This window comes from Neomonachus schauinslandi, chromosome 10, assembly GCF_002201575.2.
Source record: "Neomonachus schauinslandi chromosome 10, ASM220157v2, whole genome shotgun sequence".
Classification (NCBI taxonomy): domain Eukaryota; kingdom Metazoa; phylum Chordata; class Mammalia; order Carnivora; family Phocidae; genus Neomonachus; species Neomonachus schauinslandi.
Window position 1 is genome coordinate 30751525 of NC_058412.1, and position 60443 is coordinate 30811967.

At 37.2% G+C, this 60443-nt stretch overlaps 1 protein-coding gene across 2 annotated transcripts; it reads right to left on the reverse strand.

Annotated features, from left to right (window-relative positions):
* Nucleotides 1–17939: 17939 nt before the first annotated feature.
* Nucleotides 17940–54013, reverse strand: HNRNPLL (heterogeneous nuclear ribonucleoprotein L like). Of its 2 annotated transcripts, none has more exons than XM_044918541.1 (13): nucleotides 53507–54013; nucleotides 43029–43147; nucleotides 38269–38506; nucleotides 36745–36825; nucleotides 35402–35503; nucleotides 35244–35316; nucleotides 30927–30998; nucleotides 26290–26507; nucleotides 23328–23449; nucleotides 22659–22860; nucleotides 21319–21376; nucleotides 21130–21228; nucleotides 17940–18165 (listed from the first exon to the last, which is right to left on the reverse strand). In XM_044918541.1, the coding sequence occupies exons 1-13, from the start codon at nucleotides 53693–53695 to the stop codon at nucleotides 18110–18112; spliced, it is 1629 nt and encodes a 542-aa protein (XP_044774476.1). In that variant the 5' UTR covers nucleotides 53696–54013; the 3' UTR covers nucleotides 17940–18109. The 2 variants fall into 2 exon arrangements, with proteins under 2 accessions (XP_044774476.1, XP_021553026.1); XM_021697351.1 differs by having other exon boundaries at nucleotides 35402–35498; nucleotides 36740–36825.
* Between the last annotated feature and the right edge of the window lie 6430 nt (nucleotides 54014–60443).

Here is a 60443-nt window from a genome sequence, read left to right on the forward strand (position 1 = left end):
GAAAGAAAGAAAGAAAGAAAGAAAGAAAGAAAGAAAGAAAGAAAGAAGAAAGAAAGAAAGAAAAGAAAAGAAAGAAACAAATCTTTCTGGAATGGGCTGCGCTGGGCCCATTCCAAACCTACGGAGTCAGAGTCTCTGGGGATGGGGCCTAGGAATCCTCATGTTCCATGCCTCCCCGATCTGCCCCCCACCCCCAGGCAATTCTACTGTGCTGCTGCTTGTGGGATGTCTGCAAACACACTGGTGGACGGCCATGCCTCCTGGCTCACCTGGAAGACTCACTTGTCCTGGCGTAAGTAGCAATAGATTTTACTACTCATCTCGGGCCATTTGGTTACCAGTTCCTATTGGAAAGGCAAGTTAAATTTATTTCTTTTCCTCTACCATTTTCCAAATAAGGAGCTAGTTTAACAGTCATTGGGCCCAAATTCTGGAGTCCTTTTAGCAATATCTGTGTCTGTGCACAAACATGATTGGCAACCAGAAATAACCCACCAGAAAGAGTAGCCACGATAAGTGTTGACCTAAGCTAACTATAATTTTCACATCTGACCCTCAAGCCACAATCCTGTACTGCATTTCTTTGAGCTCAGGAAGTTCTTAAATAGCACTTAGTTTATGATAAAACACACTCTGTTGCCTCTCAGAAATGAGCTTTCATTAAGCAGAGGCAGAACTGTTCTAGTTAATGGGCTTTCAACAAACATGAACACTGTACCAAGCTATGGGACAATGATTCTTTGTGTTGGGAGTTTGACATGGGTTACATCATCACACACTGTGGCATGTTCAACAATCTCTCTCATTGTATATGCCCTTCTTCCTTCTTACATTGTGACTTTGACACTCCTTCCAGTGAGAGGTGGGGTCTGTTTCCTTCCCTTGAATCTGGGCAGGCTTGTGGCATAGCAGAGGTGACACTATGTAAGGATATACCACCTTTATTTATTAATTTGCTTGTTGATGGACATTTGGTTGTTTCCAATTTTGTGCTATTACAAATGAAGCTGCTATGAACATTTGTGTACAGTTCATTGTGTGGACATGTACTTTCTTTTCTCTAGGAGTAAATGGCTGGATCATATGGCAGGTGTATTGTTAAACGTTAGGAAACTGCCAAATAGTTTTTGCAAAGTGTTGGACCATTTTCCATTCCTGCTAGAAGTGTATGAGAGTTCCAGTTCCTCCACTTCCTCACCAACATTTCATATGGTCAGTCTTCTTAAGTTAGCCATTCTAATCAGTATGGAGTGGTATCTCACTGGGGTTGTTTTTTTTTTTTTTTTTAAAGATTTTATTTATTTATTTGACAGAGAGAGACACAGCGAGAGAGGGAAAACAAGCAGGGGGAGTGGGAGAGGGAGAAGCAGACTCCCCGCAGAGCAGGGAGCCTGACGCAGGACTCGATCCCAGGACCCTGGGATCATGACCCTGAGCTGAAGGCAGTCGCTTAACCAACTGAGCCACCCAGGCGCCCACTCTCACTGGGGTTTTAATTTCCATTTCCCTAATGACTAATGATGTCAAGCATCTATGCATGTGCTTGTTGATCATTCATGTATCTTCTTTGGTGAAATGTCTATTCTAACATTTTTGATGTCTTAATAGGGTTGTTTTCTTTCTTTTTTAAAAAATTAATTAATTTTATTTATTTTTTTAAAGATTTTACTTATTTATTTATTTGTCAGAGAGAGAGCACAAGCAGGGGGAGGGGCAAAGGGAGAGGGAGAAACAGGCCACCTGCTAAGCAAGGACTTAATCCCAGGACCCTGGGATCATGACTTGAGCCGAAGGCTGACACTTAACCAACTGAGTGAGCCACACAAACCAACTGAGTCACACAGGCGTCCCTTTTTATTTATTTTTGAGAGAGAGAGAGAGTGTGCATACGTGTACACGAGCAGGGGCTGGGAAGGGGAGAGGGAGAGAGAATCTTAAGCAGGCTCCATGCCCAGTGTGGAGCCCTCCACAGGACTCGAATGTCATGACCCTGAAATCATGACCTTAGCCAAAATCGACTCTTAACTGGCTGAGCCACCCAGGTGCCCCAGTGTTGTTTTCTTATATTGAGTTTTGAAGGTTGTTTATATTTTCTAGATACAAGTCCTTTATCAATATGTACATTGCAAATATCTTCTCCTAGCCCATGGCTTGTCTTTTCATTCTTTCTAAGAGCAGAAGCTTTTAATTTTGATGAAGTCCAATTTATGAGTTTGTTCTTTTATAGATCATGCTTTTAGTGTCATAACTAAGAAATCTTTACCTAAACCAAGGTCACAAAGATTTTTCTCCTATCTTTTGTCTACAAGTTTTATAGTTTTAGCTCTTTCTTACATTTAGGTCTATGACCCATCTTGAATTAATTTTTATATGTGGTACAGAATATGAATTGGAATTCTTTTTGTTGTTTTTTGCTTTTGTAAATCCAATAGTTCCAACAACATTTGTTGAAAAGACTATCCTTTCACCACTGAATTATCTTTTCATCTTTGTAAAATAGTCATCAATGTATGTGTAGATCTCTTTCCACACTCTTTATTCTGTTCCACTGATTTAGTTCTATTTTGTGCCACCACCCACTGTGTTGATAAGTTTGAAACTAGATAGTTTTAGTTCTCCAATTTTGTTCTTTTTCAAAGTTGTTTTGACATTCTGGGTCCTTTGCATTTCATATAAATTTTTAGAATCAGGTTATAAATTTTAATTGAAAAAAAAAAGCCTGCTGGGATTTTGAAAGAGATTGCCTTAAATTTATAGATCAATTGGTGAGAACTGACATTTTAACTATACTGAGTCTTCTGACCCATAAAAAAGATAGACTTCTCAATTTATTTAGGTCTTCTCTCATCAATGCCTTATAGTTTTCAGTGCACAGGTCTTAACACATCTTTTGTCAGGTTTATTCCCTAAATAGTTCATATTTTTTATGCTACTTTAAGTGGTACTTAAATTTTTTTCAATTTCTGATTATTTGTTGCTAGTATTCAAATAGTAGAACTAAATTTTGAGTTCTACTTTTTAATTTCTTGTTTTTTTATAGTTCTCTGTTTTTTTGTTATTAAAAGCATTCCATGGGATCAGCTCAAGTCATGATCCCAGGGTCCTGAGATCGAGTCCTGCACTGGGCTCCTTGCTCAGCGGGGAGCCTGCTTCTCCCTCTCTCTGCCTGCCGCTCCCCCTGCTTGTGCTCTCTCTCCCTCTCTCTGACAAATGAAATCTTTAATATAAATAAAAGCACCCCATAATTGCTTCACTTATGCAAAATCTTCTCATCTAAGAATGTAAGTTTGTGTTATAATTTTCTTCTGCTCCCTGAATAGTCTGTTTTCTCTAGGTTTCTTTGCTGTTGTTTGGGTCTTTATCTTTCATGTTAAAGGATTGATTTTTTTTTTTTTTTTGGCAGTCCATTCATATTCAAGAGGAAGACACTAAAAAGCCAATTAGAAGTTCTGTATGCATGGGCAAGGATGGTTCACCGCTAGCCACATCTGTAGAGTAACTCCCCACTCCAAAAAAAAAACCCTAAAATGTCAGAATCTGTAATATTTTTGCCTTTGGCTAGACAGGTTCTCCAGAAAAGAATCCTCCAAAAAAGCAAATAAAAAAATGTATATTATGTACTCTGATGAAATATATCAATACTTTCAGAAGATAATGAAATAAAACAAAGCTATGTGAAAAATGCTTCAATTTCCAAAATATTAAAAATTTGTGAATCCTACGCTTACCATTCCTCCACATTTGTTATGCTTGATTCACTCTGATTTGCTGATGACTTTCCAAATATAGCATTCAGAACTAACCTAATATTCCAGAAATAGTCTGGCCAACCTACAAAACAGTGACCTGATCTGAAAAATGTTTCTCTCTCCTGATTTTGTTAGTGCTGTTTTAGCCTCATCACAGTGTGGTTTCATGCAGGCATAGCTCCTTTATTGCACTTCCCTTGAAATGCACTGCATTTCTTACTAATTGAAGTTTTGGGGCAACCCTGCATCAAGCAAGTCTATCAGCACCATTTTTCCAACAGTATTTGCTCACTTCATGTCTCTGTCACGTTTTGGCAATTCTTGCAATATTTCAAACATTTTCATTATTATATTTGAATTGCTGCAATCTCATGATACAACTTTAATGGATGAGATGTTGCTTCTTATGGATGAGCAAAGAAAGTGGTTTCTTGAGATGGAAATTACTCCTGGTGAAGATGCTGTGAAGATTGTTGAAGTGACAACAAAGGATTTGGAATATTGTATAAACTTAATTGATAAAGCAGCAGCAGGGTTTGAGAGGATGGACTCCAATTTTGAAAGAAGTTTTATGGGTAAAATACTCTCAACATCACATGCTACAGAGAAATTGTTCATGAAAGGAAGAGTCAATCAATGGGGCAAATTTCATTGTCTTATTTTATGAAATTGCCACCGCCAGCCACCCCGACTTGAGCAACCACCACCCCATTCGGTCAGTGGCCATCATCATCAAGGCAAGACCCTCCACTAGCAAAAAGATTGATTACCTGAAAGCTCAAATGATGGTATTTTTTGCAATGAAGTATTCTTAAAGTATGAACATTGTTTTTTAGACATAATACTTTTGTACACTCAATAGACTCCAGCATAGTGTAAACATAACTTTTATATGCACTATGAAACCAAAAACTTCATTCGACTTGCTTTATTGTGATATTCTTTACTGTGGTGGTCTGGAACCCAACTGGCAATACCTCTGAGGTATACCTGTATTTAGACTGTGGTCAGTAAAAAGCCCCCCAGCCGTCCAACCATTGGAAAGCGAATGCAACTCTATTAGTTTTCTATTCTTGTCATAACAAATTGCCACAAACTTAATGGCTTAAACAACACAAATTTATTATCATACAGTTCAATAGATCAGAAATCTGATACTGGTCTCACTTGGCTAAAATCAAGGTGTCAGCAAGACTGTGTTCCTGTCTGGAGGTTCTAGGGGAGAATCTCTTTCTTTGCTCATTCAGGTTGTTGGCATAATTCAGTTCATTGCAGTTGTGGCACTGAGACCCCCATTTGCTTGCTGACTCTCAACTTAAGGACTGTTCCCATCTTTAGAGACTACCCACATTTCTTGACTTGTGGCCTCCATTCTCCATCTTAAAAACCATCAATAGCAGGTCGAGTTCTTCTCATCCAAATCTCTCCTCCTTCTCCTATCCCCTCCCTCAATGCAGATGGAAAGTTCTCAATTTCAAAGACTCTTGTGATTAGATTGGCCTCACCTGGATAATCCAGGATACTTTCCCCAACTAAAGGTCAGTAAATTTACTCACATCAGCAAAGTCCCTTTTGCCATGAGGTTACATATTTACAGGTTTGGGGGATTAGGACTTAGACATCTTGGTGAGCAGTTAAGTGTGTGTGCTTTGGAATCCTCAGGGGTTTGAATCTGGTTCTAACACCTAATGGCTGAGCAATCTTGGACAAGTTACTTTAAATCTCTCCTTTATAATAATGAATTCTTCCCCAACTGACTCTCATAAGAACTACAGAACACATACACTTAGCAGGTGCCTAACATACATAAACGCTCAGTAACTGTTAGCTATTATTATTAAACTTAAATGAGGAACCTTTTCTTATCTCAATTAAATTCCATCAAATTGTTTCCAACCCAGGGCCACAGCCAGTCAAGATAGTTTTTAATCTCAATTCTGTGGTCTGCAATATTTTAACTTCCTTTTAGATTTGTGTTATCTTCCCCTGGATTAGCACGCTTGCTGCTTCATCCTGGTCACAAAATTAAGGAAGGTCAAGCTGTAGCTTTCACACAAATGGAGACAACTCTTATCTTTGAGAACAATCATGTGAGAGACCCTGACTCTCTGGGTCAGGGGCTAAGAAGGGGAAAGGAAATACAAAGGCTCCCGCCCTGAACGCATTCCTAGTCTAATTAGTAGCTCCTTTCAAAATAAGAAAAAAAAATAGGGTCACTGCAAATGGCACCCAAGGCCCACTCTAAGACAATTTAGTTTTAAGTGGATAAAGGAGATAAGGAGATATTAACATCCTCACTTTATAGATTAATAAACAACTGAGGCTCAGGCCATTTTAAATGACTTTTTTGGGCTCATATAGCTGATAGCAGAGGGAGGCCATGAACCCAGGATTTCTGACTCCAAATCCTACATTCCTTCCCTCTCCACACTCTTCCTTCTAATGGTTTGGAAACCAAAATGGAAAACATCTTCCTATGAACTGGAGCAGGTATACCACCGGCATACAGTTCTGCTTGCCACACCTTGGAACCTGAAAAGCCCCAGAAAGGGGACAACTAAATGATGGAAGAAATCCTGGGCCTTTGAGGAAAGAAGAGCTACTTCATTAGAATAAAAAAAAAAAAGAGAGAGAGAGAGAAATTGGAACTCTTCAGCTTAGAAATGTTACAGCTAAGGGAAAAAAAAAACAACCAATCCAGACTGACAGAACAAAGACTGATGGGCACTATTTCTGTAATCTAGTTGGCACCTTTCAAACTCCTGGTAAAGTACTTCTTCACAGAGCAGAAATGTATCCAACTCTCTACTTCCATGAAGTACTGCTAGCCAGAAAAATCAGTCTTCATAACAGTGAGTTCCTGGAAAAAATTTATAAATTGATCATTAGGAATTAAATTGTGTTTTCCCATTATTTCCCATTTCCCAGTAGCATGATCAAGCATCTTGACCAAGGCAGTATTATGTCAAATAAATCACAGATATGGCCAACATAGATGAAAGCCCAATATTATGACTTCAAAATTCCATATTCATAAAAAAGGGTCAATATGTACCACATCCTGGTTGTGTGAGATCTCAATTTACTATAACGTGTGTATATAAATATACATAATTCATATATATTCAATACTAAAAGTGAAATTCTATCACATAAACTTCTCTTAAACTATTTAATTTTGCCTGCCTTTAGAATTTAGGAGGGCTTTTATGGAGATCATATGAGTAAGTCAAGTCTTCAAGAAAACAAAACAAAAAAACTGTCCAGATAGGTTGTAATAATTCAAACCACCAACTAGTTGGATTTACTATTATCTGAGATATACTACATTTTAATCTATAAAATCCACTTTTATTGTTGAAAAAGTCTCAAAGGAGCAGCTGACCATGAATCTGAAATGACAATGATTGGGTTGTGACAGCCTATATTTCCCTCCCAAGTGTCAACCCCATGGCAGTGCCAAGGCCCTCTCCAATGGAATTGCCCCCTAACTGTCCTGAAGATTTATACTACCACCAGAAGCACGTTTATATATATTATTTCATTGTGAGAGATAGGACAGATATTATTGTTCTCATTTTATACAAAAAAGATCTAAGGTTTAAGGTACCTTAAATGACTTTGCTCAAGGTCACACAGCTCATTAGTAGAACAGCTGGGACAAGAAGTCAGGTCTCACAAGTCCCGATACACAGTGCTACCTCAAAGTTATTAGGAGTTATTTTTGACTCATCCAAAACAACCAGAATGTAGTTAAAAGAGTTCTGTTTCTGTCCCTTCTCAATCTCAACACATTATCTTGAAATATGTATAAATTGTGTCTTAACTGAAAAATACCACTCTTTGCTGCAGTATATCCAGTCACCTGTCTGCTAGGACAAAAAGACATTTCTTCTAAGAATCTTTGGGAGTTGGCAAGATGTATACGTGATCAAAGCGGGACTTCTGGTTGATACAGTAGGACTACAGTCCAGACAGAATATAAAGCTAGGTCTTTCCAGTAAGGTATCTCCCACTTAATGGAGCTGTTTTTAAAATGCCTATGATCACTCCCTCTCATTAGATGGCCAATGGCACAGTGAGATTTTCTTGTGATCATAGATGTCTAGATTTTTCTCAAAGCCATATAGCTTTGGGGGGGGGGGGCGGGAATCAAAGTTCTAACTACTGTATTTCTTTTTTTCAACTGAGTTAGAATCTGGTGCACCTCAGATATTTCTTCAAGCTCAGAAAGGCAAAACCAATACCTGGGTGTGCCAACACTATCGTTCCCCTCCCCCATCACAGCAACCCATCCCATAACCTGGCCCCATCTATATTACCCATGACCTGAATAGAGGTGGCTAGTGGCATTAGGGAATACCATGGAACAGAAGCACTGTTGCTTGGCAACGATCTCCTCAGCTACCTTCCCATAAGCTGGGATAGAAATTTCTTCCCCTTATCCAAGTTACCTCTGTGATATATACCAGCTTTAAGGATCCTCACATGAGCACTCATGATGCAAGAAGTTGGTAGGCAGCCTGAGCCACTCCTTTATTCACTAAAACTTTGCTACAAGAGCAAAATTACTAAGGAAAAAGAATAATTGGATCAATTTACGAAATCTATCTGGATAATTCAGACAAGAAAAAAACTGTTACTCAAGAACAATTTTACTCATTTTATCCAAATAATTTTGGAGAGCCCCGTTCCCCAAGTGATAACTCTTGGGTCAGAAAAGAATTTAAAACAAAAAAAACACCACCACATAGAACTGCTTCTTGAGCAGATGGTGTCATCTAGCCTAAACCATATATTGTATCAATGCAGAGGTAGACTTAGGAACTCTTACTATAATCCAGGTCTCCTCCCTCAGTCTCTGCCCTTTGCACTATACACAGTCACGTGCACTGGAAGAGCATCACAGCCCACCAAACAACCCTGGGTTTGTTCAATCCAATGCGTCACACCTGGTGGCAGGTAGGTTGGGAGGTAGGCTCCAAGGGGTTTTCCCTGTGCATTTTCAGTGGCTTATGCTACAATTTATAAATCATGTGGTCTCCATTCACACATAATGGAAATAATCACCCAAAGCAGTCCTACTTCCTTTATAAATTAAAAAAAAATTTATATACTATATACATAAACATTTTTGGTTTTATGTATTATTTTCTACATAAATCAGTCTCTTAATGAATTTCTCAAGCCTTTGAACAGCTATGAATGTAACATATGTATCAAAGTCTAAATAAAATCAGGTAGACTAGATAAGATAGTCTATTAACTTTCAAGGAAATTGGGTATATTCATAAATGTCTGCCTGTAGTCCAGGGCTCATTAAGTAGAGACAGCTCAAAACTTTAGTACTAGTGTCCCAGCAGAACCTGAACTGAGAGCTAGTGTACTACTCTGGGTTAGGAGTGCAGAGAAATTCTACTTTCTACTTACGGAATCATACGCTCCCGCTTCTCAAACTCTCTTTCCTAACTGCTCACTGTTGACAAGACCCCAGTGGTTTCTCTTCCCTGGCTCCAAATCCCCTGCCCCATAGTCCAGGATGACAGAACGGAAGCAGCCAGCCATCAGAGCAATGCAACCATAAGCCAGGTCTAGAATCACATCTTTGGCTGGTGTTGGGTGAAATTAACCCACACTCCCCTTGGCCCACCCCCTTCCTCAGCCTATCTAACCAGCTAATGAAAGCCCTGATACACCCACTCTATTGACCCTTGTCTAAACTGAAGGGCTGCTGAGCCAAACCTTTTTTTTCCCTTTGTTGAAAAATACACATAAAATTACCATTTTAACCAATTTAAAGTGTACAATTTTATGGCATTTAGTATTTCACAATTTGCCTAACCATCACCACTATCTAGTTCCAGAGCAATATTATCACCCCCCCCCCAAATCCTGTATCCATTAGCCATCACTCCCCATTCACTCCAGCCCCCGTCCCTGGCAACCACTTATTCTGCTGTCATTTGCCACAGTGATGAATAGTTTGGGCTAACATAGCTAATACTGCCAGTCACTGAGAAGGACCAATTAATTCAATGAAACAAAAGGGCTTTTTTGTTTACATAAGAATTTTAAGGATTAACATCTGGAAGTCCAATTTAACTTCAGGTCCTAACCTCCCTATAGGTTTTGTTAAACTTTAACAGATCACAGTATCTGGGTCTCTCATCATTAACTGGTGAAATAGAATATCATACCTGTTTCCCTCCACACTCCATGCAGTGCTAATCACTCCTTGACCTCATTTTTCCACTTTGCAGAATTCATAAAAGAACAGATTTAAGTTATATTACTCAAAGACTAGAGATTCACTAATCAATTTTTAGTTCCTCCTTCTTAGGAAATAGTGTTTCCTATCCCGGAAGATACTTTGCCATTCTTCTGTTGGTTCCTTTATAAGCTCAAATTAACCTACTGACTGCCTGAACTTTTAATATGTGGCACATTCTGTGCATTTAATAGATGTTAAAAAAAATAAATGAGTTAAATGTTCAAGAAGCCAAATGGTTGCAAGTGACACTTCTGGAATGGTTTTTGTAGAAACTGATATTTGTTGGCTCCAACTGTTGTCATCTTTCCTTTGAACCTCTAAGTAATAACAAAAATAATCTCATCTACTTTACATTAATGCTTTGTGACATCATAAAATCATAAACATAAACTTCAAATGAAAAGCAATGAATAATACAATTTGCTTTGACTATTAGAAACACACACATATAGTCCAATTAGGTCAAAATCTGCAGACGGACCAGGATAGCAGTATGATTCTAGTTTGTACTCATGGAATCATTCCCTCCCCCAGGCCCCCAACACCTCCCCGCTTCCCCACAAAATCCTCTTTTCTGTTCAGAATCACTGTCAAATATTACTGGGCAACTCAAGCATCATCTACCACGTGTTTTTCTCCTACTGTCTTAAGAAGAGTGTTATTTCAAATAAACAAAACCACATCCATAATCATATTAACAACCTAAGTTTCACAATCCTAAATTGCAATCAAATTTCAAGTCCCCAAATTATCCCACTGGTATTTAGTTGTCTAATCAGCTACACTCCAATTATAGTAATAATCACAATATTTCAGGCCATTTACTGGCTTACTTTCCAGGCTCTCAAAAATCTGTAACTACTCCCCAGAAAGGATTAATATTGCTCTTGATTTCTCTTGGTATTTCTGGGGAGAAAAAAACCAAATGATAACCAAATTATCAAATCAACTCAAAGCAAATATTTCAGGGTTGTTCAGCTGCTTTAGCCTATCTGATTACTGTATCACAAAAGGGAGCTATATATGTTTTCAAATCAGAAATTGCCACCAATTCAGTGCTTCTGCTTAATTCAATCAAGTTCTGTAAGATTTTCATAAAAGGATTTCAGTTACACAATAGAATTTGTGGTTGAGTATATATTAAAGTTTTCTGCTCTTGAAAATAAGGCAGCTCATTAACAAATCTACAGAGAATAGTTTCACTGTAGAAGAGTCCAGAAATACTTTACTTATGTTTAAACTTTAAGATAGTACTTATGACGAAAAACTCAAAGTGAGAAAATACAATGGGTCATAGGCCCAGACTGGCAAAAAGATAAAAATATCTCAGGTTTAAAAATAGGGTTACCTTGGGTGGTTCAGATGGTTAAGCGCCTGCCTTCGGCTCAGGTCATGATCCCAGGGTCCTGGGATCGAGCCCCACATCGGGCTCCTGGCTCAGCCAGGAGCCTGCTTCTCCCTCTCCCTCTGCCTCTCTCCCTGCTCATGCTTTCTCTCTCTCTCTCTCTGTTATCTCTGTGTCTCAAATTAATAAGTAAAATCTTAAAAAAAAAAAAAATAAGTAAGACTAGGGCTACCCGTCAAACAATTGTGTTCTTTCATGTGATTGTGCTGTTTTACAACAGCTAAAGGTGAGATTTAGGCGCTTAGACATTACTTCAAACTGAAAAGGGAACACTGAAGACAGCAGTCTACTGAGCATGATCAAACTAGCCTATGCTCACAATGGTTTCCACAAGTTGTCTAAATTTAGGGTGTCTTTTTCTTCTGTGTATTTTTTCTCCACCTGCCGGTTTCTCTCAAGATAGCAAAGCAGCAACAGCAGTCCCAGGCCTACCTCATAGATGCAGGCCATACCCCTTTGGGAGAGCATCCCCTCACCCACTCATCAACAAATCCTAGGCTTCACTATCTTTGGATCAACCTAGATTTACCTGTTCAACCCAGAACCAGATTAGTTTAAAGCAATGCTTCCCAACCCAGACAATCTGACATCCTTAAATCATGCTGAAATAAAATTCCTTGACAATACCTACCTACTACACACACACAGTATTTGAAGAAAAACACATAAAAACTTATATTATCAGGGAGAAATAAAACTTATAATCAATGCATATTGTGATACATAACTGTTCAGGAATGACTACAATAGAAGACAGAGGAGTAGGACTGCTGCAAATGAAAACTGACCCTGATGTGCTGTAATGTCAACTCAAATACTGTAATGATATAATTTTCCAAAACAGCAAACAACTCTTAGAAATATTCCAAACAAAACAATCATCTTTCCTTGCTTTACAAGGCAGTTGCATTCCTAGGAAATTCATTGTACTGTATACAAAAACACTGAGTTTATATCTACAAAAGAGAGTTAATTCTAAGATGAGATAATATCTGATGGGATACTGGCAATTCATATAGGACAAGGGACAATTCTTCCTAGTCCCTGCCCATCAAATATTTGTAGTATTAGCCCCCTAAACTGTGAAAAAGCACTCCTACAAACTGTTGAAATGTTCTCCAAGGGAGCACTAAGAGCCACTGGGGTGCAGGAATCAGATTAAGTCAGTAAGGCTCACTCAAACCTCAATTACTCTACAAAATGAAGAAAGGCGAGAGGCAGCAATTAAATTCATAAATTCATAATTCATAAATTAAAACTAAGAGAATTTCACCCAAAAAACAAATAATATGATTTAAAAATGGGCATAAGACATGAACAGACATTTCTCCAAAGACGACATACAGATGGCCAACAGACACATTACACTTAACATCAGGAAAATGCAAATCCAAACTACCTCACACTTGTCAGAATGGCTAAAATAAAAAAGAAACAACAGGTGTTGGCGAGGATGTGGAGAAAAACAAACCCTCTTGCACTGCTGGTGGGAATGCAAACTGGTGCAGCCACTCTGGACAACAGCACAGTGATTCCTCCAAAAGTTAAAAATAGAACTACCCTACAACCCAGCAATCCCACTACCAGGTATTTACCTAAAGAATACAAAAACACTAATTCAAAGGGATACATGCAACCTAATGTTTACAGCAGTGTTATTTACAATAGCCAAATTATGGAAACAGCCCAAGTGTCCATCAACTGATGGATAAAGATATGAGATATAGATATATAATGGAGTATTATTCAGCCATATAAAATAATGAAACCTTGCCATTTGCAATGACATGGATGGAGCTAGAGTATAATCCTCAGTGAAATAAGTCAGTCAGAGAAAGACAAATAACAAATACCACATGATTTCACTCATATGTGGAATTTAAGAAACAAATGAGCAAAGGGGGGGGAAAAAAGCAAGAGAACAAACTGATGGTTTTCCAGAGGGGAAGTGGGTGGGGGATGGGGTTAAATAGGCGATGGGGATTAAGGAGTGCACTTGTCATGAAGAGCACCGGGTGATTAAAATAAAAACTTAAAAACAAACAAAACACGAAGAGATTTTCAAGTGCTTCCTCAGATAAAGGGCTTTATATTCAAGAAATTTCTAGTGGTAAAGCAAAGTCTTCTGTATTTGTTCAAGTTCAAAGCATGTTAAAATTAAAATTGAGATGGCTAGAAAGGTGATTAGCTGAATGAACTAAATAAAATGTATCAGTTTTGAATTAGCACTTGAATCCGTTTGGTAAAAATGCTAGGCTTTGTTTTGTTGTTTTTTTTTTGGTTTTAGGAAAAAAGCAATGACATTACAGATTAAATATCCACTAGATTTCAAATTCCCAATGGTTTTCTTGGCTTTAAGCAGGAATCACGTTTGCACCACTTATTTTTTAGTTGACTTTGGAAATCATCATAGTAGAAATAATTTAGAAGGAATAAAACATGCTGAGGGACAGAACCTATGAACCTTAATTTTTTTTCCTCTAAATCGTTTTTTGTGATTAACCCCATGAGCAAACAAGTGGTACTATGATAAAAAAAAGGCTTGCTACTTTTTTAAAAAAAGATTTTATTTATTTGAGAGAAAGTGAGCGAGCATGAGTGGGGGAGGGAGGCAGAGGGAGAAGCAGACTCCCCACTGAGAGGGAGTTGGACTCAGGGCTCGATCCTAGAACCCTGGGATCATGACCTAAGCTGGAAGCAGACGCTTAAAGTAGTGAGCCACCCTGGGACCCCAAAAAGGCTTGCTACTTTACATGGCCCTTTAATGGACTAAATTTTCTTAAGCCAAACGGCCATATGGAGGCAGGAAGGTTTATTGCAGTTATCTTTCTTACAAGGACCTTTGCGACCTGAAGAACTTTTTAAGTGAAGCAAAGCTCCTTGTGCTTTTGATTCTTAATTACGGAAGAATGCTCTACAGTCAAAATTGCTTTGCTCTGGAGAGGAATACAGTATCACTGATAACTACTAAAAAGCAGTTCCCTAGCAACCTATCCCTACAAATAGTGATTTTTAAAAAAATGAAACATAATTGACCCTATTTGGTCATTTTTATTCTCTTCTCTCAGTTCAGTCCTAGAAAATATAGTCTGGATAACCAAATCACTAGGATGCTGGTAAGTCTTCTGTCAGCTACAATGGCAGTTTTGTTTTGTTTATTTGGGGTAATACCCTCAGCAGGAAAGTGGGACTTTAATAGGCAGCTTATATTCCTTAACTCAGTTATACAGAGGTATCATCAAATATTTAATGGAATTTAGATATGGAATAGGGTTCCAATATTTAAAAAACAAAAGCTAGTATTATTTCTTTACAGCTATAGAATCTGTTCTTTCATGTTCTCCTAAAAGCAGAAAGATAGCACAAGAAATGTTGTTAAGGCTAAGGAAAGAGAGAACGTTGCCAAAGCCAATTCCATTCTAGGATCGGATAATATCAGATATTAACAGCAGGGATGCCCAAGTAAACTGTCGAAGACATTACTGATAGCCAAGTATAGGGCTGACACACCAGTGCACAGATCAGTAAGGTACAACTTAAACACACTTTAGGAGCGCCTGAGTGGCTCAGTTGGTCAAGCATCTGCCTTCAGCTCAGGTCATGATCCCAGAGTCCCAGGATCAAGCCCCACATCAGGCTCCCTGCGCAGCGGGGAGTCAGCTTCTGCCTCTGCCTGCCGCTCCCCCTGCTTGTGCTAATTTTTTTTTTTAAACATACTTTACACCTGAAGAATTTACTCATCATTTTGTTGGGGAAAGAGAATTAAGACAGAGTTCATATCTAAAAGTCAATACCACTTAGGGGCACCTGGGTGGCACAGTCGGTTGAGCTACCAGTTCTTGGTTTCGGCTCAGGTCATGATCTCGGGGTCCTGAGATCTAGTCCCCCGTCAGCTCCATGCTCAGTGCGGAGTCTGCTTATGACTCTCTTTCCCTCTCCCTCTGCCCCTCCCCGTGCTTTCTCTCTAAAACACATAAATCTTTAAAAAAAATAAATAAAAAATAGTCAATACCACTTAAACCAAACCTAAAGGGGCACTTGGGTGGCTCAGTTGGTTAGGCGTCTGCCTTCGGCTCAGGTCATGATCCCAGAGTCCTGGGATCAAGCCCCGCTTTGGGCTCCCTGCTCAGAGGGGAGTCTGCTTCTCCCTCTCCCTCTGCCTGCCGCTCTGCCTACTTGTGCTGTCAAATAAATAAATCTTTAAAAAATAAAAATAAATAAAAAATAAACCAAATCTAAATTAAGTAAGCCCTGTCATCATCAAGTTTTTGTTTCCTAAAATACAAAATAATCTATAACCATCACCATTACTTTTCAGAAGAGGGGAAGAGAAGGAGACAATTATTACATAAACTCAGAAGTTATCTTTTAAAATTAAGACATCTTAATTTTGCAACAAATGTAGAAAAGTATTTATAAGGGAAGGGGAAAAAAAGCTTTGTTTATTGTAGAGTTAGGTAAACTTAGGTTTTAAATTGGCAATGAATGAATGAGGAATGTACATACACAACACAGTACCATACACTTAGAGTTCGTACACAAAGTTACCCTCGGCAAAACATACTGTATTCCATCGTTAAGAGTCTAAAACGCCTCTAGACGGAATTTAAATTTTTCTAGGTCTTTAGAGGGCTAAAGGGACATTGTCCGCAGCTATTAAAATTCAAGGGGAAGTAAATGTTAATGTGTGTTTAGTTTCCAGCTTAACTTTCTATTCAATAGCTCTAAACTTTTTAAACCCCTGTCTCATTTCTAAAAGGATTAAGGCAAACTCTTTTAAGTTAAAATTCAAAATAAAACTTTTACAAAAGATCTAAATGGAACTTCTACTTGCAAATTTATTTAAAAGTCTCAAGACCACAAAACTGCTATTGCCAACTATTCAGTTAATCTGGGTAGATGAAACATTTTCCCTCTTTTAAAGATAAATATAAAATGGCTATATCACATTTTTATTATAAAAAAGCTATGAATTTGGGGCACCTGGGTGGCTCAGCTGGTTAAGCTTTGTCTGCTTTAACTCAGGTCATGATCCCAGGGTCCTGGGATTGAGCCCCGCATCAGGCTTCCTGCTCAGTGGGGAGCCTGCTTCTCCCCCTGCTTATGCGCTATGTCAAATTAATTAACTCATCTTAAAAAATGACTTTGATAACAAGTGTACTATAGTCTCTCTTTTTTTTTAAGATTTTATTTTTTACAAGAGTGAGAGAAAGAGAGCAAGCACAAGCAAGGGGAGTGGCAGGCAGAGGGAGAGAGAGAGGCAGACTCCCCACTGAGCAGGGAGCCCAATGCAGGGCTCCATCCCAGGACCCTGGGATCATGACCTGAGCTGATGGCAGACGCTTAACCAACTGAGCCACCAAGGCACTCAAGTGTGCTACATATAGTCTTTTTTTTTTTTAAGATTTTATTTATTCATTTGACAGAGAGAGACACAGCGAGAGAGGGAACACAAGCAAGAGGAGTGGGAGAGGGAGAAGCAGGCTTCCCGCTGAGCAGGGAGCCCGATGCGGGGCTCGATCCCAGGACCCTGGGATCATGACCTGAGCCAAAGTCAGACACTTAATGACTGAGACACCCAGGCGCCCCTATATATAGTCTCTTAATACCGTGTTTTACACCCTACTTACACCTTCCTTACGATATATTCTTTCCAAAAAAAGGAAAAAAAACAGATCCAGTGGGAGAAAGAATGTTTAATAAATGGTGTTGAAACAAATAGCTATCTGTTTGGAATAAAAATAAAATTAGATCCTTACACCTTGCACCATATAGAAAAATACATATATTACTGATGGATTCAAGAGTAAAAAATAAAAATGCAAGTACCCAAAATTCTACATACAATTTTAAGGGGTTCTGGGACTCCCTAAAGCCCATTCATGGATCTCAGGTTAGGAATTATTAATCATAACTTCTATTAAAAGCTTAATGCCAAATACCAGATGTGTTTTCAAGATCAAGTCACATGCAACAAATGAAGATGAACACATTAACTCATTGTTGTAACTTTATAAAATCTCCAAACTGGAACTAGAAACAGAGGCATGGCAATACAAATGGACAATGACTTAAAAAAAAAAAAAATTACACCAATTTAAATAAGTTTGAGTGCATACTGTACAAGTGTATCCATGTCTGTTAGCCTTTCAGAAATATAAAATCAGCTAAATCTTTAGTACTTAAAATTCATTGTGTGCAATGTTATTCTCAAACTTGATTAAAATACTTAATAAATACAAGTTATGTTTAATATGAATAACTGCAACATACTTAAACATCTAAACATATAATAGGAATTCTATAATATTAAAATGCAATACTTTCACCTGCATTAATCTCAGACACAATGGAAAAATACTTGCAGATAATTAGCATTAAGAATGCAAATATATTTTCACTGTGGAAGAAAAATAATAAGATTAGAAATCATATATTTGCGTAATCTACAAGGAAGCTGTAGATAGTCTACATTATGACATTCTATTTTAAAATGAAAACAATTCAATATTTAACTTTACAACAAGTTTACTCAAGGCAAAATATTTGTTTATTACAGAACAGGATCTTAAATCAAAGTAAGCAAGGCAACATTAGATCAACCATCTTAGTTTTTTTTTTAATGAAGTGTAGCTTTAAAATTGTAATAAAGGTGAACATAAATTCTAACATGCTCTTCTCTTCTTATAAATGGGATGATGTAGAAAAGCACAGCTTCAATGTGTAGGGATTGGAACCATCTGCAAAAATTAAAAAACAAAGTTAACAGGTCACTTCATCAAACTTTCAAGATTACCTTGAATTAGCAGAGTAAATTATTTCACATTCTTATAAAATCAGAAGCGGAAACATAAAGAAGGAAAATTTCTATGTAAGGTAAGGGGAAGATTACTTTTGTACATCTCTACCAGCAGGTAAGCTACATGAAGGTAGGAACTTTGTCCACTGCTACATTCCTACTGCTCTAAACCTTATCTGACACATAGAGACACTCAATATTTCTTAGTGAATTAATTAATCATTACAGATAAACAGTATGGGATTAGGCTTATGTCCATCAGCAAAGTTCACTTTGCAGAATATATTAGAATGGCAATTCCTCTATAAAAGTCAGTTCAAACTGAATGGGAAGTAATCAGAGAGGGAGACAAACCCTGAGAGACTCTTAACTCTAAGACACAAACTGAGGGGGGCGCCTGGGTGGCTCAGATGGTTAACGTCTGCCTTCGGCTCAGGTCATGATCTCAGGGTCCTGGGATCAAGTCCCGCATCGGGCTCCCTGCTCCTTGGGAGCCTGCTTCTCCCTCTGCCTTTCTCTCTCGCTCTGTCTCTCATGAATTAAAAAAAAAAAAAAATCTTAAAAAAAAAAAAGAAACAAACTGAGGGTTGCTGGAAGGGAGGTGGGTAGAGGGGATGGGGTAATAGGGTGATGTGATGAGCACTGGGTATTATACGCAACTGATGAATTATTGAACCCTACATCTGAAACTAATGATGTTCTATATGTTGGCTAATTGAATTTAAATTAAAAAAAAAAATTCAAATACAGGCTGGGAAATGGGTAAGAATGGAATGTACAGGAAGATATTAATAAGCTGAAAAAGTTCCAGGAGAGCTAGTATTAAATTCTAAAATTACTCAAAAAAAAAAGAAAAAAAAAACCAAGAGAATAAGCCATAAAAATTTTTCCATCTTATACATTTTTCTTTAACTTCTCAGACCAGGCAGAGATAATTCCTCCTCAATTAATTATACAAAGAAACAATTCTGGTATCTTAACATATTAAAAAAATTTTAATTCCTATAAAGGAAAAAGCATATAAATTAACAAGTATTTGCATGCACTGGAGAGGATGAAAAGATAAATAACTGTTCCTGCCTCCAAGGAGTTTAAAATACATCTTGGGTATGTCTCAAATATGCATATAATTTTAAAGCCTTTAAAAACCTTCTAACAAATATTAGGCTTGATTTACTACTTAAAATTTACTTTTGTGACTAAAAGTTAAATGAAAGGAAGTACTCCTATTTATTTTTTATCTTTTAATTAAAATTTTTAAACATAAAAAAATATAGAGATTGATATGATAAACCACCTAGCTTCAATAATTGTCAGCATTTGGCAGTCTTATTTCATCTACCTACCCGACACACATTTTGGGAGCTGGAATATTTTAAACTAAATCCTAGATACGTTTATTCTACCCATAAATCTGTCAGTGTGTATTTTTCTTTTTCCACATCACACCTAATAAAATTAATATTTTTTTCTCCTACTATTTAGAAAAATAAGGGTTTAACACCCTTTAGATCCAGGATCAAAATAAAGTACACAGCACAAAGCTTCAAAAGTTAAATACTTGAGCATACTTTGTGTGGTAGAAAAAGAGGTCGTTTGCCATTCTGGAGAGAATAAACAGTGACAATTTCATTTAATACAAATTAAAACAATGGAATACCATTTTTCGTCTATCATACTGGTTAAAGATTCAACATCTGACAAGACTCAGTGTTGGTAAAGAGTGTTGGGAAACAGGCATTCTCACATACCACAGGTAGAAATGTAAACTGGTGCAACCTTTTTAAAGGGCAACATTTATCAGAATATAAACCTTTACGTTCTCCACTACTAGGAAATTGCCCTACAAATACAAAAAGTGCAATGATAAGGATGTTGTATTATAGTAATAGAAAAAACAAATTGGAAAAAAACGGTATTCATTAGTGGGGAAATGGGTAAATCAAACTGTGGTATATCTCTACTATGAATAGCTACTCTGCGTATGCTTTAAAAAAAAAAAAGAAGAAGTAGTAGCTTTGCAAGTGCTGATATATAGTTCCAAGGCATATTAAGTGAAAACAGCAAGGCACTGAAGAGTTGTATAGAAGAACCATTTTGTATAACTTTTAAAAATGTAGATATACATACACTGAGGAGGAGGAATAAAAGGAGACAATTGGTTAGAAGTTGTAGAAAGCTTTAACTTTCATTTTGTACCTCATGTGCTGTTTTAAGTTTTTTAACCACATAAATGTATGTATTGCTTTCTTCTAAAAAGATCAACAGAGACTGTGGAAGCCAGCATCCAAGATGGCCCCAACGATCCCTACCCTCCTGGTATTCACAGCTCTGTACAGTCCCCTCCCACACTGTACCACGGGTGGTCTGTGTGACCACAAGAATACAGCATAAGTGATAGTATGTCACTTCCAATGTTAGGTTATAAGAGACACTGTGGCTTCTGCTTTAGTCTTTTGCTCTCATCCCTCTTGGATCACTCACTCTGAAGGAAGCCAGCCACCATGATGAAAGGGCCAATGTAGCTTCACTGGACTTGCAAACCACCACATAAATGAGCTTGGAAATGGATTTCCCAATCTCCAATCATGACTTGAAATGACTGTAGACCCGGACAACAGCTTGACTGCAACCTCAAGAGACCCTAAGCTAGAAACACCCAGCTGAACCGTACATAGAATACTGACCCTCAGTTTGCTGTTTTAAGATGCTAAATGTGGTAATCTGTTACACAGCAATAGGTAACTAATATAAGGATTGTGTGGGTTGTGGGATTTGTAGGACTTTTTTCTTCATACTTCTCTATTAAAAAAAAAAAAACAAAAGCAGTAAGTGTTATTTTAAAATTATTGTCGACGTTTCTAAAGTAACTCCTACTGAATAATTATGACACAATTTTACTTACTTGGAACTCTTATCTGGTAGTGATTAAGTGCTGTAAGGGCTTCTACTGCATCAGTTTTGCACTCCCATTCTAATAGCCCAGAAAGTGTTTTGGCAGAAGCTAAAACAAAACAAAGAAACACAAATCCAGTTGTTACGTGCTTGTCATCAGTTTAACCAGAAAACTGAAAAAGAGGGCATGTGCACTTACGTTTTGCATCAAACACTTTATATTTGATGAATGTAAGAACTTCGTGGTCATTACATAACTGTCAAAGAAATGTGAAACTCCATTAAAAATATGGCCAAAATAATATTCCCACCTTTTACTTTTTTAGAAAGTAAACTTTATGGGGGCACCTGTGTGGCTCAGTTGGTTAAGTGTCCGACTCTTGATTTCAGCTCAGGTCATGATCTCAGGGTCGTGAGCACTGGGCCCCAGCGTGAAGCTTGCTTAAGATTCTCTCTGTGCCTCTCCCTCTGCCCCTCCCCGCCCCCCTGCGTGCACTCATGTGCTCATCATGCTCTCACTCTCTCTCTGGAAGAAAGGAAAATAAACTTTATGGCAGCATTTAAGTCTGGCATGAATGAATTAAATCAAACATGTTTTTATTTATTATTATTTTTTTTTTGATAGAGAGAGAGACAGAGAGAGAGGGAACACAAGCAGGGGGAGTGGGATAGGGAGAAACAGGCTTCCCGCTGAGCAGGGAGCCCAATGCAGGACCTGATCCCAGGACTCTGGGACCATGACCTGAGCCAAAGGCAGACGCTTAACGACTGAGCCACCCAGGCGCCCCCCAAACATATTTTTAGATTGGTAAGTTCTATGAGAAAATAAACTTTAAAAAGTGATATTCTATAAACTATGTAAATAATTTAGTGCCGTACAATAAAACCACAGATTTATAGCTGAAATATGTATTCTCAGAGTTGTTAGGATTTATCTAGTACCTAAGGGACAGAGTGGAGTTCCCAGAAATTTTCCCAGAAAATCAATTCTTTTCTGAAGCATTTCCTACAGTTTGGCAAAAAGGCAGGGATATATAAAATTTTGTTATGGGCAAGATTTTTTTTTTTTTTAAAGATTTTTATTTATTTTTACGAGAGAGAGAGAGAGAGCGTGCGCGCACATGAGCACGAGTGGGAGGGAGGGGCAAAGGGAGAGGGAGAAGCAGGCTCTCTGCTGAGCAGGGAGCCCAATGCGAGACTCGATCCCAGGATCTTAACCGACTGAGCCACCCAGGTGCCCCCTGTTATGGGCAAGATTTAAGGGCATAATAAAAGAACTCTCTGAATGCAGAAGTCAGGTATCTCATTCTAATTCCGACTCTCAAAAAGACTGAGCCACAAACCAACAAAAGACTAAAAAGGCTAATGCAGAATGGAGGCCAGAAAAGTACAATGGTCAAAGAGTGAACTAAATAACAAAATACTAATAATATCAAAAGCAGATGATGAACAGAGCAAGACTTTAAAATGAGGTTAAAATATTATAAATTTTAAAATAAGAAATAGAAACATTCTACACAGCTGTATTTCAGCACCTACCTTCGTGAAGGTCTCCTCTGTGACACACAATGGAACATTGTAATAATGCAGCACACATGAGGGTGGCTGGATTATATTCTTAGATGCTTGACCAGCACTTGTAAAGCGATTATTTTTGCTCATTGCAAAATCTTTGTAGCTACTTGTACCATCCTCCAGCTCAAATATTTGACTTGGAACAACTGAATGTTGTTTAGACACACTAAAGATTGGGAAGGAAAAAAGGTATAGAAGATACCTTGTTAGATAAAAAGCAACAAGTAGGCAGTGTCAAAAGGTTAATATCTATGCCTGCATCAATTTTAACAAATAAGACAAATGTAGCTATTTAAATGTGATTTAGTTATTTAATATTTTAAACATTTATTTGAATACTTAAATTTAGTTTAAGTTATAATCTATCACTCTTATAGTTTAGGAAACTTTATATAAAACTTGCCCATTTTTAACATGCTGCTTTATAATCATAACACTAAAAACTAGGTATAGGTGAGCAAAACCTGAATTATATGAACCTAACATACTTTGTCTAAAATGATAACATTATAGGTGCTAGTTTCAAATGTGCTCTCAATTACATTAAAATATTCTGAAATTGAAATTAGTATCTCTAATAAAAATGAAGATTTTTTTAATACTTTTAAAATTTACCACTTTTAAGATAATTACCAAACATTAAGTCTTTTCCCAAATAATTTGACATTGTTAAGGTGTGTGACAGCTCTTTCTACAGCATACTCATCACCCATTTCTACCAGTGCTGTACCAGGAATGGTCTTCATAAATTTTACCTGTAAATACAAAATCCCAAAAAGGTGACTATTTATTTCCCTTCTATAATAACAGAATTTCTGAAAGAGAGTATGATTTAAGTGGTTGAGGTCAAATACAGAAGATCACCTGGAATCTTGACTTTACTCTGCTGTGCTGTTAGACACTCATAACTCTTACCAAAATTCAACAAAGTTAAAAAGGAAGACTATAATTCTATTGTGTAGCACAATGAAGAAGAGCACAGGCTTACCCTGGCTCTGCTACTTATTGTGTGATTTGGGGTGATTTTCTTCTCTGAGCCACAGATCTCCCTATAAAACAGAGACAATGATAATACCTGGTACAGTTCATCAATATTTATTCATTCAACAAACATTTATTAGGTGCCTAATGTTTTGATAAACACTGTGCTGGATACTGGGTATTAATGGTAAACGTAATAGACACAGTCTTCTTGAAACTTATATTCTGGTAGGTAGGTCAAAAATTTAAAAGTAAAAAATAATTCCCAACTACTCAGAATGCTGTTAAAGCAATAAACAAGATGCTGTAGGAAATAATGCATGACGGCCTTGAGACAGCATTGCCAGTAGGAAGGCTTGTACAAAGTAGGGGCAGTTTTAAAAACAGGCATACTTCACAATTTTTCATGGCATCTTGGGCAGAGGCCATACTTAGCCTCTTATATTATTCTAATTTTAGTAGATAACACTATAGTAATAAGGGTTAAATGGGTTAATGTATGATAATCATTCAGCATAGTACCTACCCCCTACCCCTTAGAAAGTCCTTCAATAGCTATTCTGTACCACTAACATTCATGACACCTTGAAATATTTGTTAGCCTTAAAATACTACAAATGTATTTACATAACAAATGCAGCATAGCATTTATATCCACCCTTGCAACTACCAATTTTAATGGGCTATTCCAGCATTTTTATACTATACCTGTACTTGAACAAAACTCAGTTGTAGCAGGACTTTTCAGCTTTACTTGAAATCAATTATCTTCTTGTGGGCAAAATTTCTATACCTTGATTTAATCCAATAATATCCTACAAATCTAACAATGACTAAATAAATATCTTATGTTAAATATGTAGCTCTTGTACTTGTAAATCTAAAAAAAAGGTGAGGCATACTTACCTATATATAGGTCTTTTAAAGGACTAGCATAGCCTAAGTTTCATGTGTCATAATAGATTGTTTAAAATATTTTTTTTGACATGTGAGACTGGAATTGTTCAAATAGCACACAGAAAACTTTTAAGTTTATTAGACAAAATGACTTAGGTTTCTAAATCATGAGACAATTAGTTCATAACAGAAAAGACAAAGATATACTAAAGATGTTGATTTAACTGACTGATCTGATTGTCTACAAATGTGAAAAGCACTAAGAGAAAAGTAACATTATGTGATAAGGTTAAAATACACATTAAAGCCCATTTAGTTATCAAACATGCAGTTCCTGAACCTTAACTAACACCTAGGTGTCTAAGATAAATGTCTGTGTGAAAAAATCTGAACTACTTCTCCCAGTGTTGCTAAATCTGTCCATGTATTCCTGGCAAGTTATATAAGCAGAAACACCCCATATGTTATCCCTAGACCAATGTGGGATTTTCTTTCTTTTCTTTTCTAAATGCGGTCAAATGGTTATGCTGAGAAAATTCTTGTTCCAGAGATTTTCTGAGTTGCTTTCTCAGTTCAAGGAGCCTTTACTTTAGAATTAATGAACTAAGAACTAAGAGTACCAACTTTTGAAGCCATGCTCCCGCTCCCACACATTTATGACTCACATGCTTGTACCTTTTTATTGTTGTGAAAAGAACACTAAAATCACTTAAAACAACAGAGAAAAATAACATTATCTCAGTACTGAAACTCAAGTTGGCAAGTGTATCAAACAATTGGTAACTTAAGATGACCAATCATTTCCCCAGTTAAATTTCCATGGTTCTTTAGAAAATAGTTTAAGTATCTACTTTATGATACTATTTTAAATATTTATGAGATATCAATGAACAAAACAGCACAGATCTGGGGAAATGGTTGTCTAATGAAAATAAGGTTATAGCTTTAAAGATCTTTAAAATATGTAAAATTTAAATATTTTGCTACTTTTTGAGTGTAAGCCTCCAGATAAAGTTTTGAACACATTTTGTCAGTTTCAAATACTGATAGAGCTAAAAGCACATTGTTCCTCAGAAGATACTGGAAATCTAGCATTTGGGAGGCAAGTAATTAAATCTAGAACTCTCCTAAAATTCATGACTGGTGGCCAAGCACCATGAAAGTACTCCTCTTTCGAATTTTTTTTTTTTTTTTTTTAAGATTTTATTTATTTATTTGACAGAGACAGAGACAGCGAGAGCAGGAACACAAGCAGGGGGAGTGGGAGAGGAAGAAGCAGGCCTCCCGCCGAGCAGGGAGCCCGATGTGGGACTCGATCCCAGGACCCTGGGATCATGACCTGAGCCGAAGGCAGTCGCTTAACCAACTGAGCCACCCAGGCGCCCTCCTCTTTCGAATTCTATAGTTCGACATGTTAAGTGCTAGAAACACTTTGCAATGATAAAAAAAATACAGGCTAGTAATTAATTACTGTTTTGGACTTCTATTTATATTAGCTATTTTTAAAGAATTTTTAGTACCAACAACCTATACTGATCACTTACCAACAAAAAACAATTTCTAAAGCTCCTACCTAATGAATTTTTAGCTTATGTGGTTTACTACTAAAAGAACTTGTATGTTCCTAATACAAGGGGAAGACACATGTATTTGTTGCCTTTTCAAACTTTCCTACTAGATATCCTAGCAAAAGAAATTAATATAAAACGAAACTTACCTTTTCAATATTTCCATACAAGCAGAATAGGTTGAACACTCTTGAACAATTCATTTTTAGCTGATGTAATCCACTAACCATTACAACTGAACCAGAGGGATTTCCTCCATGCATGTAAGAGGAAGAAGCCTGTGGCAATGGATATGCAACAAGCTCAGGTGTATCTCGAGAGCCCATTCTGTAACGACTCGGTAAAGGCAATAATGGACCATGGGATCCTATAAAAATGATAAACAAAACAAAACACAACTTTAGCAGATATTCTTCACCACATTAAAAATAAACTATTAATACTAGCTACTTTGATGTACGTCCAAGGAAAACTCAAATAAATGTGTTAATATTCAAATATAACCTGTGGGGATTAATAAAATCTGTATTTCTGTGTACCAGATCTAAGATACATTGACCTGCACATCCCTGCATATACATCAGGCTTTAAGTTTGTATTTTTAAAAATATGGTTTAACAAAAAAGTATGTAAGATCAGGCCACAGATAGCAGGGATGGGGAGAATCAGTGTGAAACTTTGGGTCGCTGTGTATAAATTGTATCTTAATTTTTTTTTAAAAAAACCTTCTGCCAACACCTTTTGGAGGATAATACAATAAAATATACAGCGAAATCTTGGAAACTATCTCTATACAGACATAACAAAAAGAACATCTCTAGTTCCACTGAAAAGCTATCTCCTTGAATATATTTTACCGTAACGTGCTTTCTGGTATTTTATTCCCCTAATTCTAATTTAGGAAACAAAACTCCTAATTTCATTAATATCTCACCTACTCAAAGGTGTCATTTATTCAGCATCCTGCATTATCTGAAACAACATCAAGAACCCAGAATAACGCCTGAATATCTGAAACCGTTGTCACAAAACACATGCAAATCTATGTCTCATGCTGAGAATCCTTATTAAGAATCAACTTTCTAATTTTAGAGTAGTTCTAAACAACTTTGATTTATCCAGTTTTCCCAACCATAACAGATTGGAAGTAACAAGAAAAATAAAGCTAAAGTGAATGGAACAGACAGGAATGGGGGAGTCTGGAGAAACTGATACTAAAAGCAGGCAGAGGGCACATTCACAAGAGCAAGAAGAGAGAGTCGTAAGAACTGAGAAGCAACCAAGAAACTGACTCATAAACTGGTGGTTGCCGGAGGGTAGACGAGAGGCGGTGAAATAGGTGAAGGGGATCAAGTACCAACTCCCAGTTACTAAAAAATAAGTCTCTGGGATGAAAAGTACTGTGGAGGGAATATGGTCAATAATATTGTAATGACGTTGTATGGTACTACACTTATCATGGTGAGCACTGCACAATGTATAGAATCATCCAATCGCTATGCTGTATACCTGAAACTAATATAACATTGTATGTCACCTATACTTCAATTTAAAAAAAAGCAGCAGCAACTAAAATGGAGGCATAGCTCAGAAATATAAACCCATACATGTTAGGTGCTCCTGAGTTAGTGATTACAGAAGTATACTCTTGTAACATGCAAAGGTCCTCCTGATGTGCAAGAAACCAATCCAAAAACCCAAGTCTTTTCCTCATTTCTCAAGAAGTAAAGAATATGTAATGCTACTGACTCTCATTTTTATTTAAGGGACACTTGTCATCTACTAAGTAAGGTACTAAGAACTACATTTTGGTATTCATAGCATGCTATCAGAGCTCATGCGGACTCCAACTCAGTATTTAGTATTCTAAATATAGCTGCCATTCATAACAACACAGCAATACTACCACTGAGCACACACACAGTGTGAATTCCTACAGTGTCATGGAGGAAGAAACACTTCATCAATGCATCGTCATCAGTGTTGCCTTAAATTGGAATGGTTTTCAACTGCCCTTCTTGCTGATAATTAGTTTATCAAAACAAACAATATAGCTCATGGTGAGTTACTCGTTAGTAACAACACATGTTTCGGCCTCCAATTTAAACTTTATATATACGCTGGGGTCAAATATCAATCATTCTTATCCCTATTGCAAAAGTACATATCCCTACTATACCGTCCCTCCACTACCACCATTTGCTTGTACAGTAATGACACTTCACTATTACCACTAAATTTTCTTTTTCATAGAAAGTAGAAAGATGTGTGGTGCATGGGCAGTGAAAACTTCCACTCTACTGAAGTTGGCCAAAAATGTTGAGATCCACTGCCATAGGTAACAACTGAATTCATTGCGAGAGAATATAACTGATCAGGATTGAATTACGTTATCTACACTATTTAAATTGTTGCCTATATTGTTTAAGAAAATAGAAAATCTTTTTAAAGGTTTCTATACATAAAAAAGTTCATACAAAATGTTTTGATGCATAAAAAGCTAGTACTTCAGGTATTAAAAAAATTCACTTATGTGGGAAAATGCTACATAAATGGCATTATTATCATTTGGAAGGCATTTCTCATCCTTGTACTTTAAAATCTTTGGTCCAGGAGCCATATCCAAAGATGCTTGCAATTAATATACAAACTTTTCTTAGATCCACAGAAAATAAATCTGTATAAAAGTGGTAAAAATAATATTTTTCAAGTATAAGGACGTCTACCACCTCCCCTCATCGGACAGGGCTTCCCAAAGTAAAAGATTTAAAGAATTCTGAAAGCACAGATTTATACTGCTGTAATAAACCAATGAATAAATTTAATTAAATAATTAAGCCTTTTCTATTCCCTCATTCTCATATATCATCATAAAGGAAAAGCCACCCATGATACGACACCAAAATGCAAAAACACCTGTTTTGCTGAATTGCTGATCTGAAGGGATACAGCTATGCTTTGCAGTTTTTAAAAAGGCTCAGTATATCACTAGCACCTACTCCCCATCTTCTTCGCTTTCCCCCCAATTTCCTCACCTTACTTCTCTTCTCCACCTCTTTTTATTTATCTCTCTCTCCTCCTATACTCCCCTAGGAAAGCAGAACAAGTTATCCTCAGAGAGTTAACTGTTTCAATAGACATAGCTCAGAATGGATGCCCCTACACAACCCCACCACAACCATTCCTCCTCAGCAGGACCCTATTTAACTGCCAATGCAAAGAATTTTGCACCTCTCTTTAAGTAAGCTTACATTAAAATGTACACACACACAAACATGCAAAATCAATTAGGGTATGAAACTGACAAAGAATTTCACAATAGGCTTTTTAAAAATACAAAGTTCTTCTCGGCATGCATATATTTTTATTTATACAATTTTTCAGTAAGATATATTTTATAAAGAAAGGCAAACCTGAAAACCCATACTGAGAAAATAGTCTGTGTCAACACTACCACAGTAAGGTTGTTTGTCCTTCATTTATTCTTTCACAGATTTTTCTAGACCCCTTTGGCAAAATATTTAAACAGTTTTTAGCCTTCCACTGACTGCCATGACACATATACTCCACAACTACACTACAAACTTGCAGTTAGCAACTCTATGTAACCTTCCATTATGGAAAGCACAGGAGGCTCTTAATAAGTGTTTCTTTACTGCAGGAGCAGAACTATCCATATGACCAGATTTAATATTTATGCTGTTAAAGAAACAGCTAAGAAAAATGATCAAGGAACTCACTAAAACAACAGTAGGAAGATTTTCATTCTATACCACACTTACTGTTTTGACAAAAAAAAAAGATTGTTTCAATCACTTCTGCCATATAGACTACCATAGCAACCTGAACAAATAGACACACACACAGAGGTACTAAATCCCAGAGTTCAAAAAACGACACTAAGGAATAAGCTAAAACTCACGGCTAAAGAGAGTCATCAAACAGGTAGGCAATTTGAAAACAGGCAACACAGGGAGATTTTCGAAGATAAATCCCGAGAGTACAATATAGCAATTTCTATCTTCTACCACTTCAAATAGCATTGTACTTCAGCTTTAAACCACAGAATAGGTGGGGCCAATAACTACTACTAAAAACTAAAAAAGATTAAAAAACAGAGAACTTATAACCAGTTAAAAGTCTTATCAATAGCAATTCTCAACATCTACCCCTACAAGGACAATAGTCTGATACCTAACTTTTTCCTGGGGAAGAATATTATTCTAGGTTTCATGATCTTAATCTTACCAAGACAGCAAACATTAAAACTGAGAAGTTTTAAAAGAGGAATTAAATACAAACAAATTTTGCCAAAGCCAAAATACCAACTGTAGAACTAAAAAATTAGGCTCTAACCAGAAACATATTTCTTTTTGACAAATGCCCCATTTTTTTGCCTTTATTACTCAAAGTTCCTCTTTGTTCATAATTGCTAGAATGGAAGAAAATATACTTACTAACCAATAGTATTTCCCTTTGGTCCTCTAACAGACCAGAGCCCATTACTAATCAAAACCAAACCAAACCAAACCAAAATGGTAAAAAAGCTTTCAATCCCCAACCAATAGCTCTCATTCATCTCAAGGATTATATGATATATCAATATCCTAAGAAAACAAAGGATTTTGGACAACTCCTTGGGAGTACATTATAAGGGACTGATCCCCTATAAGCCAAGTCAGGTGAGCAGGAAAAATAGAGACAAGAAATGTGCCATTCTTCATCAGAAATGCAAAAATTCTAATAGTTCATCTATACTACCTTCCTTCTGCCTTGACAAACTTACCATAGCCATCATGTCTAAACGAAGAAGGGTGTTCTCCCAAAATGGCTTGTCTCTGGCGACCCTTTCCTCTATCTGACACAAAAGTAGAAACATGGTTTTAACAATTTTGACCCAAGTACTTAACAGAGTACTCACATGGGAAACACCCATTCAAAACATCCATTACAATTCATAAAAGAAATATGATTCCTGGTTAACTTTAAACATCCATTCATATCCAATTTAAATACAAACACCAAGAGTTTAAGGAAGTAATTCTATCTAACAAATTCCACTTAACTTGAAATATCTTTTTGGCAAATGCCAAATACAATCACACTTTCAAATTTAAGGAAAGAATGGATACTTTTCAGAAAGTGAACATACACAATGCTAGAGTTTGACACTGTACAGAAGTTTTTACCAATACATGTCTTTAAAACAAGCTTTAAGTGCAGTACTTTTGAAAGACAGTACCTGAATCATACTATTAGCTTCAACAGCAACACATTTTCAAAGTGGGCTTCTTTCAAGAAGTTCAGCATAAGCCAACAACAACCTGTATTACATGGTTTCACAATCAGTAAACACAGAGTATTTTGTATGTATATACACATATTTACAAACACCTACTGACTTGAGAGCTGGAAATTTGCACATCACTGGCCCATATTATATCATGGATTGGTCATTGTCTATAGACCTTAACACCAGGCAGGACTATGAGCACCCCCCCAAAGTTTAAATATGCCAAGATAAAGCTAACCAAGGGGGCTACATTATTGGATGAGAGTACTACAATACTCCTAAAAAATAATTTTTATTCTAGCTACGTTTTCAGGAAAGGCATGCCAATTTTCCTAAATTTAATTTGAGACATCAAAAAAAAAATTACTTGTTTCTAAAATAGCACTTCCTATTTTGGTTGGTAAATTTTAGAAATTACTGTACAATACTTTTAGAAAGTTTGCTGATCAAATTATAGTACCAAATAAGATTTTTTTTTTTAATGTAGCTTATGAGTCTGGTCATTCTAGTCTTTGAAAATTCATGGAAAGGCTTTCTATAAATCCTTAGTCACCTAAACAAATGAGGTTTATGGGAGATGAGAAATAATTTTCACTTCAGCCTAGAGAAGTATCATTTTAAGTACCTATTCCAAGTTATCATAGCATTATAAAAGGGACCTAAGAGGTCATCTTATTCAACTTTTATTCAGTGTATAAATTCTCTTTACACCATCCCTATCAATTGGAACCATCTAGCCCTCTGCTTACCCAACACCAATAACAAGGTACTCACTACTTTCCCTTACATTTTCAGTTGGTCCTAAATAATGAGATAATTTTTATATTGTATAGAAATTGGTTCTTTACTCATATTCTATCCCATTTGGGCCTCACAGACTTCGTCTTTCTCCAAAAATACTCTCAAATGCTTCCAATTTATCAAGATCCTCCCTCCATTTCCCCAGAGTCATTTCTTCTCCAGTCATTCACAGTTCCTTCTTTCCATTACATGGGTTCCAGCATCATAATTTAAGTCCCACTCCTCCTGAATTAATCCAGTCTGCTAATCCCTTCTGTTAATATTCTTCTACTTAAGCATGCCACCAAACACTACATGCAATTCCTTATCTGATCTAAGGAATCTTAACCAAAACCACCATAATGTCTTCATGGCTCAGTTTTATTGATACAGTTAAGAGTGTGCTATATAAAGGAAAGCGCACTAGACTGGGAATCAGAAGATTCCAATTTAACCACTAATTCACTGTATAATCACAGAAACTCACAATCTTCATTCATAAAATGAAGGAGTTAGAGTGGATGGTCTCCCAAGGTATCTTTCAGCCAAACATTCTCATTATTAATAATTCTCTTCATTCGAAGCATTCACTACCTAATAAAAGGTCACATAAAACAGAAGTGTGCCGAAGAGTCAAATACTGATCACATCAGTCTATAAATAGTGGTTTGTGACTTTTCATGAATTCATCTGAAATCTGATGGAAACTGTACACCTTCTCCCCAAAAAGATGCACACATACACAAGTTTTTGTTTAACATTTCTGGAATGATTCTCTGGAGTCCAGGTTAAGAACTTTTTGCACTAAAATGTAATTTGGGCTGAAAAGGGACTTTAAAAAATGAGGTTATATTTATTACAGAGTTCTTTTTGGTAGAAAAAGTTACAATTCAGTATCAACTTGAGTGGAAGATGAAGTCACTACAAAAACAAGAACAGAAACTGCTAGTCTTGCCAGACAAGTATCAGGAATTAGAAAGCAAGAATGTTTTTCCCTTGAAAACCAACTAAACTTCTGCTTTACTACTTCTATATATTTCACTATTTAAATATCTACCTCACACGTTTCTAACCTTTTCTGATTGTAATTCCTTGTATGAAAAACTAATCTAAGCTGGCTCTGTGGAAACTTTAGACCTAAAAGAACAGATGTAAACACTATTAAAATAAGAAGCACATCTACAAATGTTTTAAGAGACATTAAGAGAAAAAAAAAAAGAGAGAGACATTAAGAGAAATGTAACCAAAACTCACGGTTTCAAATGAGTTAAAAAAAAAAAAAAAGTATTCAATAACAGACTGTAATTTGACAGAAGTGAGAGATTTCTCATCAACCACTTGTTCTGTTGTTTGAGTACTAAGGCTTTGTTTTCCAATACTGTATTCAACTGTACCAAGCCTATGCCAAACAGATTTGTAAATAGGGAAAAATGTGGGGTCCAGCCAAAGCTGCATCACAATACAAACCTCTGCAACCCATGCATAAGGCAAGATGATTTCCTAAGAATTGAGAATTAAAGGGGCCAATCAGCCAAAGTTCTAAATACTGGAACATGCAAAGGATCATCACATTGTCCTTCATTTTCTCTTTTGGCAAGAGTACATGCACTACTGAGTCCCTACTGCCCAAGATATTTTGGATGCCATAAAAATTTTTCCTACTTTATGGACTTTTACAGATATGCTCATCTTGGTGAGTTTTTTCAACATGTGGTTCAAACACCGATATTGTAGTTGAGGTGTAGCCAATACTGCAGCCCCCTTGTTTTTACAAGATCCACATTTTAATTTGTATATTCCAGAATTGCCACACAGTTAGTTGAACAATTTTATCAGTCAAATCTATGCTCATAAAATCTAGCATTTATAAGTTATAGGTGAAAATGCATCTCAAATGAAATGCTCTTATTTTAAGATTTATCAAGTTTAAATATAGTCTACCTTGAACAGACATGTTACTTTCACCTACATTTGAAATGTCGAAATTTCTAGTTACACAAATTAACATGAGTGATAACCTTAAATCGTTACAAAAAGTAACAACTTATAAACAGCCACTTTACAAAAAATCAAACCACACAGAAACCATCTTTTACATATAATGCAACTTTTCATCATTACGTTAATCTGTTCAATGTCCACAGTTAAGGAAAAAAACCCCAAGAGAGTAAATTTAAGTGCAGCAAATGTGCACCTTTCTAATCCTCTTATCTTTAATATCTGTGTGGATTGGTTGAGCATTAGCAGTTCTCAAGACCTATAGATAAATTGGCCCTGGTTATTTGCCAATTAACAATTTAAATCTAAGCTGAAAACAGTTACATTAATGGGCATTAAGATTTACAACATTGTAAATAAAGTCTAGTACCCGTTAGTGAAAAGTCTTAAATTCTACAACTGAAACCTTAAGGGAAATCAGACCAATATTAACACATACAACTTGAATAAATGGGCACAGTCTATCATGGTGTTCATCCCATGCAAGTCTGAAGTACTGTTAAGTGTCCTCCTTTAAAAACTTGGGGTGATGGTGCATGCAGTATGCAGTCAAGGTGAATTGCAAGTCTGAGTTTTTCAGAGGGCTTTTTGCTGATGCCGATGTTGTGCATGATGAAGTGTAGAGTCAGCCTGCTGGAGTCCTCTATCCTTCTTAATGCCTCGTCCAGCTTGGGGGAAAAGTCCTTTCCATAGAGAAGCAGTGTGCAAGTTTGCAGTTTGTAAGGAATATTCTGAATCAGTTTCCTCTCCTCCAAAGAGAGAGAGCTGCTTGGAGAAATGCAAGTCCTTGAACTGCGGGCGTGCCTGTATGTGTGGGCTCCTTGTTGAACTAAATATAAATAACTCAGTACATACCAGTAGGGGGCACTAATTTCAAGGTTATTTTCCAGCATTACATGGCCTTTTGCAACAAAAGCATTCACCAAGGTTTTCTTTTGAATGAACTAGCTCACCTCCGGAAAAAGGAATCTAACTGTATGTAAAAATTTGTCAGCAGATTTAAGTACATTCTAAAATGCATAAAATACTTACCTCGTCTTCCCAAATACGGTTTAGTGTAGTCCCAACTGTCATTGTCATTCCTAATAACATTTAGACGAGTTGGCTGTTAAGATTAAAAAGAAAGTAAGCTCAAATTATATATCCAAAGCATAAATATTTCTTTGGCAAAGTGTTGAAAAAATATTTACCCTTGCATATTCGATTTTTAGTGTGCAACATCCGGCATATATATCTGCTCCATTGAGTGCTGCTTTAGCTTTCTGGGCACAAAGGACTGATTCAAACATAAGCTCTATTAAGGAAATTTGGTTTAAGGTGTCTAATATTTAATCATTATTCACTGCCTAAGAAAAGGACTGAAAATAAACATAATTCTCCCTTCTAGAAATGTTTTACCAATAAAATTTCTAGATGAATTTTAGGCAAATTCATTTTTAAGATCCAGGGTACCAAAGAAAACATAATAAACCAAACTATCTACATTAATCCTTCTAAATAATCAAAAGTACTTTATAAATTGAAAAGAAGAGGGGAAATGGAGCATGGTCCCATTCCCTGGTAAACGACAGTCTGCTATCTTGAAACAGGAAATATTTTACTCTTAAAGGAGGAAAAATGTCACAAAAAACCAAAACTATATAAAACAAATATTTGATTTTTATATATTTCTGAGAAGGCAGAGTTTTATAATCATTTAACTATCTTCATTTTATTGGTTTTAAAAAATTACTTGGGTCTACAGTTGTTTAAAAAAATCAAACCACCAAAGTGGTTAAAAAAAAAAAAAAAAGGGACAAAAACACCTTGCTTGAAGTCAGCACTATTAAGAGTTTGCTGTATAGCCCCCACCTTTTTTATGCATACACATGTACACACAGGTTGGGGGATAGTTATATTTTTACATGGGATTATACAATACATACTATTTTGCAACTTGCTCTTTTTACTCAACGATGAAATTTAACAAAAAAGTTTTTACATAAACCATGACCATTTGAAAAATTCAACCAAAAAAGGGAAGAAGAGTTTTGTATTACTGACTCTATAAAGTTTTAGTACTTCCAAACTACCTATTTTAAGGAGAGAGTCAGAATAGTCCATTTGGGATACATTTTTAAAAGGTACAAATGAGCACTGGGTGTTATATGCAACTAATGAATCGTTGAACACTACATCAAAAACTAATGATGTACTATATGTTGGCTAACTGAACATAGTAAGAAAATTTTTAAAAAATAAAATAAAATAAAAAGGTATAAATGTACATATTATCAAATAATGTTATTTTTTCCCCATTAAAAAGACAAAGCATACTGCGAGATGAAGTACGGGAATGTTCTTAGGTAGCAAGTTATTCTTATCTGTGGGTACTGCAGTTTCATTTTTTAAATCTAAAACAAGTAGATCTTTGGGGAAGAACTGAGAATAAATACCACTTGTCAGGATATGATTGAGCAGGAAAAAATAAGACCATATTACACAGAAATCTTATACATCAATAAAAAAAATTTATAAGTAAAGGATATTCAACCATTGCCTGTATCCCATTTCTCTTGAAAATAACAATACGTTGTACTTTTCCAACAGGGTTGCATACAGTGTATAAAACATCCTATGAAGGAAAGAAAACAAGATTTCTTCACATTTTATATTTGGAAAAACAAGAAAATTACACCCCGCTTTTTTCAACTTAAAAAAAAAAAAAAACCTCAAGACATCACTTCTATTCATTACTAATTAAACTTTTACTAACTAAACTTTTAAAACCTGTTACACTTCTAAAGTTATTTCCTCACCCATACAGTATATCCAACATTAGAGAAGTTAAAATGAAACATTTCAAAAGGACTGCTACCTATTTTATCTCCTAAATAAATCCTTGATTCTTATTTTAAAAGGTACCTAAAATAATGTCTGACAATATACAATAAGTAAACCGAAACTATAATCAATTAATTTGTTTTGTTTTCCAAATGTGACTCCAGATTGTTTTATAATCCCTTGAATTATAGTAATAAATGTTTATTAAGAAGTAGTAACAGATCAACTTGGTATTCATTTTTCAAGGGACAATGACTATATAGAGAAAAGATTCTGGGAAGATCATTTATACAATGTTAGATGTCAGCAAACAAGATCTCTGAATTAAATAAGAGAGAACTTAAATACCTACTTAAGAACAATTCTTCAACTATCAAGAAATTTCTTGAGCACCTACAATTAACACAGTGGCACCATTAGGTTCTAGGGATACAACCATAAACAAATCAGAATACTTGTACTAGATTAGGTACATTCTTTCTCCCCAAACATCAAATACTGTAATTAATACTAATTAATACGCTTATTAATAAGTCTAGAAGTATTACAGAGGTAAATATCTAATTTAAATAGTATCTTATGCTTTCTTTTATGTCCCAGTATCATATATCCTTACTTGAAATCATACTAATTGAAGCTTCCCTTACTGTGATATACTATTCATCACAAAAATAAAGTGTCCTTGTCACTGGCTTATTATGAAACAGCATCTCATTATGAAGTAGAAAACTTAATTGGTTCAGAACATGAATCCTTTGTAAAAATTCTGCTAATATCACTTTTTTAAAGGGCGAAACAGGAAATTTTAAGTAAATCAGACAGGTTTTTAATAAGTTATCTCAAAACCACTTATAATATATACATCTTTGGGATTCTGTCCTTACCTAGTAGATGCTCTTAACACATGCTGGCATGCAAGTGAGAGAAATTTCTTGGATTATTTCTAACAAGTCTGTCTAATTCCTTATCAGAAACAGTTAATATTGATGCTAAATAATACAAATTTTTAAAAGTGCTTATTTGTGACAACTGCACTTCTCACCTTTTTAGCTTCAGTGCTCACCATTTCTTTGTTCATTAAACATGATAGTCAAAATTAAGATTCATGTTAAAAATTCTTTTAAAAAACACTTTTTAAATATCTAGATGGCAGTGAAGAAAACTATAGGTTAGTCACTCTAGAGGCAATTTTCAAAATCACTTTTAATTTAGTTTATTATACTAAAATGCATACCACTGTAATTGGATAGAGAGGATTCTGAATTGATAGCAGAAGAACTTTGTTGCCTCCTGATGGATCATCAGTATTTCCTGGCCGAGTGATCCTTTTGCTTGTAGAATAGTTGAAAAAAGCCTGTTGACCAGCAATGTACACAGGTTCATCCGCAGCAAACGTCACACATTCTTTGGCACTATCTATGTTTTCAAATTCCACTAGAGCCTGCCGTTTAAACGGCATCATCATAACATAGCTGAAAGGGAGATTGGAAAGAATACCCAAATATAATAAATTCAGTTAACATTATTTATTCTCAATCAAGGAAAAGCAGACTTTAATAAAAATGTGTCAAATCACACAGATTAGTATTCTTCACTACATTTATCCAGTGTTAGTCAATTCTTAAATCATCCAAATAAATTGTGGTACACCAGATAGATGATGCATATTTGAAAGCTTATCTTCCTGTGACCGAAAGGTTTTCCACTTTTTGCCCTCCTCAAGCATAAGTCTCTGTTATCAGTTACTAATGACACCGCCCCATTTATTCTTCAGGCTGCCACTCCCAAGCAGTATTAGGAAATATCTAGATATAGAAACCAATGGAAATAAAACTGAACAGAAGATTAGCAGATAGGACCCCTAAACAACAGAAACCACTACCTCTATTAAATTTTCCAAATAAATAAGTGCCCACACTAATAACTAAGAACTGACTATATACTTTCATTTATCTTACTAAAAACTAGAGAATCAAAAGATACATAGAAGCAACTCCAAACCAACCAAATTTCATACAAATAATCTCCTCCAAAATATTTTTAAATATTAAAGAATCTACGAAAAGATATTCACTAGATTATAGTAATCATGGTTGCCTATGAGCAAGAGGGTGAAGTTATTCACATCTCACTGGAGGAACGTATTTTAGTATATGAAATGAAAAATAAAGCAATGAAGGGAGGAAGGGAAGAAAGAAGTCAAAGCACATGGATCATACCAGGGGAAACAACATGTCCTCTGTTCACAAGAACAAGCACCTTAAAAATGTTTTAAAAAAACAATTATCATGGTTTTATAACAGTAGAAGGCTGCAGAAAAAAACATCAGATCAGGTACTCAGTGAAAGCACTGTTTCTCAATAAGCATCCAGACCTACTGCTACCCTTTAGAAAGTGGCAAATGGCTTATTAATAAGAAACAGACCACTTTGTAACCTGGCAAGTTACATAATTTCTTATGAATTTCAGCTTCCTCATTTATAAAACTTGAAAGAGTTTCAACTTGACAATCCTGTTGTCAAGATTATGTTACTACATACAAACTGCTTGCCTTGCCTCATTCATCTTCATATCCTCAGAATCTAGAAACAGAGCTGATGCATAACAGGCATTCAATCAATATTTGTTGGTCTATGAGGCTTGTTAGCTCTCCCCACCCACATCGTTCAAAATTAAAGAAAATACAGAAACAAAAGACCTTGAATTAAAGATTTACCAATTATGAATGCAAAATATAAATCCCAGGAGAGAAAAACATTCCTTTTAGAAATTTCTTGCTAAAGTTTTGAAGTCTTGCATACAAAAATTAGAAAACCCTGGAATCAGGACTACGCTAAAGAAATGAAAGAAGAATAAACATTCCCCTCTCACAAAAATATAAGTTGGTTGAATAGCTAAATGGTATTACCAAGTAAATATGTCAATAATGCCCTCTGATTCTTTGGCACACAGAAAATTATAAAGGTTCAAAAATAAATTCTTTATTTGCCTATTATAGACATGGTCATAGTAAAACTGCCTTCTATAACTACAGTAAGTGAGCTAGAAGCACAGACTTAAAAGTTAAGAAGTGCCATTACATGAAGATAAAGAAGGGGAAACTAGAATGTCACAAACATTTTAGAATGCACCTAAACTGTCTGGCACATAATTTACAAGAAATCTTTAAAAGCACTAGTACTGAGGAAGACGGGAAGACCAAAGAAAAGAAAAAAATTAACAAAAGGGCTAAGGGACATGGTAGGGTCACAGTGCTTTCAACTTGTAACTCGAAACACATTTACTAATTTTTAAATGAAAACAGGAGGCGGCAAAAGATTTATTATACAAATTAGGCCCCAAAAGTTTTGTTTTAAAATTTTAAACCAATACAGCTAATTATACGTCGCATCCTCTCCTTTAATGGAAGGGAAAAAGGGAGGAAGAGAGACTCAGTATAAATTTTTAAACATTCTTTTGATCCTAATACATGAATACATTACAGAATAAAGACAAAAAATATATAGAATTTTATTATACTGACACAACCATTCTCAACATTGTATTCTATCCTACGCATTTAGTTTTTAGGTATAAACTTACTGTATGTTGAACTTAGTGACACATCTTTTTAATATGAGCAGTTTCTATATAATCTTTATAATCCCACACACACCACTAAAGAAATAAACAGAGAAAGGTTCTATAAATGCAACATTTTGAAGCAAAACTCCTCTTTGGAGGCTATTCAAGGTTCTTTCAGCTTCAACAGTAGCCACCTCTTATTCAAGAGCATTTCATACAATTAAAACTCCTATTCCACATATTTATGCCAATTAAACTTTTAATTATACACTAATTTGTTCCAATTATTTCATGACTTTTTTTTTTTTTAAGATTTTATTTATTTGACAGAGAGAGACACAGTGAGAGAGGGAACGGAACACAAGCAGGGGGAGTGGGAGAGGGAGAAGCAGGCTTCCTGCTGAGCGGGGAGCCCGATGTGGGGCTCGATCCCAGGACCCTGGGATCATGACCTGAGCCGAAGGCAGACGCTGAATGACTGAGCCACCCAGGAGCCCCTATTTCATGACTTTTTCATCCACAAAACTACCAATCCTGAGGGTAGAATGATGTACTATGCAAATTATGAATTACATTCATATATAAAACACTCTACCATATATCTACCTGTATATCAAAAAGTATACAGGCTAAAAATGTACAGGCCACTCAAAAGTGATTCAAATAACTCACCAACTTCAACAAATAGTCCTATTTCTTTAATGCCCAACATCTGGGTAATGGTCATAATTAACATCAAAATATCAATACAGTTATTATTTCTCTAAAGTTTCCACCAGTATTTGCTCATCAACTTGTTTTCTAATATTGCTTCAGTATTTCTTCACTTTAAGGAAATAACTTTAAAAGCCCAATATAAAAAAACAGAAGAAAAAATAAGCCAGAAATAACCATCTCTTTCTAACTCCATGGGATAATGCAACCCACAGAATTAGTCTAGCGCCAACATGTCAAGTCTACACTTGATCTTAGCCAAAAGGCCGAGAAGCGATCACATGTCAAGTCTAAATAAGGTCTAAGGGTCTGCTTCAATATATAAAGCTCCAGACAAACTTCATTTCCAATATCCACTTGAAATGACAAGAAGTGATACAGTCATCTTAATGACACTTTAAGAAATGGACTTTCTCCTGCCCGTGTAGATTGCCAATAACAATATGTAACTGTGGTTTCTGAGGTACATAAGTTGAGGATAACAGGTTTCCCAAGTCATCCATGTCTCAATAAGGTCATCAAGGAAAATAAAATAAAATTAAAAAAAGAAGAAAAGATGCCATGATGGAAGGTGTTACCTAACACTACTACTCCTTTGAAGCAACGATTCCTGCCAGACATCTCTGATTACTCTCTTACCATCTAGTTATGCATCCTTTCAAAACTCAGAACCCCACATAAATTTTTGTAAGATTGAAGCAATCAATCTCAGCAAATATACTGAAATTTCTCTGCTGTTTCTATATTTTGAGTTAGTCTGTGTCTCTGATGCCTATAACCAAAACCCCAAACGTATTCACCAAGGAAAAAATAATAAAATCAACTCCAGGCTACCCATACTAAGAAGAGAACAACAGCCGGGCATACTCCAAAAATAATTTAGAAAGAATTTTTGAGTGTCTATTTTTGGCAGCAGATTCACTTTTCTGATTATGTTTTCACTTAAGTCAATATCCTTAAGCATACACCAGCTGTAGGAAGAGAAAGGAGGAGCCTGAGTGAATACTAAACACAAAAATAAAACTAGGATAAAACACTGACTGCTCATGGTCTGCATAAGAACTCAGCAACACACACCTAAGCAAATAATGCCTATCCTTAATCTACCCACTGTTATTTGCCTATTAATTCTTTTTTTTTTTTAAAGATTTACTCATTTATTTGAGAGAGCGAGAATGAGAGAGAGTACATGAGAGCGGGGAGGGTCAGAGGGAGAAGCAGGCTCCTCGCTGAGCAGGGAGCCCGATGCGGGACTCGATCCCGGGACTCCAGGATCATGACCTGAGCCGAAGGCAGTTGCTTAACCAACTGAGCCACCCAGGCGCCCCTTTGCCTATTAATTCTTAAATATTCCAAAATAAACAACAAAAAAAGCAGTTTTTAAGTACCACTACTTAAAACTCTGAAGACGAAGACTGTTATCAACTCATTCAAACATTAAAACAGTGCTTAACAAGGAATCATGGACTCACTTGAAAATCAGATGAAAGATGCCATAATCTATTTTACATACAACCTGGCTGAGGAGTGTGAGGTGATCATGGATCCACAAAAATACATCCATTCATCATCCCAGAAGGTTAAAAATAAGAGGCTTAAAAGAAATACAGAGGTTCTAAAGAAATACAGTCACAGGCAAGCAATATATACTATGGTTAAACATCAAGGCTTTTACCATACTGTTTTCAATCTGCATGAAGTCCCTATGAGCCTTACCATATTGTCCCAAATTTCTCCAGAGCCTCCACAAGGTCTGCTTCCACCACAGATTCACAGAGTCCTCGAACATGGACAACAGGTGAAACAGAAACTTTATGATGACTTCCACCTGCCTCCTAGCAAAAGAAAATAATTTCTAGTTAAAAACTTTAGAAGTCTAAACTGCATCTTTAGTAAATTCAATTCTGCATTAAAAAGCAAACATTAAAAAAAAAAAAAATCCAAACCAAATTGCATTCACAAGTTAGCAAAAGGACCTGAGAATAAAATCATCAATTAAATGTTTGGCATGAAAATTTTGATTTCTCAAAAGGGAGCATTCTCTCTTAAAAAGAAGTACAACATTAAGTTAATAACTTATTTCAACTTCAATAAAATCTCAGAAACAAATTCAGCAGATACAGAGTATGCTATGACTGGAATTATATTTTATATTCATAATTTCATAGTTTCACCTCCATAAAATAAAAATCTCAAATAGTCCAAATGAACAAAAAGTCCCAATTTAAAATGTTTAATATAAAGATTGTAAACTTTATTTATATCCTCCTTTGTCCTTGTTTAATTGGTTATCTAGTCCCACTATAATTTGAAGCTTTTTTTTTTTTAAAGATTTTATTTGTTTATTTGAGAGACAGATAGTGAGAGAGAGCAGAGCAGGGAGGAGAGGGAGAAGCAGTTCCCTGCGAGGAGGGAGCCCGACATGGGAAAGCACTACACTTGACAGCTTAAATTTATACAAGGTACCATCTCTATTGATGAACAAGTAACACTCAAAAATGCAAGCCTTGCAGGGCTTTTACGGAGTACGGTGTATCTCTGAGTACTCCTAGAAGGCAGTTTTAATATAAGTATATGGACTACATATGAGAATTACTTTGAAAATGAAAATAGCTCTCTCATTTATTTATTCAACTTCTATTAAGACAAAAATCTGTATTTACAACTAGCTACTGGGCATCTCTCTTATTTCACTTCAGAAATGACTTCCACATACGATCCATATACACACACCAAAAAAATCTATTAAATGAAAGGTTTTTTCCTCCTACAAACAGACTAAAAGCACCAATGTTTTACCTTTAAAACTTAATCATTTTAAGAAAGTTAAATCTCTTTATGACTATTTTAAAAGACTCACCAATTTCTCTTTACTATAAAGACTATTAGAAAAATATAACAGTCCTGTGCCCTGCCAATAAAAAAATTACATCATGGCTTAAAGAAAAGAGCTGATTTAAATATGCAAAGCAACCATGGGACGACTATTCTCTCTTTTTTTTTTTTTTTAAGATTTTATTTATTGATTTGAGAGAGAGAGAATGAGAGACAGAGAGCAGGAGAGGGAGGAGGGTCAGAGGGAGAAGCAGACTCCCTGCCGAGCAGGGAGCCCGATGCAGGACTCGATCCCGGGACTCCAGGATCATGACCTGAGCTGAAGGCAGTCGCTTAACCAACTGAGCCACCCGGGCGCCCTGACTATTCTCTTACACTACTGTCAAATTCAACAAATAAATTCAGTCTTCTGCAAATACTAATTCAATAGGTGGAATTTCATTTGAATTGCTTATGCTGAGTCTTTTCTATGGTCAAGCAGATATTCATTACATGCCACTAAGTTTGAAATGAATCATTCTGATTGTACACTATGTAACCAAACACTCTATTAACAACCTTAACAAATGAGACTCTGCCTAAGTGAAACTCAACAACCAAATGTGCATTATCATCATTAAGCTACTAAATATAACTGGACAACAATGCAGGAAAAGAGCTCTAAATCACACCTGAAAACTTAATTCGGAACACATATTTAAAGTTTAAACAAGTTTTACTCTAAAAACAATGAGACAACAATAAACGTCAAGAAATAAGTCATCTCAGTTGATCCTTAGAAATCAGCTGGTGAACGTAAATGTGCAGAAGAAAACTACATTGGCCAAGACTCTTCAAAAAATTAGTATAAAAAAAGTGGAAGATTTTAGATTAAGACTAAAGAGAGACAACAACCAAAGGCATTACTTGAGTCTTTATTTTATAATAGATAAAAACTGCTATAAAAGACATCTTAGGGACAACTGGAGAAATTTAAATACAGACAGGATATTATATTATGTAACAGAACTATTTATTGTCTTAGGTACCATTATGATAATGGTAATGTTTGTGTGAAAAGAATATCCTTATTCTTAGGAAAGCTGGGATATTTAGGGATGGATTGTTACAGTGTGTACAAGTTACTTTCACAGTTTAGGGGAAAAAAAATGTATATAAATATAGATATACACATATGGAGATAAAATCCCAAATGGCAAAATGTTAAAAACTGCTGAATCTAGGTGAAGGGCATATGTAATTGAATATTTCACATAATAAAAAGTTGGGAAATTATTTTACTATATAATATTTAAGGCCTACAATAAGGTATGAAGAACAGTATAAACAGTCATTAACTCACCACCCAGTTTAATAAATAAAACAGTACCAATCAGCTGAATATATCTCCTACCTCCCTTCCCATCGTGGATAACCACTATCTTGAATACAACGCTAAAAAATATGACTATTTTTCAAATTGGTCTTCTCACAAAGAAATGGATTATAGGACCAATTTTTAAAAATCCCTCAAAAATATCTGATATTAATATATTATTATTTAATTTTATTTCCTAAATGGAACAGTTCAAGACTTAAGTCATTCTTCAGAAGCTAGAAGCTATTAAATGCAAGCAACATGGTACTTAGGGGAAGATACAATTATCTCAACTTCAAGGCAGAGAACATATCCTATTCCCCTTGTATTTTCCTAATTCCCACTCGGTGAATATGCCATTCATGAGTTTATCTACCTTGATATTTCTCTAATCTTTATATTATGTCCCCTTTTCCTGAACTTAAAAATTTTTTATCCCTTCTGTTTAAATAAAAAAAGAAAAAAATCCTAGGGTTGTTTCCAAATATAAATCTAATATATTAGTGATATCTTTTCAAACAATATTTTTACCACCCCTTTTGCCCCCAATATTAAAAGTTTTGGGGTTTTTTTGTTTGTTTGTTTGTAGAGAGAGAGAGTGAGTGTGCACAAGGAGGGGAAGGGAGGTAGAGGAAAAGGGAGAGAGAATCTTAATTTAAGCAGGCTCCATGCTCAGGGCAGAGCCCAACGTTGGGGTTCAATCGTGACCTGAGGCAAAATCAAGAGTCAGATGCTTAACCAACTGAGTCAAATATTTAGTTATCTAGGCTCCCTCCTGATCTATTTATACTGATTACTTATCAGACTAAAAACAATATTCCAAGTGAGCACTTAGCAAATGAAGGCATGCCTTCACTTTACATATACTTTTTTTCTTTTTTAATTACTCTATCCCTTCTTTAAGCAAACTTTGTCAACTATAATGGAGGCATTATTTGGTCCCCTTTGCAGGCTATAGACCAGTCTAGTCATAATCATTCCAAACTCCCAGCCCCTTAAAGGCTATCTCAAGGACCAACTCTAATAATACCAACTTTAAGTGCTAATTTTGACTATTGCTGATTGAAGACCACACTCTTCTGAAGAGAAGGGAAGCTCAAGAGAGTATAAATGAAGATTCTGAGAGGAATAAGGGCCCATTAGATAAAGAAGATGTGGTGTATACACACACACAATGGAATATTATGCAGCCATCAAAAAAACCCCAAAATCTTGCCGTTTGCAACGACGTGGGTGGAACTAGAGGGTATTATGCAAAGCGAATTAAGTCAATCAGAGAAAGACAATTATCATATGATCTCACTGATATAAGGAATTTGAGAAACAAGGCAAAGGATCATAGGGGAAGGGAGGGAAAAATGAAACAAGACGAAACCGGAGGAGGAGACGAACCATAAGAGACTCTTCATCTCAGGAAACAAACTGAGGGTTGCTGGAGTGGAGGCGGGTGGGAGGGATGGGGTGGCTGGGTGATGGACACTGGGGAGGGTATGTGCTATGGTGAGCCTGTGAATTGTGTAAGACTGATGAATCAGAGACCTGTACCCCTGAAATAATGCATGTTAATAAAAAGAAAAAAAAAGGGCCCATTAATGTCTCTTCACATAGTAAAGCAACAACTGTAAACCAGTAAAGGCCAGGCACAATGTCCTTATTAGGCTTTTCTGTTTTCCCAACATCTCCATACACAACACATGCTTAATAGCACAACACATGCTCAAGAGCAAATGAACAGCCTTCTTCTGCCCTCTTACAATTACAGGATTAAAAAAGACCAACCTCAAATTCAATAATTCATACCCCAACACCAGACACAGAACCAATGCCAAGTGATTATCCAGCTTCTCCTTACACACCTCCAATGACAAGAAACATACTACTCATGAGACAATCCATTATATTTTTAGAAAATTCTTCATAATATGCACCCAAATCTGTCTCTCTGTAGTTTTGTATCCAAAATGGCCTTTGAAGTCAGACCAGCATTTGAACCTTTGGACACTTACTGGCTCACTGATCTTAGGCTAATTACCTTTTCGAGCCTCGGTTTCACTATTAAAAAAAAAAATCCGTATCATGTAAGGTTACAGTAAATAAGTGGAACAATAAATATAAAATGTCTAGCACAGTGCAAGATGTAGTTATTTAGCAAGGGTTCAAGAAATATTAAATGGTGCCCCCTGCCCTTATCTACATTTCCCTCTTCTAATGATAACCCTCCAATTATTTGTAATGATTACTCAAACCATACCTAAATATACCCTTCAGGCTAAATAGCCCCAGATTCTTCTGTCATTCCTCTTATAATGTGATTTCAAGTGTCTTTTCCATTCTGGTAATCATTCTCTGGATGCATTAGAATTTATCAACATTAAAAAAAAGAATTTATCAACATTATACCAAGAAATGAGTACAGTATTTCTAGAGATTTACAGTTATCCCTTTTATTTGGGTTGTTCATACAAATGAAGAAAAAAGGTGTTTTAAGGGACAGCTGCGAATATTTTTTAACTCACACTATGCTTAGAGTGTTATAATTTTTCTTATTAAACAATCATATCTCTTTACTTCTTCTACTTTTTTTTTTTTTAGAGAGGGAGAAAGGGGGGCGGGGAGAGAATCTTAAGCAGGCTACATGCCCAGCATGGAGCCCAACATGGGCTCGATCCCACCACCCTGAGATGATGACCTGAGCCAAAATCAAGAGTTGGACACTTAACCAACTGAGCCACCCAGGCACCCGTTTTTTTTTCTAAAGAAACAATACAGCAGATCCAAAATACGGGAAACCCTTTAATTTTCTTATTTAAAGTTTTTAGATACACTTGATCACATAACAGAGCGAAGATTAAAAAGAACAGCCATATGATTCAAATAACTTTTTAAAAAATCTTTGCTCTTGGGGCTCCTGGGTGGTAAGCATCTGCCTTTGGCTCGGGTCATGATCCCAGAGTCCTGGGATCAAGCCCCGCATCCGGCTCCCTGCTCAGTGGGGAGTCTGCTTCTCCCTCTGACCCTCCCCCCTCCCGTGCTCTCTCTCTCTCTCTCTCTCAAATAAAATCTTTAAAAAATAAAAAAAATAAACTCTTTTTAAATTAAAAAAAATTTTTTTAATTAAAAAAAAAACCTTTGCTTTTTTGCTCATGTAGTAGAAATTATTTGGTTTTGCCTACCCAGAACCCCTTACCCTTCTGATTAAACACATACACACATACACACACACACACACACACACACGCACCTGGAACTCTGTTACTCCACTGGTATTCTCAATCACACAGTCATGCCTGACCAATTTCAGAGGTAGCCCAGTGATTAGTTGCAGGGAGAGAGAAGATAAAAAGTGTTGATCAGAAGGGATACATACGGACACTGGGGAGAACGGTGTTCTCCACTTGCTAGCTGTAAGAATGTAAGTCTAGGGGCGCCTGGGTGGCTCAGTCGTTAAGCGTCTGCCTTTAGCTCAGGTCATGATCCCCAGGTAATGGGATCAAGCCCCGCATCAGGCTCCCCGCTCCTCGGGAAGCCTGCTTCTCCCTCTCCCACTCCCCCTGCTTGTGTTCCCTCTCTCGCTGTGTCTCTGTCAGATAAATAAATAAATAAAAATCTTAAAAAAAAAAAAAAGAATGTAAGTCTAGCTTTATAACTACATAGAGGAAATAGAGCATACAGAATCAAGTCTCAATGACATCATCTAAATCCCTAGATCCAGCCATGCCTGAAACCACTGCCACAATTTGGCTTTCTCAGTTACATGGGCCAATAAACTCCCTACCTCTGCCAACTTTTTGTTTTGCTTAAGCTCACCTGAATTGTTGCTGTGGCTGCAACTACAAGCTTTGAAAGTTGTATTCAATTCATAGAGGCAAAAAAAAGCACTAAATGACGTAGAATCACAGATTTTTAGATACGGAATTTTTTTTAAACTTTTATATCTCCATCACTGAGAACAGCACCTAGCATACAAAAAGGGCTCAAGTATTGTTTTTTGATGAGTTAAGAGATCACAGTGATCATCTAATCCAACCTTCTCATGTGATCGCCGAGTTCCAGAGAGGTTAAGTCACAAAGCATGTTGGTAGCAGATTCAAGACACCTGCCTTGGTTGGGCTTATGGCTCTATTAGCAGCTCTTTTCACTGTATGTACTAACACAAAGAAATACAGTGACTTGTTAAAACCGAAAGATAGTAAAACCTATTACTTTTCACTTCTTTCCTAATGCCAAGCCAGAAAATCCTCACTCTATTGCAACAGCTTAGCTAAAGGAGACAGAGAACGTTATTGCTATAGAAGCCTCGAGACGCTGGCACTTACCTCCAGGGCACACATCCTTTAACTTTTTTATTGCCCAGGGTGTAGTTACTATGCTCACTGTCAGCCTCTTAACTTTTTCCTGTGGGAGTTAAGCTAACAAAGTGACCTCATCTCATCTCCCATCCCACAGTCATCCAATAAGCCATCATAATATCCCTATGCATCTCTGTAATTCAGACCCTAAAAGTATAGAAGCGTATCTTAAATTCAAACTAGATTTTCTACCTAATACATACCATTAGAAAATCCTAGGATCTACACTTTTATCTTGGCATTTTGCCATCTTGTAAGTCTATTTATTAAAAGTTGAGAAACTTAAATTTTCACCTCATCAGCAAACAAACCACTTTAACAACCTGATTTGCCTGTTTACTCACTGGCAGAATAGAATAAAAGAAAAACTTGAAAGTCTCCAAAATGAATTAGCACTCCATAAATCTTTATTGATACCAGTCTTTATAAAAGCAGATCTTTTCTATGTAACCTCCCAATTTAATTCCTCAATTGGTTTTGCCAAGTAAAACCCTAATATTTGGAAGTCAAGCTGCTTTCTTAAAAATAAGTAGATACAGAAATTTACCATTAATATGATCTTGAAGGTCCTGCTAAGTTTAAGAACACCACTCACTCTATGAGAATAAATTGTATAATACATAGCACAAACCTCCATAATCCAGCTTTGTTCAACAATGCAGCCCAGTGAATCTGAAACACTCTAGGAATTTTTGATCTTCAAATTAAGTGCCATAATTAAGAGAAGCCATAAATTTGAAGTGTCTTATTTCTCATATCCAACCTGCTAAAGCATTTCTTTTTTTCTAACTCATTTCTCTATACACCTTAACACATCATTATCATTCACAATGATCAACTCACCTTTAAACAGGGGCATTTGTAAAAACACTACTTTTCTTTTTTTAAAAGATTGATTTATTTGACAGAGAGCACGTAAGAGGAGCGGAGCAGAGGGAGAGGGACAAATAGCCTCCAAGCGCAGAGCCTGAGGTGGGGCTCTATCTCACGACCCTGAGATCAGGACCTGAGCCGAAATCAAGAGTCAGATGCTTAACTGACTGAGCCATCCAGGCACCCCAACACCGCTCTTCTTAAATACTCACTTTCCTCTTTAAATCTAATACATTATTAAAGCACTTGTGGAAACCTAATTATCTAAAGCTAAATAATATAAATTTTTGAAGTCTTACTTTGCACCTTACAAACCTCCAACTGGAGTTGAAAAGATTGCTTATCATTGTACCTAATCTGCATTTACTGTTGTTTAACAGTTTGACCACAAGGTATTTCTTCCCTGGCTGGACTGGAGGACAACTGAGGTTGAGCCAAACTCATTTCGGTTAGATGAATTACCATATTTCTGGCTGATGACGCACTAGACATTAAACTTCTATCCAGGGAATGCCTATCCTAATAGAATTTTATTATGTACAGGTTTCCATAGTTGCAATAATTTCAAAATAGTACCAAAATTTACATGAATAAAAAGGTTTAAAACAGGAAAAATAAACCTTCATTAGATTTCACAGTGCAGTATTGGTTCTACAGTTAAATAAAAGCAGTTCACTCTCTCCTAAGAAACAAAACAACAGTAAAATAAACAAAAATTAGAATTTATAACTCAATCTGCATATAGTAGTTTCTGCTTGGGTAATTTAAAAGCTGCATTACAGTAATCACTGAACTACAACTTCAGGTATGGAAAGGTTCAACTTTTATATTTTACAGACTAAGTGAACTCAAGAGTAGTAGTTAACAGACTTTCCCTAAGGCACATATTGTATGCTAGCTAAGACTTCTGACTCTCCCCAACCCCTGCCCAGTGCTATTTCCACTGCCAGATACAATTCACTATGGATATAATAATTATGTATTATTTTCTTCCCAACATCCAAAATAATACTATTGCCTTAATATCTAATCTATTATTCAAAAAAAAATTTTTTCATAAAAAGATTAAAGTATCTTTTCAAGACACTTAAGGGAAGACATTTCATGCTACTACACAAAAAACTTAGAGGACTTTTGGCAAAAGAAATACACTGATCCACTGGCTCCATCTAAAATATCAGTTACAACATTCCTGCTTCCAAATTCCACAGTGGAATTGGCTTTGAACTGAAACTTTAAGAAAACATGCATTTCTTTTATTCACATGCCCAAGCTACATTTTGAATATTCCAAATACCTAGGCATAAAAATCAAAAGCCATATCTAGCCATAAGGAAACATTTATTTTTTTTTAAAAGATCTTATTTATTTGACAGAGAGAGAGACAGTGAGAGAGGGAACACAAGCAGGGGGAGTGGGAGAGGGAGAAGCAGGCCTCCCGCGGAGCAGGGAGCCGTTGTGGGGCTCCATCCCAGGACCCTGGGATCATGACCTGAGCTGAAGGCAGACGCTTAACGACTGAGTCACCTAGGCGCCCCCATAAGGAAACATTTTTTAGAGGAAGAAGAAGTTCCTTTATTCTAATGTGTTGAAACCTATGTGTCACTGTTTCATATTTGGAAACTCTTAACACTGGGGACTACTGACCTGAATTTTTTACATAAAAATTCAAACAACATCTAAAAGACTTATAATTTGCCTCTTAATACTTTTATTAAACATTCTAAGTAGAATATACGTGTACAATTTCTTAAACTTCAGGTAAAGCTTCCTTTCAAAAAATCACAATTAAAATGTGATAAATGTTTAAAGGTCATCTAAGCCATTAAGACATCTTAAGTGCACCAAAAAAGGGCAAAAACTTTTGCTTTGCTTTGTTTCCTTAAAGTCTCCATGCAACTGAAGCTGAGTTACTACTACTTGCTGTGGATAAGACGATTTTCACATTCCTTCTGCCTCCAGCTCACATTTCTGATAAGAGCAACAAGAATGCAGGAATGTGTGTTTAATGCAGTTCCGAGTTCAGTTTCTCCTTTCGTGGGGCAAATTTGGAATAAAGGGTCAATGAACAGCTGATATGATTTTAAGATTCGTTTTATTTGAAAATAAGGCTGGTGTTAACACCTACCAACACTTTTTTTTTTAAATCGAAGAGCTAAAATCTGTACTGAGCAATAATCATAAAACTGGGTAGCAAAGCAGGCACGCCATGCCTTCCAAGAGTAAAAATTCTGAAATTAAACCTTCAGGGGAACTAGGGTGTGAGCGCCAGAGCGCAATTTGTCATTCGGTTACGGCTCTGCTCAGGACCCAGACGAAGAGAGACCCCGGGGGAACCCACGCAACCATCCTGTGACCGAGACGGGCGCGCGGACGCTGCGGGCACAGGGGCAGAAGGGAGAGAGAGGGTCGTCACGACGCCGGCCAGCCGCCGGAGGAGTTTAACAAAGAGCTAATCGCGCACCAAAGCCCCCCCGGAGCGGAAGCAAAGCCGCCCCGTAGCCCCCGCCCGGCTACCCTCCCCAAGTTCAGGGCCGGCAGACAACTCGCACGCGGGGCCTGCAGCCAGGCCGGAGCCGGGTTCGCGGTCGGGATGCGGGAAACAGGTAGGGCAAAGAATAAAAGCCCTAAAGAGAGGAGCCGGCGCTTCCCGACCGGGTCAGCGCAGCAGCAGAGGGAAACTGGGCGCGCGGAAGGCCCCGGGGCCGAGTCCCCGCCGCTGGGCCCTGCTTTCCCGAGGAGCCGCCAGGCACAGGGGACGGGGCGCCGCGCTTTGTTACCGGCTGTGAGAAGCTCCGGCCGCCGCCGCCGCCATCGCCCCCGCCCCGGGGCGTCGCTTCCCGGCGGTTCTCGCCTTCCTCGGCCGAGTAGTCGATCTCCCCCTCCTCGGTCTTGAGGCGCTTGGCCTGGCTCTCGTACTCGCGGTCCTCCTCGTACGTCTCCCTGGGAGAGGATGAGGAGGAGGACATGGCGGCGGCCGGAGGGACCGGCGGGCTAGCGGGTGGGGGTGGCGGCGGGGCGCGGGCCTCGGACGCCGCCGGCCAGTCCCCGCCACTGGCCGAGTCTCTTCAGCGAAGGTCTGCGCTGCCGGGCCGGCCTCGGGGGCCGGGCGTCCAGGAGCCGGGTGGGTCGCAGGGAGCGGGCGAGATGAGGGGGGGCGCCCCGGGAGGAGGCTCCGGAGCGGCCGCTCCCCTTTATTACGGAGCCAACATTCAGCCTCTCCCTCCTCCTCCGTCTCCGCTCCCAGCCCGGGGGAGCGAATCTAAGGATGGGGACGCGACCGTGGCTTCCGGTCTTCCCTCCTCCCCTAATCCGCTCCCCGCCGCCCAGGCCGAGCCTCCGCCCCCGCCTTAGCAGCCGCCGCGCAGGATCGAATCCAGCCGCAGCCCGCGGGAAGCGCCCCTCAGCCTGGGTCCTGCTCCCTATTGGCAGGGGGAAAAGTCGACCAGGCTTCCAATTGGCCGGAAGGACTGTTCGTCAAGGGCCGCCCTCGGCTCGGCCTCGCCCCCCTCCCTGCGCTTTGTGAATTCGCCGCTGGCTTGCGAGTCCCGGGCGCACAACGCTCGCAGCGCGCTGCCCGGGAGCCGTTGCTGCCCGGCGGCCGTTAGCGCTGTTGGACTCAGCCGAAGGCAGGCGCGGAGTGAACCCCCGCGGGCGGTGAGGCGTGCAGTGGAGCCAGGGCTGCGGGTGTTAACCGCCCTCCCGCTAATTTAAATGCTTTTTATTACTTCTCTTCAGAAGAGGATGAGGAAAACCTCTAAAATCCCTGCAGATAGACCTCGTACAGCCCTTAAAACTACAGAGGCTAAGCGGAGAAAAGGGTTTGGAACCATGAAAGTAGCCTTCTCCCTATGTTGTGTTCAAAATCTGATGAAAGTGGGTGCACTGTCTTCCCGACCCTAACTAGATTTTCGAGAATAGCAGTCAAGATGTACATTTCGCAAGGTGCAAGTCTGAAGAAGACGCTGCACGGGGGTGAATGTCAGTTTAATCAGTTAGCACCCATTTGTCATCTAGACCCCTCTTTCCTGACAGTTATAGGGGACTGGTGTGTTTAAGTTCCTGCTCCAGTTAAAGGTGTTTTAAATCTTCCATATAATACGTCATCCTTCATCCCAACCCTTTCCTTTCGGGATGATCTCTTTATTTCACATTATCGTTTATTTTTGAAAGATACAAAAGCCTAACAAAATTCTGTTTGTCCTTCGGACCACAACTCACTTCCTCCGTGGAGCCCTGAGGACTCTTCCAAGCTTCTAGCTGCTTTCTCTTTTTCCAGCAGGGCCCTTTATACTTACCTCTTAGGGTGTTCTGTTTTAAAGGCTAGAAACGCTTGAAGACGAACTGTGCTCTTTTTCACCTTTGCAAATCCAGTTCCTGTGCAGATCCCTGGCACAAGTTAGATACTCACTTGAGTGGGCTGAGGTCCTTGGGAAATAAAAGTCCAGTATCTTTCAGGAAAGAAACTAGCAAATCTAACACAACCTAACTACCCTCTGTGACTTACCCCTTGGAGGACTGCCTTGGATCAAGATGCCTTACGTGTTTCCATTGTCCTTATCCCTCAGATGCTCCTCTAAATGTGGCTTTTTCCTAACTGTGTATGTGGACGGTTTCCTCCTCCCGCCTCGTTCTCCCTCATTTCCAAAGTTATTTCTTCCCCAAAAGCCGTTTTTATTTATTGCTGGCAGTGCTTTAACATACACTATTTTGTACTTTGTAATTTACACTGCCTGTCATTTGGGGGGAAAAAAATTGCAAGCTTTTCACAGCACCATAGAGCATATATTCAAATTTGTGTGCAGCTTCAAGTGTACACTGACAAAATAGAACTAAAAAAATTTTAGGAATTTATTTTTTAAATTAAGATAGAATGGAAGTGGACAAAAGAAATATCCAAGAGGATGGGGCGCCTGGGTGGCTCAGTTGGTCAAGCGGCTGCCTTCGGCTCAGGTCATGATCCCAGGCTCACATCAGGCCCCACATCAGGCTCCCTACTCAGCGGGGAGCCTGCTTCTTCCCTGCCTGCGGTTCCCCCTGCTTGTGCTTGCTCTCTGTCTCTAGCTCTCTCTAGCTCTCTCTGTGTCAAATAAATAAAATCTTTAAAAAAAGAAAAGAAAAGAAAAACATCCAAGAGGGAGCTGCAGTGCCAGCTACATGAGGAAATATTACTGGCAGAGCATTGGGAAGAATGAGAAGAGCCAGAAGGAAGGCCTTATCCAAACTTTCCAAATATTTTATAGTGATGGTGAAAATATTAAATTCTCAAAGGCTACCAGGTTAAAATGGGATTCTCACATTAATCCATAAGGAAACCAAGCCTTGCCAAACATTGTTACTATACTCAGTGTTTACTAACAGAAGGCAGGTAATTTTGATAAACAGAATTTAAGTTTAAATTCTAAATACTAAGTATCAGCATGAAACTTAGTTCTTTTTTGGAATAGCTCCAACTGTTCAATAAAAAAACTGAAGAAGTAAAACATAGAAAGCATGTTTAAAGGACACAGATCAGTACATTGACCATGGGTTATCTGTGAGCTTGTTGCTGATAAGTTGTTCAGTGACAATAAGTCCTTTGATAAGGAAAATGATAGCTAGCTCATCACTCTACCATGAGAAGAGCTAAAGGAGGGCATAAATTATACTCTGCATGATTTAACTTAGATGGGATAAAGAAATTATACACCACCCAGTAGCCAGAAATGCCTAAGAAACCCAGAAACAGCTCCTAAATGCCACGACCATCTGGAATTTCTGTTGCACTACATATAGCCTCAGGCCTTTGGCTGATTGTCTGGATGCTTGATTGGATTGGCTGCTCTTGATTAGGCTAAGAAATGGCCATGAACTACCATTGCCACAACTCAAAGTGGATTCAGGGGCTCTACTAGAGTGGGAGACAGGTCCAGAGCAGCCCTAGGGAAATTGATAGTCAAGGTCCTTTATAATCTAACCCTGAGTTTCCCTTTAGTTTTAAATCTCAGGGCCGACTCTGTCAATTTATAAGATAGTGTGCTAGGTGATGAAGGGACCAGAAAACTGTAAGAGATGGTCCCTGCCTTCTCAAAGTTTGCAATCAAGTTGAGGAAACAAGGCACATATAATATACATGTAATAATAACAGCCATTCACAGTGTGCCAGGCACTGTGCTAACCGTTATATGGGTCTGTCAGCAAATTCTGACAGAAGCCCTCTAATAGGTGTTATTGTTACTATGCCCATTGTACAGTTAAAAGAAACAATCCAGGAAGGGTTAAGGGACCTGCCCTAGAGACAAAGTAAACCAGAGTCAGAATTAGAATCCAAGCTATCTGATTCCAGAGCCAGTGCTCTTCATCAAGAAGAATGATTTAATTATTGTTTTATTTTTACTGCCATGAACACAGATCTTAAAGTCACTTATCATGATACCAGTTTATTCCGTAATTTCTACCAGGGCTATGCAGCTGTAATTCTAGAAAGGAGTGAATAGATTATAGTTTTCACCATTTTTGTTGATACAAGGAAATTTAATTAGCTTCCATAAGAAATTACAAATTAAGCTGTTTTCATGTTCATTTTTAAATTTAATTTCTATAGAAAAGGCTCAGAAATCATGAGAGAAGTGTCTCTATTTTGTGATGGATACATAATTTGAACAACTGTAGATACAAATTATGAACTTTTCATACCCAAACTCAATTTCCAATATTGCGACTATTTCACTGAATATACAAAACTTTGTTTCCTGCCTCAGCTCTTGCAAAATCAGGTAAATAAAACCCTTATGCACACCATGCTCGTGAGCCACATTTCCAAAGGATTGAAACCATAGAGGTATATTTTAATTAAGACCTGTTTTAACACCAACAAAGTCCATTCAGAGACAAATCAATTAGTTCCTATGCAACTTTGTCAAATCCAGAGTGTATTTGTGATGATACCACTTCTGTGTTTGACAGAGATCCCCAAGATAGGGCACTGTGGTGCTCTACCCAAGCTAGCCCTTTTAATTTGATCTACATTGGGTTTGTTATGGTGAAAAGAAACCACTGGTTCCAAGAGGATGCACCCTGTAGGAAGTGCCCTGAGCACTATTTGCTCGCTGTGTAGTCAAGTGTAACCACAGTGGTATTCTTTTTCAGGTACTATCATCATGCACATCTGCTTTGGGGCTAGAACTGCCACCATGTTTAGCCTCTTTAAAAAAAGAAATAACAATTTGTGATAAATCAGCAAAAATAAAATAGTTTTACCTTAGAGGACTAGCTCATCTACCAAATAATGACAGGTAAAATTCAGATTCTTATTATCGGTGATAGCCACTTAGTCTTAGAAATAATACTTAAATTATTTCCACTTCGCTCTAACTCCTGTGAATTGAGAGTGTTTTAGACATCTTTAAAAATAATTTTAATAAGCAAAAAGAGTAAAATCATAGCATTTCTATCCCCAGGTGAGAGTAAATAGAATTTATCAAAGTAAATTCACCTTACATATGAAAATATAGTGAAACAAAATTAACAAGTAGTTGCTCACACTTAACAAAACGGTACTAAGTGCTACCGATGATTCCCAATTGTGTAGAACGTAAAATAACTGGGAATGATCAGTAGTACTTAATACCTTTTTACTGTTAAGTATGAGCTCTCGGTTCTTCTTTTCTTTTTTAATTTGAGAAAAATAAAAATTTCTTGGAAACACCCCACTTCATCCCATCAAGGAAGTTTCTTTGGTAACCAAGTTACTAATTTACCCATTCTTTCCCGATCTTTTATGCTGGGACAACTTTAAAAATGACAAGGAATACTAAGATAATGATAAACTAGGTTTTTTAGGCCTCCTTTATTTATTTATTTTTTTTAACCTTTCCTATCTTTAGCTTTCTTGGCCTGGCAATGTCTTTTCATTCTGAATATGTTAGGGGACACTTGAATCAAAAGGAATGGATTTTTAACAGAATTGTATAATTGTTTCTCTTGATACAATGTACGGTCCCAAACCATTGTGGCACTTTCCCCACCATCACCCCTATGACCAGAAGATCAATAGACTACCTTTATTTTAAGACAAGGAAAGTGTTTTTGCCCATGCATCCTAACCACATGTCAGCTCTTGAGTTTGGCTAGACCTGTGCCATCCAATGCATTGGCCACTAGTCACGCATGGCTATTTACATTTAAATTAGTTAGAAATAAAAGAAAATGCAAAATTCTATTTCTGAGTTGCACGAGTCGCATTTTAAGTGACCAATAGTCACATGTACAAGCAGCTGCTGCTTTGGACATGCTGGACTGGACTGTAGCCTAGAGAATGGCTGTATTTCATTCATCTTTGTGTCTTCATCACCTACAACATTGTACGTAGTAGCCACTGACGAGACATTCGTTGGTCTGAATTAAGCTCCTCCTTCTCGTAGCTCAAGAAAAAGAAGCCCTTAAAACATGTAAGCTTTGCAAGTTATGTCTATGTTTTTGTCTCAAATATTGATCTGCAATTTGATTTGCTCCTCACCCATACTTGAAATGAGATCATTTAAAAGATGTAATTACATTTTTCAACCAAGCTCATTTTGTACACTGGATGTACCAAAATGTGTATGATTTAAATTTGTCAGTCAACCAATTGTATTAAATGAGGCACATCTATTGAAAGATTTCCTATTTTGAATATTTTTCAAAAGTGAAAATTCCTTTCACAAAGTAGTCATTCTCTGATTTACCTTTAAGAATGCCATTACATGGGGGCGCCTGGGTGGCTCAGTCGTTAAGTGTCTGCCTTCAGCCCAGGTCATGATCCCAGGGTCCTGGGATTGAGTCCAGTATCGGGCTCCTTGCTCAGCAGGGAGCCTGCTTCTCCCTCTCCCACTCCCCCTGCTGTGTTCCCTCTCTCACTTGTGTCTCTCTCTCTCTGTCAAGTAAGAAATAAAATCTTAAAAAAAAGAATGCCATTACATGAACATCAGAATTTGCACTGAATTGAGAATTAGGCAAATAAAAATAGTATTCTTTAAAGGTGCTATCATAAGCATCCAATGTTAAAAGTTTGTAGGATAAATTTACTATTATTACTAATTATAAATAAATAACCAGCACTGCATAGAACTTTACTATATACAAAGCAGTTTCACATACATTGCCTTATATGATTTTCACAGAAACTTTATGAGGTAGACAGGGCAAGTCCTTACTGTCTCCATTTGGCCATGTTCAGAAAAACTAATATTTTGTCTCTAAATTCCCATCTTCTTTCCAGTATACCAGTGAGGACATAGGAACTAATTATGGTGATTAGATTGGAGTTGGAACTTTATTTTTTCTGCCCTATTTGGATGGAACTACTTTCTTAGGAATATGATTTTTAATTATATATAAATACATAACATATACTATATATAAACACCTGTTCAGAGAAGACCCTCAATAAATATTTGCTAAATAAATCAGTGATTACCTGCATCGTCCTGAAAACAGAGCTGACTATATCAGTCAAAGTTCAGTTGCAGAGGGCGCCTGGGTGGCTCAGTTGGTTAAGCGACTGCCTTCGGCTCAGGTCATGATCCTAGAGTCCCTGGATCGAGTCCCGCATCGGGCTCCCTGCTCAGCGGGGGGTCTGCTTCTCCCTCTGACCCTCCCCACTTTCATGTGCTCTCTCTCATTCTCTCTCTCTCAAATAAATAAATAGAATCTTTAAAAAAAAAAAAAAAAGATTTAAAAAAAAAAAAAAAAAAAAAA

What these genes read in the sequence shown, in the direction of transcription:
- HNRNPLL (XM_044918541.1), bottom strand. Translation starts at nt 53,695, where the DNA reads ATGTCCTCCTCCTCATCCTCTCCCAGGGAGACGTACGAGGAGGACCGC. An exon ending in GAAATGGGATACAGGCAATG is followed by an intron (nt 35,504 to 36,744) that starts GTTGAATATCCT and finishes TCCTTAATAGAG; the next exon opens with CTTATGTTTGAATCAGTCCT. An exon ending in ACCGTATTTGGGAAGACGAG is followed by an intron (nt 30,999 to 35,243) that starts GTAAGTATTTTA and finishes CTTTTGTGTCAG; the next exon opens with ATAGAGGAAAGGGTCGCCAG.